The sequence below is a fragment of the Falco cherrug genome, chromosome 9 (assembly GCF_023634085.1).
Source record: "Falco cherrug isolate bFalChe1 chromosome 9, bFalChe1.pri, whole genome shotgun sequence".
Classification (NCBI taxonomy): Eukaryota; Metazoa; Chordata; class Aves; order Falconiformes; family Falconidae; genus Falco; species Falco cherrug.
This window is the reverse complement of record NC_073705.1, coordinates 46,164,381-46,236,469: the sequence shown is the minus strand read 5'-3', so window position 1 is coordinate 46,236,469 and position 72,089 is coordinate 46,164,381.

Here is a 72,089-nt window from a genome sequence, read left to right as displayed (position 1 = left end):
GCTCTGTTGATCTTAGTACAGCAGCCGCAAAACCATTTGATTGAAAGACAGCAGGTAAGATGATACGGAAATGACCCTCATAGATACTACATACAGCACAAACTGTCCATGCTACTGAAGAAGCACACAAGTAGCAGATCTGGACAACTAGCTCTAGCAGTAGAATTAATATGACTGGCTAGGAAGTTTCAGAAAAGGGTGTTCTTACAATAATTACTCTGAGAAAAAGGAAGAATATTTTTCAGGTTGCTGTTGTGCTTTAGTCGTTTTAACCTTTAACAGCAATTCAACAGCACTGTAGATGAAGTACATTTCCCTACCGCTTCCCCTGGTTCATAGTACTCAGCTGTTGAGGTCTACTTAAACATTAAATGATTCCACCCTGAACTCAAATTAAGGCTTAAATTCTTGAAACTTGGACACCAACATGTGACGGGTCATGAAATGGAGCTAACCTATGCTTCTTTATTTAGAGAACACTAAGTAAAAGAGGTGACAGATTTGGGGGACAAATATAGAGGCAGGAATACTGAAACCTTCTTGCTATTCTAATTTTGTCAGAAGAATATAGAACAAGAGAAATACAAAAAGATAGCTGATGCTGTTTCTTCATCTCTTACAGAGTAATTTTCTGGATGAATTCAACAGGCTATATCAAGCTATGAAATGCTGGTGTTGTGTTTTAAATAACTATCACTGAAAGTATTCAAGACACACTTACCCTTGGTCTCTCCAAGTTACACTATGTCAGTTTGTCTCAGAAAGAGGTAATGAGCAAATATGGTTGCTGTTACTATATGGTACTCGTTTTCCTTTGTTCTACAAGGAAATATGTTATCCAAGCTGTTTACTTCACTCATGAGTTCCTGTCTTTACTGGCACAGCTTTTCTGCCCAGTGCAACCAGTTCTCAGCTCTTTTGGTAGAAACCCCCAAAGTTCTGTTTTGGTCAGACACAATGAAAAAACTTTGTGTAAACATAAGTTTAAGTAGGAAAGCTGGTTTTTTCACAGTCTCGTGGCAGAGCATTTCCTTCATTCTTCCCTTCCTCCTCCTTCCCTGGCTTTATTAACATGTTGACTTTTACAAGACATGGCTGCTAACAGTATTTTATGGTGCTAAAAAGAAATTACTGGCGGATATTAAGTGCTCTTAACTTCTGCCCTTTTGATCGGTAATTACCTAAACTACACTGGATTAGTCTGTCCCTGATTGGAAGAATCCCTTGATCAGTTTATTAAGTCTGGATGGTGAATATTGACTCCATATGAGTCTTTCTATTTTCTATAAAAAGGTGAGTTTTATAATAAACATGGACGTAAGGGTGGATAGACAAAAATGAGCTTTCAAGACAAAGCTATGGAAAGAGGTTTAGCAGAGTCCTTGGCTGTTTACAGTGGAGATTGGTGAGAAGGGAAGGACTTTCATCTCCCTTTGCCACAGGTAAGGGCGATACTGAAATTCTGTGTGAAGTTCCAGTAATCATGTTCTTCAAAAGGATGTAGAAAATCTGACAGTGCAAAAAAGAAACAAAACCCCTGTGTATATGCATTGGAGATTTTTATACACAGACACAAAAGAGGTCAGCCCAATTAGCTGACCACTGGCGAAGACTGAAAGATGCCATTTGTTACAGTGTATGAGTATTAAAAAAAAGAAAAAGTACTTTGTAGGAAAAGGCTGTTTAGTGGAGAATGACTTGCTGAAATTGGATGTCTGGAAACTGAAGCCTGAATGAAAGTGAAGTAACTCTAAAATGCAAACTTCTAACTTTGAGATTATATTTTGCCATCCTTGTATCAGGACCCAACATATTTTGCTAACCAGTTACTAACCCAGAACAGAGGGAAATACAGTATAATCACCTTGGAAAAAGAAAGGGACATGGAAGAAGATATGTCAGAGTTTTCTGTATTCAGCTGTATAATTTATGCACCGCATAATTGTAGGTGCTTGTCATGGGGCATCTACAGTTCCCGTCAGTTAATTTCAATGTTAACTTTTTTTAATATAACTGAGAAAATTATATTTTTCGATCTGATCTTAATGAGCAGTGACTTTGCATAACTGTTCTCATTTCAGACTACAATGTAGTTCAATGAAGTTAAAATAGTGGTAGGTTGACATTTGAAGGGAATTATTGTTGACTTCCTGGCTTGTCCATGGAAACAGAAGCAAGATTTCTGTGTTTAAATCAGAAGTCAATGAAGGACACCCCTTATCAGTCTGAAGACAGTATCAGGTCATCAGGCCCCACTGTGCCACCAGATAGGAAAAAGTGAACAATAAATGCACACTTACTTAGCATTTTAATGCGATAAAATAATTCTGTTTATATGACTGTCTTCTCCAATGACTACCAACAGTGCATAATAAATAACCTAAATTATATCTAGAGAGCCTTACTGTTCTATAATTGCTGCAATAGGGTGTTTTGTATGCTGCGATTGCTTGCTACTATGCTTGTTTCACTTGGAAGACATTGAACCTCTTACCCAAACAAATTTTCATCTGGTACTGTGTTTCCTAGACTGCACAGCACATGATACTTTTAAAAGAGAGGAGGTCAGCAGAGGGAAGCGGAGTGAAAAAGTGAATACTGAGAAAAATCTAAATATGTTGTCTCGCCAAGAGCAAAGCAGTAACAGTCTGAACAATAACTAGGGCTTCTTATGATGATTTCTTTCCTCTTCCTTCTATGAATTCTAGACCAGCATGCAAGGTGAAAGCTTAACTACAGTGCTTTACTTCAGAGATGCTCATAGGCAGTGGAGCATGCCAGACTTTATTGGAATTTAGAACTGCAGTCAATGGCATTTTCTGCTATTCTGATGCTCAGCCTATTCAAACAGTAAATTTACTATCTAATCACAAGTTGCCTTGTCAGTCTAAACAGAGTAATGTTGGGCTTCAATGCATAAGATAATCCAACAAGAACGATAGCCAGTAAAATTACTCTTCTAGTTGCTTTTCCGTTATGGAGGGAGCCTTTGAGCTTTCAAAATTAGTGGCCTTATATTCTTTGGGGGTAGATGCGTGAGTCCAGGTTATACATGGCAATCAGAAAGGTGGTCAGCTACCACTTTCCAAGGCTAGTGGAATAAGACTGATGCAAAGCAAAATATAATATCATGATCACTCTGTAATTGCTACATCAGAGGTTATAGCCCTTCTTTGCTCCCTTTCACTTTGTGTAGTTGCTTGCAAAGACTCTGTACTTCACCTGGGTGAAGAGTTCATGGTCCATGACCCAGTGAGTACTCTCTAATTACTGATGCCCACTGTAACATTTGGTATTCTCTTGGTGCAAGTTTAAGCAGACATAGGAGGTCATCAGCCTGATTCTCCAGGGCTGTTAGTGTTGCTGGAAGTCATTATCGGCCTTTTAATTTTGTGCATTATGCACCCTCAGGACAATGATATTTTAAAATAACATCAATATTTTGACATGAAAACCTAACAAAGACACGAATGCAAGCTTAAATGAGAGGTGTTGCAAGCAATTCATGTACAGCCAGATGCAGAAAGGCTATATTCAGTCCTGGAGGCTGCATAACTTTCTGTTGTGCGTTATTCCTTTTGGATGGTTAGCCTTGAATGTAATGTTACTGAAGTAATTTATGAAGTGCACTTCTAATGTTTTACACAAATATTTAGAGGAAACAGTAAATACAATAAGTAAGAATTAATTCTGCCGAGAAATGTAACTTTGAACTTTTCTATTTCTCATACATATTATCTGTAATATTAGTTCCTCAAGATAAAATGTGCTTATCTAGAGGTTGAATAAGGTAGCCTAGCATACCGGACACCTGAATCTATAGTAATCTGGAAGTCTATTCAGTTAAGTGCGAATCAGGAACTCGACGTTGTTTTCCTGTTTCTGAACAGAGCCTTGCCAGGTAACTTAACTTGAATCACTTAATCTTGTATGGTATTTTTGTATTACAGATATAAGACTTTCAGCAGCATGAAATAAATACTGTGGAATAAAGACCAGAGATAATTTGTGGGTTTTTTACTTGTTTTGCACATTTGTCATGATGGTAGTTTTTTTATATGTACATTTATAGAGGGTCATTGGTCTCCTGTCTTGAGGACATGCATGAATGCAATGCAGAAGTAGCTGTTCGAGCCATTGTAAAATCTACCAAGTCATAACAGCTGACAGCTGCACAAGGGATTGGACTAAGAACTATTAGACTTGCAGAATCAAGATTCTCCATGGTTCCATTTCAAGCACAACACATTTAGGGAGCTTGTACTTCCACTGTACATGCCATACCTGTCCTGAGATGTATGAAGAATTCATATTCTAGAGCCATTCATCTGGCAGTTTTTATCCAGAAACAGATTCACCTGTTCTGAAGCCATTCCTTCCTACCCAGCAGGAATGAAGCAGCTGTCTGAGGTAGCACATTACTTCTGGAAACAAAACAGCAATGGTACCCCTGTCTGTTTTGCCTAGTTGTCCGTTTTGAGAAGTGGGCCTTGCCACTGTTTCTGTTAAGCTGCTGCTGTTACTGCCATGGGGCATGTGAGATTTTAGACTGACGACAACTGCTGGTTGCTGCTGCCAGTTGCAGGAGTATCAGTCACCAAGAAGCTTGGCTCTTTAAATCTTTGTCAGCTGCCATCCATAAATCATTGGAACCCTGACTTTTTTTCCCCCTTTCTTAGTCCCTCATCTCTGTGGTAGCTAAATTCAGTGTCACCTTCAAGTTTTCTTCCAACCATTCATTGTTGTTTAATCAAAGCTCTTTTGAGAAGTACTACAAAACGTATGAAATTAATATTTTAATTAACTGAGAATATAATTATATATATTTAAAGGCGATAATGCAATACAGGCTAGGATGATTTGTGCTCTCGTTGGCCTAAATTTTAGAAAATTGCATAGCAAACTAAAGAGATATTTTAAGAGTCCATTAACTTTTAATACAATGACAAGTTACTTTCTCTTTTATGAAAGAAATCAAGGTTGTAACAAAGGTTGACACATCCTACAAGACTAATTGTTTGCATGACTTGAATCAGGAACAATGACAAATCAGTTTTCCAGTGGTTATTTTTATGGGATGTGGTTTTAAATCTACCCAAATTGTATTAGCCCAGACCTTTTACTCAAAAGCTATTACCTGAGTCTGTTACCCTGAAACTAACCGGAAAGAAGGATAAATGTTTCAGTACCAGATGATAGCCATTTTTATGGATGTGCTTAAGTACACAACAGGATTTTGATCTATCTGACAAAAAAACCAAACTCTCCTCCCTCACCAGAGGGGTCTCGTGGTTAAGATCTAAGGTATGATTTTATATGATTCATAATCGGTCAGGTGACACCCTAAAGAAACAATCCATCCTATAGATAAATGGCTTGAAAGATCTAAGCTCAAACTAAAAAATAATAAATATAAAAATATAAAGCCAAGCAACGTACTTATGTCATTATGAGAAGAATAACATCTAACAGTATACGTCATTTTACACTTTTATTCTTGCCTCTGAATTTATTTTCATTTTTAAAATTAAATGTGAGTTGAAATCATTGCCTTTTGTGCCATTAATGCTCAAAAAAATAAACTGCAAAGAAGAGATGAGAGAGTCCATTTTGTAATAGAACTGGGGTAGTTGAATATATATAATAGCACCTTGTTTGGGTCCATTATCCAGTTTGCAAATAAGTAATTATGGACTTTTAACAACTTGTATTATTTATGAATGGCTTTCCTACTTAGCAACAGAATTACAGAGTTATTTAAGCCATATAGAATTATTGGTTTGCACCACTGTGTAATTAATAAGTTGTGCAGAATAAGTATTTTTTTTACTGCCAACATCAATCATGTTTTTTTTAGGGTCAACACATACTGCTGCATGAGGGTCTAACAATCTCTGGCAATTTTTTCTTTCTAGATTAGCAACCTCACAATCCATATGATATTTCATGTTTCTTCCCTGCACTAACTTATGAAGTAAAAGGTATGACTTTCCATAAGTGGTACACGTAATGAGTAATGGCAAGATATGGGTTCACATTCAGGCAAAACCCCCATAAAGTCAATTGAGCAATGTGTATTAAAAAACTATAATAATTGTTCTTCAGTCTTTTGCTACGTACCTACTGATCCTACACTGAATCTATACCTGCATTGGTCCATACGTGGAGAAAGCCATCTAACTGTGTAACTTGCTGGTTCATAAGAAAACTACTTATAGTGGAGAAATGAGAACTTTGTATGTGTGAGGAGTTCTGAGCCTAGGCTTGGTCTAAATGGTTCAGAGTTGGAGCACATGACTGTATGGGCCTTCAACACTTTTTGCATCCAGAAAAGGAGTAATACTTGGCCAATTTACTCTTATAATGCTTAGAACATCTTTTATCCAAGATTCTTGAAGAGCTTGTATTGTACCAGCTAGTCTGTGCATACTATGGGAGCAAGGTTCATAGAGATAAATTATGTTCATATGAATTTTAGCAATGACTAAAGCTACAAAATATAAGCTCTTAACACTTCTAAATTATTTTTTTTTCACTGAAAGGGTAAAGAATACTATGAAAAATCATATTTTCTACAAGGTTGTGTAATGCTTATTGCATACAGTATTGTTGTGTTGTAAGGATTGTGGATGGGAAAACAGAGACCTTCATAAAGTCTGCTATTCTAGATGAGGTATGTCTCTGGTAATCAACTGCAGCTTCTCCTTAGACTGAATGTAAGGATATTTTGCATCAGTTGTGGATTTATCTCAAATTTGTGATTTGTTGACTAATTTATTCATGTGATAAAAGTGTAGCTTTATTGTAACACAAATTGAGGTGCAGACTTTTAAGTGATTACACAAAGGTGTTCTAGTGTTAATAATCTGCTGTTACAGGTGTGAAATGCAGAGTATGTTTTCATAACAGATAATGCTGAGTGACAGCTGAAGGCATTTATAAGAGATACACAAGTATTAAGCTCCACCATTAGAATCACTGTGACAGGATCCAGTCAAATTGTCTACTTGACATATTAACTCTTTCCTTTTTTTTTTTTTTGTGTGGTTTTTATTCATCTAACAGTAACATCAATTACATGGGTAAAAAACCCCTACCTTGAGTATGTGTGGGAAGCCTGCTTCTCAAAAGTTCCTGTTTGATTTGTTGCATTGATCCACTTTTGTGTGTTATTCAATATAGGAGAAGTAAAGAAACCAGTTTTTCATAGTTTAGAATGAGTGACATTATTAAAGGCTGGCTTCTACTTGCTAGCCACTGTTTAGACTTTCTGTCACTGTCTGTTAAATTCATATAGAATGGCACAGCGTGATTCTTTTCCCATACTCCACTTGCTGAAGGGTCAAAATAACTCCTTTAATTACAGAACATTGGAATGTCTCACTATAATTCAATGCACCTAAATATCCTGTGCCATTTACAATTTATCTAAGTGTACAAAACTCAATGCACGACAATAGACCACTTGCCAGCTTCTCTTTGCTTTGTAGTGCAGTGCATAATGTCTAATGCTGTCAAACTTTAATGCCTTTTTCCAAACCTTTGCGCCCTTTTTATTGCAGCCAGAAGGGACATGTTTTGAAGGCTCATCCTTTCTCTGAGTGGACTCAGTAGGAATGGAAGTGGAGCAAGACAAGTCTCTAAATACAGTGATGACTTATGTTAATTATTTATAGATTTCGTGGAAAAGAAGGTGATATCACTGGTAAAAGGCGGTGTGTCACAACCTCCCATCCTACTCACACTAAATGGTGTAAAGATTTGGGACTTAACCATTATTTAACTTTCAGAAACGTTCAAGCCACTTCACTGAGTGAGGGTAGCCTAAAAGATCTTTCTTCATAATCGGTACTTTTTACTTTTAGTCATGGATATGGAAAAGTCCAGGAGTGAGAGCTGGGGTGTGTCTGTGTCTAAAACAAGCTCAAGATGAAGGAACATAAGAACATCATGACAGGTGGTAAAATTTCAAGGCTTAGTGATGCGTTTTCATCTCGCTAGATGCTGTCTGGTTTTCCTTCACTTTATTGGTGCAAATCAACTTGAGATACCAAACTACTAGAAGATCAGACCAGTGGTTTGTTATGGAACCGCTGTAGTCATTTCAATAATAGCAAACTCCTCAGCTATTCAAGTAAATACCATGTATAGTTCTATGGCAATTATATGATAACCTATCATAAATCACAAATATCCACCTATATAGCATTAAAAAGTCTCATCTAGGGGTTTCCTTAATCTTTGAGAAAGACAAACTTTGTATTTGCATGAGAGAACCTCTAGAAGATCAGGATCAGTTGTATTTAATTCACGTGGTATAATTAGAAGAAAATATTTATTCATACTGAATAGCTGTGAAATTATTTGATCATTTGCTGCTAATGCATGAACAATGTTTACTGCCCTGTAACATCAGTGAATGCAAACATTTCACAATACGAAAAGAAAAAACCTGAAAGAACCTCACTCAGATTTCTGTTTTTCAGTTTCAAAAAACCGAAGTGCTGTATTAACTTCCCTGGAGCCAGAGTGTGTAGCCTATGTAATATGCCTTTGTTAAGGGGTTGAGGAGAAATAAGTCACCTCCTTATTTTCCTGTGACAGCTAGCAATATTTATAGTATATCTGCAAAGCTGCTGCTATTCCTCTAGATAAATCATAGTAGGCCCAAACATTTGAAATATTTTTGAACAAATTATAAATATGGCTTTCTTCTTATTTCTTTTATATTTTTAAAGCCTTTAGTGTTTTAAAGATTTCTCCAACACCTTGAAACCTAACCTTATTTTTTTAAATTGACACTATCTCAGAATGACATGCTACAAAACCAAGTACTTACAAGGAAAACAAACCGAGCATTGCAGGATCTGGATAAGAGGTATGACACATAGTCATGCAGGGAGGCAAGGAGTGAATGGACAAACCCAGGCACTTCTCTCTGACATGCCAAGCAAAACAGGCACCATAGAAAGTCATGTTGCATTAGGTCTGTACAGTATCTCCCCTGAAGAACAATGAGGCAGGCCACTACTGTCACTCTGTGTTTCTCAGGTTCCTCTCAAAATGCCAAGGCCACATGTAGGATTTGTGGGAAATCAAACAGCAGTTCGTTCTGTTCTGTCATAGCTTCAGAAAGCTATGAAAATAATTTCACTTGAAAAGAAACAATTACATTGAGGAAGGAGAAAAAGAGGTGGCATGCTTGTATGTGAGAAAGTAAACAAAAAACCAGACTTTGGGAGAGCCTTTAAAACTTCTCATTACAGTGTGAAAAATTTCCAGTGCTCTGTGGCATGGTTGTGGATGTTTATCAGACAAGAAATGTCAGAAACTTATAGAACTGGCACAGATTTGATACTTGCCTTTTTAATGTCTGGGTGTTTATATGAGCACTTCTTTTGTTGGGAGGGAACAGTGGAAGCAGAACGTTTTCTTTAACTTGTCCCTACGGTTTTGAGAAAGGTGTTCTTATTGACTTTTTTTTTTTCTCCCCAGGACTGACATAAAACAGGCCCCTAGGGCCCAGATCCTGCTGGGTTTTATGTCTCTGTTTCTTTGGAGATGCACTAAGTTCACTGGACAGGGATATACTGATGGGGAAATCACCTTGGATTCAGATTTTTCACTTGATTGAGGGTTTTATTTTCTTTATATGGTAGATAGTGGTCTAATGTAGCAAAAAAAACCACTTAGTTTTTGCTGCTGAGGACTGACTTCTGGCAAACAGTGAGGGGTTAATTTCAGGTTACTTGCCAAGCTATCCTTACTTGGGAGTTGAATTAATGTATTGTACTACTGTGTATTGTCTTCTAAAAAGGGGCTGTGTGGGTAGTTTATTTCTATTGTTACTTTCCATTGAATATTAAGCATCTCACTCCTGTACAGGTACTATCTTAGGGGTTTACACACTGCTTTTTTTCACAGCACATTGTGGAGTTTATGCCTGTGTGATTTTATTGAAGTGATTGCTATGATATACCTGGTTTACTAGGGTAGTGGAGGGTGCCATTACTTGGTTTGGTGTGGAGGAGTGGTGTGAAGTAGATAAGAGTTGAGAAGTGGGTGTGAGTGGCTGTGATCCTGGAGTGTTGGAATGAGAGCATTGGGGTGTAGGGGTGGGGAGAATGAAATTAGTGCCTTTGAATTGCTTTGAAACTGCTTGACTAATAACCAGCTCAATTTCTAAGGCTGATAAGTGGCTTTCTACCTTCTGTTAGACTGTAACGAGTGAATAGAAACCATTTCAGTCTCACGAGAGAGATTTCTATTGTCCTCAATAAATTTGGAGAGCTTGTCTTGCTAATTTATATTTATAGTGTAAATATACACACATACATATATGCACACACATAATTACAAGTATATATCTTCACTGTTTGCCCATAATAAATTAAGTCCTTTCCTAAGAATTCTCTGAAATATGGTGACCAGGCTAAAGGGCTCCCAGCTTCTGACAGTGCAGCTATTGACAGTATTCTAAATTAAATTCTCCAACCTCCCAAAACATTCTAAATGAATTTTTTTTCATCTCCTTTTCAGTTGGCACATTTTTTTCCATCTTAAAAGGCAAGTACTGTAGCATTAGGACTAGGAGCTCATGCAGTACAAAATAAATGACAATGACATTAAAAATGAAAATGTTTACTATAAGATGCATAAATATCCCAAGTCTGATTTCAGCTTTAGCGTTGCTTACATACCCACTTAACAACCCCATGCCAAATCAGGACTAGTGCTGTGTGTACGACACTATAACTTTAATTTAGCAGTTATACAGTGGTTTTGTATCTGACATGTATTTAGGCACTTTGTCCAGTAATGATATAAGAATTAGTCACTTTAAAAAGAAATACTTAAATAGCTATAACGAAAAACAAGAAAGAATTCAAAACCCAAGATGTTAGTTAGTTCTTACAAATAGTTAAATTTGGAGAAGGCATAAACACCATAAACAAGTTAAGCTAGGAAGTAACAATGTAAACTCAAGGAAAACCAAATGGCTAATGAGACCAAACAAAATTATTTGAACTGTGTGAACTATCCTAATTAGCATACTAAAAGATCCACCCTGGAGCAAAAAACCTCCCCTACTAACAAAGCACCCTCCCCACAGAACATGCGCGGTGAAAAGAATGAGCACTGTACCTTTAAACGGAGACGAGACTCGTAAGAATTGTGACTAAACGTAATTGTCAACAATTGTTCAAAGTGTATAAAGTGTTTTCGCATGTGTTAAGGGATGTGCTAGCTTTGTGCATTTACTGCCTAGCACCCACCTCTGCAGGGACTTGCAAAAAAGTATCTCGACTCTGTGTGTGGATTGGCTCTTGCACACGGGGTGAGGAACCCAGATTAAGGATAACTGCAGCAATAGCAGCATAGAGAGGAGCATGATATAAGAATCTTATACTGTGACAAAACCTAAAGTTAAAAAGGCAATAAGCTTCAATGTGATTTAAAGTACTGAGCATTTCAGAAATGAATTGTCTCTGAAATGTTCAAAGGGTTGACTTAAGATCTGTAAAGCTGGAGAGAAAAAGGAATTCCTATTCTTCCCTCAGCTTCAGCACTTTTATCTCTCCTGCTTCAATCTTTCCTTTATACATTAGAATGAAAATTGAATTATCATTACTAAAATCTAATTTCATTTAATCAGATAACATCCTGAACTCACATGATTTAAAATACTTTTACTTGGAAAGGAGAAACCAATGGTTGCATCACATGCTGGGACTTCAGTGCGTAGTTTGCTCTTTTCTGTGCTACAGTTTACTTGAAAATACCTTTTCTATCTTGAAACCACTATTTTCACCATTGAAGAAATCACATAAAAGCTCTTATTGCATTGTGCTATCTCTCTTATCCCCAGCAGTGGGAAAATGCAGAGCAATACAAAAGCATTACCATATATTTTTTTATTAATTTTTCAAGTTAAACATGGACATGTGGAGGAGGGAGAAGTATTTCAAATCCTTAGCTAGAATGAAATCTTTCTTAATTTATGTGTGATCAAGAGGAGCAATATTTGATTTATAATGATGATATAATTACCCTACTTAAGATAAAAACTCACTGTGCATTTAGGGAAATGTTTGACTGTTTGCTGGCTGGATCTGTCTCCTGAGAGCTTGTTGACAGACGCAGATTAGCTAAGAATTTGTTGGTCTTCAATTCAATACTAGCATTACTACTGTGAATTTAGCAGATATATGAAGCTCTGATTCAACGCTCAGGTGTCAAACAGACTAAAAAGAATTTTAGAATTTTTCAGGAAACTTGATGAAGGAAACGGATAAATTAATTATGCCTGCTTCTACAACCATGGTCTATCCATATTATTAACACCGTACATGTCTGTTTCTTTAGCTCGGAGTAGAAGGAAAGGCCTCTTCACAGACAGCTAGGGGGAGGATATGAAAGAAGTCTGTGAAGTCTTGGATAGCTTCCTGCTCTCAGAGATTTTTGGCAGCAGGTGGACTGTAATAGGCGAAATGACCATGAATAGGATATGACTGTAGGAAAGGATCATCAGATTCCCAAATGATAGCACAGAATTACTAATTTTAATATTTCACAGTAATATTATTACAGTGTCACCATTTCTGGTTTTTTATCTCTTCTTATTGTAGGACAAATTATATTCATATGTGTCATTTCTCATCCACTTTCAGATACTTGTACTCAAACTAATGCCATTCAAAATTTGCCATGTGTTTGGCCCAGGTATCACAAAACTTGAAACTCTATTGTATTCTGTAATTTCGCTGCCTGTCCTTTTCATTTTCCTTCTGTATAAAATTCTAGTATAAGTAACTTGTGAAGAATTAGTAGAGTGGGCACCCAGTAAAATTGTTTCCAAAAAATCCTGGTTTTGACCTAATTCCTTGATGCAGAAATTGGATTTCAGAGAATTAAAAACAGATGCAGTAAGGACAGCTAATAACACAGTCTATAAAGATCCATGTAAAAATCTGTACTTTTTTTCTTCTGTTTTTTCCTGTTGTTCTGTTAGATTCCATATTTTATTCCCACTCCTTCATGTCAGGAACTTTTTATCCCTTCTCATGACTCAGATTTGAAGTTTTGAATACTGTGCACCATGGATTTCAAAGTATTGGAAGATCCAAAATGCATTCTGAAACAGACTTCAGAAATATTAACTTACGTTTCCATGACTGCATACTTTGGTCTTTTTTTGCATCAAACTGAATGTCTGTGTGTAGACAAACTCATTTCCCACTTTGACTGTCTGATCCTGTGCAGTAACTCATTTCACTCTTGAACAGATGCCACACAACTTTCATTTCATGTGATGTGAATCACTTTCCCTTGAATGTACAAAACTGAGTCAGGTGTTTTAATTCAAGGTCCAAGAGGGCAAAAGATTTCCTAATTAATCAGTGCCCCTTGCTGAAATGCTGACTAGAAAGTGTCTGCTTATCAGCCTGCTAAATGGTAAGAAATAATATTTATATGTGCAGTTAGTATGTAACCTTTTCCCTGCCTCCCTGTGCCTTACATTCCTGATGTCTTTTTCAGATGTCATTCTGAAAATGTCATAGATCAAATTATAAGAAAGTAATAGAGAACAAAACTGACTTGTTACAACTTTAAGACTGATTTTGTTGAGTTGCACTCTGTTTCCAGAATATGGCTTCCTAATCTGCATAAATTGTTTTGTTTTTGTGTTTGGTTTTTTTTTGTTGTTGTTGTTTTGGGGTTTTGTTTTGGTTCATGATGTTTGAACTTAGCATAAAAATGCTCCTAGCTAGTAGAAAGAACCTTCTTGCACCATAAACAACTTCCTTAAATAGGAAACGAGCAGCAAGTATGGACATGCATTATACTTTCAGGGAAATACCTTCCTATAGCCCCTTCTGTTGCATCTACACTAATAAAGCTTCATAGGAAGGAAAGAAGCTTGTAAGTGCAGTTTACGTTTATTCATATTTTACCAGTTGCTCTGGCAGGACATTAAAAATGTTTCCTCTTGGTGTCCTCTTTTTAAATCAGCCAAACTGAATTTCAAACAAGTCCTTTTACGAAACATGTCAATAACAGATTAAAGATAGCAGCTGTTAGCTAGTGTGGTTATTCCTATCAGTGATATAAACAGTGCCACTGTCACCTGTGTTATTTTGATACTGGAATACTGGAGTCTTGACTGTAGATCCTAAGAAAGCTTGGCTACACAGGGAAAGCTATGTTTGGATTGAGGAACTCCAGATCATAGAGCACTGATTAATCTGTAGGATAATGCTTATTTATATATTATTGGATTAATTTATTTTTTTAAGCAGTTATAGCACAATAATTATAAAGCACCTTCTAGATATTGTCATCAGTTGTCATAATTGCTGCTTCCCCAGAGAAAAGTACCATTGAAAACATGAAACATGCACATTGAAGCTAAATGCAAAAAAAAGTGTTTTGTCGTATGCTGTACAGTGTCTGTGAAAGCAAGAATTGTTTTTTTACATTATTCATGTATTTAGAAAGTGCAACTGGTCTACTTCTATGTGCAAGTCCTCTGACACTTGCCTTAATGTCAGACTCCACTTTAATAACCCATGTTGTAAAATTAATTCTCATCTGCTTACATATTCAGACACTTGGAAAGGTAGTGACAAAAATCCTTCTTTACCAAGCATAGATTACAAGGGAATAACTTTGAATCAGTCCTTTTGCAGAAGGAAGCAATTATAAGGTTTTGCTTCTGAAAACTTTCAAGTACACCATGATGGTTGTCTTCCTGCCTGAACACAGGCTGTGCACCATAATCTGCTTCCTGGTTCTGGTGTCAAGAAAGGACTCTGTTTTGCTGATGGCAGCTTCTGGCAAATAAAACATCTATTGTGAAATTGTGGTAATCCAGATGAATACTTTCCTTAGAAGACAGAAAAATCCATGCAAGGTGTGGTATAACTGCAAAAGCAAAAGGAACCCATGATCACTCTTTAGCTCCACTATCACATTACTGAAGCAAAGGGTAGTGTGGCACCATCCTGGGAGTGGTGTGATGACTGCACCAAGAGAAAAGGAATTTGGGGCACTAATGTTTCTTTTTGGCTGAAGCTGTGCATGTTTTGTCCTGCTACCTGACCACTGTGTGATACGAAGGGGTGTCCATTGTGACCTCTGTGCATTTGTGGATGAGGTGTAACAGAGGGTTACTTTGAAACTTCGCTTGGTTCATGGTCTAGAAACTGCCAAATTAGCCAAAATTGACCTGTCATATATCATCCAATATTCTAATTAAGTCATAAAGAAACCTGTTAGTTTAATTCTTTGTGTTTCAGTCTGCCTTTTAAAAACCCTTTCTCTGGGAGGGGTTATGATTTTTCTATTTAAGATACCTGAGGGAATGCAAAAGATTTCCCTCCCATGCAAGCAAATTCCAACCTACTAGTATTTGTGTGGTAATTAATTTGGTTTTAATCACAGTAAAGTTTGCCTATACAGCTATAAGCAATGTGGCAGTTAATTACAAAAACACTCAAGTAATTGTTACTGAGGGAGTGTAATATGGAGGAATAGTATTAACCTAGCACACCAAAATTAAATGAGCCAACATGAAAAAAAAAACCCTAAAATCCCTCCCTAAGAAACCTTTTTCAGTTCTTCAAGAATTTATTCTTTCTGTTCCCACTCTTCCCCAAGTACTGTCAAAAATTTGGCTAGAAAACATTTTTTTTCCTCAGAAATGTAATTGAAAAGGGCATCTCATTTGCAGACGAATTATGTCACTGAATACATTAGTGAAATATACAGCAGCCAAATCACCAAAGGAACATGTGTAATGAAGAGATCGTGAGCTAGTTCTAGGGTGTCATCTATTTGTAAATTCATGTGTCAAAAGCTTTAAACAATGAACAACCCTTCACCTCAGTCAAACCTATGGTACCTGTTTGACTTCAAATGTATTCTTGAGGCCCACTGAGGCCAAAAACATTTTCCACATTGCTAGTCATTTCTCAGCCAGGGTCAAAAAGACATAGAGTTCACAAGAGTGACAAAGGGTTGAATGTGTTGACATAATTTTTCAGTATGCCAAATTTATAAACAAAAGGACTTTGCAGTTGTTCAACAAATACAAATACTGACCTTTTTCCTTTTGCCCTGATAGTCTCATCAGATCAGTGAAACTTGCATTTTTTCTACTATTCTAAAATGTGTCCACTTCTACTTGGGTATCAATTTTAAAAGCAGGAATGAATATGTTTTAAGATGACAGATTCAGAGCGCTGTGTAACTATCAAATTTAATGCAATTTTTGCTTATACAAATCTAACAGTTTTGTGGTTTATTTTTTTTTTTTAGAAATTTTACAACTTTGCCATTTATACAGAGTAAAAACAACTCTTAAAGGTTTTCCTAGCCAAACCCATCTTTTATTTTTAGCAGTAAACAGTAAAAAGTACCCAATGAAAATAGAATTTTCTTTCTGCTGGCTTTCTCATCAAAGTGAATTTTTTTGACAGTGCTTAGAAAATGTACCACATAATTATTCCATGATTTGAACATGCAATTTAATTTCAATGCTAATTAACAAAGAATGCTTAATTAGAATAACAATACATATCCAACTTTATTCTCTTTCTTGCCTGATCCAGGATACAAGCTTTATTTTAAAGCCCTATTAAAAATACATCAAATATCCTGTACTGCTGCAGTGCCATAGCTTGCAGAGTTTTTAAGCCATGCTATGACACATACACATAAATTTTTTTATACCTTTGTGCACCCCTTTTGAAACTGTGTTCCACAGAGCTATGATCAGAAGGACTGTTAGATTCTGCTGCTATGTATAGCCTTTGGTGTATCTGTGTTTGGGAAAATGCTGAGTTTTGAGAGAACAAGCTGTGATGTTCTTAATTTTTGCAACACTGTGCTGATAGAAGACGTATGTTGTACAAGGAAGTAACAAAAGGATTTAATCACCCATTGGAGCATTAATTCCAGTGAGGTCTTAAGGAAGAGTTATGTCAGAGAAATGATTGCTGTCTTTGGCTGGAGACTCCCCAGAAATGTTTGCCTAGAATACATTTGGGTTTTTTTCCCCTGCCTGGGGTATATGTGCAACACTACACATTACTCAGACTTCCTCCAGAGCCGAAATGAAAGGTCTCAGCTACAGGTTCTGAGAGGAAATGGAATGCTAGATGAGAAGAAGACACTCAGTATCGGAAAATTGATTGCCAAAGGGCCAAATGGACATATAAAATGTCATATTCTCCAAGTTAGTTTGTAAGGTGGTTGGTTCTGCTGAGTAGCTGTTTCACTTTCAGGTGACTGCCTCAGGCCTCGAGGTTCTGGTGACAATTGGGCTATTCAGCACCAACAGCAAGAGGCAATTTCAAAGAGCAAAAAGCAATGTGCAACATAACGCTTTTCTCTTCTCAAAGGAAAATTTCCATCAGATCCTAAAATATGAGTGTCCAGTTCATGACATTTCTAAATTTCTTAGAATATTTGTCATCAAATGATTAAGGGATTGATTAAGCAAGCTAAGCACTTCATTAAGCACTGATACATTCTTTGTCCAAAAGAGTAACTTCAAAAGGAACACCCTCACAAGATGACTTCCAGTCAGTCCATTCATAAGGAACAGGATTAGCAAAAACTAGGGGAAAGGTAATTGCAGCAGAGGAGATCACAACCAGACTCATCGATCGCTGACCCAAGAAACCCCCCAGACCCCAAAAGAATTTGAGACTGAGCGTGTGAACTCATTCATATGAGAAAGGAAAGAATTACTTGACATATAGGAAACTGAGTACTAATGAAGGAATTGGGTAATTCTAACCAATGAAGGCTGATGTCTGCTTAGAGAATTGTATAAATACTGTAAAATTTTAACAGTCAGGGAGCTAGGCATTTGTGGGTGACCCCCTAGCTCCCTACTTTGCATGAACTAGAATAAAGGGATAGAAATACCTGGAGTCAGTGTGTGAATTGGTGCTGTGAACTGGTTAATGAGCCTGCTTATGGGATAACATATTAATAGAAATTATTAATCATATTCATAGATTTGAGAATCTGGATGCTTTATCTGTGTGCTTAAATTAAGTCTTTTAGTGATGAACTATGATTTAAAACCTGATCTTTGTTTCTCAGCTGCAATTATATTTCTTGGACAATTAGAAAGTCAGAGAAATCATGAATATGCTGAGTATTGTCAACTTAAGCTTTGAGACGTAAAGGTTCTCCTAAAAAAAAAAAAAAAAAAAAAAAAAAAGAAAAGAGAAAGCCACCTTTAGTGAATGCTGTATACAGTAGCACAAAGGCAACCCAACTGAGTGAGGACTGCCAAAAGATATTGCCCTGACACTGAAAAATACCGTAGCCAGAAGGAAGCGTGCTTTATTACCATGAGATTAAGAATAATAACCGTAGCACTGATTTTATTCTTTTTATAACTTTGGTGGAAAAAATCAAATAATAAAATGTAAATTGTAATCTAATTAGAGAGGAAAACACAGCACAGTTCACTGTTATTTCAGCTCCTGTAGACAGTGAGCAAAGAAAGTCAAGATCCAAGTCGATGATAAGTAATGTATTGCTCTCATATGATCCCACAAGATATTAGAAGCTTAATGAACGCTAACAGAAACTCCCCTTGTATCTTTTAACAAATTCATTTAAATTTGGAAATAATGCATATTACTTGGGTCGCAGTGGGAAAAGAATTCTAGCAACTTCAAAAATAATGCCACCGCCAGAAGGCTAAAGAAAGGCGAGGAAAGCTGAGCAGGACAAAACCACAATAGACCAGTAAAATCAGTCTTCAGAGCCACAAATGAACCACTAATCTCATTGGTTGCCCACATTTACACTAAGTTCAGTGTAATTTGAATCTCATAGAAAAATGTGCCAGGCGATGCAAATAGATGCATCTTCGGAGGCTAGTGGGCTAAAATGCTGTAATTTCAGAGGGGTTTGAAGTACAGGACAAAGGAAAAGACAACATTTGGCTTCTCAAAAAACTGCCAGTAGACACTAGAGTTCCACCGTTGTTCGTCCAGCCTTTATCTTGTCAAATTTCTCATTCGTCAGTGGTAGAATCCAGCTATGATTAAGTATAAATAAGGAAGCGTAGGTGGTATGCAACTTGGTCTCTGTTGTCTCCACATTCACTTACGATTACAGGCTGTTGCATTATGTTGGAGAGAACATATATAAAATAACTACCATCTTTTGTGGATATTTCTTTATTTCATGAAGCTAAGGTTTAGTTTATGTGAACAATGAATAAGTGGGCTTGGTAGTCACAAATTTCAAACGCTTCCAAGGAGTCCAGCTCTTGGTTTTGTACTGTCAAATAAGGATCTTTTGGTAAAACTTCAAGGATATATTACGTGAATATTCTGCAGAGTTGCAAATAATGCAAAATACGTTAGCATTTAAAGAGGTTGTTACTATAGCCATACAGAAAGGTGAGAAAATGAACAGATAATTGATTCAAAACAGGTTTTAGTTAGGGGTTATCCATATTAATTTTCCCTTTTAGTAATGATTGTTTCAAATATTATATTCACCTTTTCATTTCAAAATTTCCATCTTTGTCTTTTTCATATTGCTTCTTAACACATATCACTTTTCTGAGATACCACAAACCAAGAAAAATATTCGTAGGAAGTGTTGCAGTTAATTTATTGGTAATTAAATATTTCACAAATATAATAAGCATTTTGTTGACAGTTTTATCCATCATAAAATAATTGAAATATCTTTCAAAAAAGAAGCCCAAAGAACAAATCGAGGGACAATATGGTCATCTTGGTTCAGATCGGAAGCTAAGTGAACTCATGAAGAACCTTTCTACTTTTTTTCCATTGATGGCTGTGCTCAGTAGAAGCTGTTTGAGTCATGCCTGAGTATGTGACTCAGCTGAATAGTTTATTAAAATAACTGCATTATTTGCGCTGATTTATTGAAATAACTGTATGACATATTTTTAACTGTTCATTCGTAAATAAGTCCTTAGAAAAATCTGTGGTCTTTGTTCTTCCATGTACATTTTGCTTCAAATCTCCATCTACCTGTTTTATAATGAGTTATGTCTGGTTTGGCTTATATTGTGAGCAGATGGAAGTATTTCTTTTTAGAACATATTAAAATAAATTGTCGGATTCATATCTTATCAAAATGCATTGTTTCCTCTGGGCTTACATGTTACAATATGTGATGAACAGCATTTCTTTGTTCACATTTGAGTCAATGCTTGTTGGGGCTCTTGCTGTATTGAATGATTATACTGAACTCTGAAGCAAGTGGAAAAATACTGAAGAAATAAGACGAGGTTACGGCCAGAACAGTGGGATGAAGAAAAAGGAGCAAATTGCAGATGTTTGCACAAAACCAAGGCCAACGGGACGTGATAAGAGGAGCTGGGAAACCGCAGAAAGGAGCCTACATGCCAGATCAAGCAGAAACAGAAATCTTCCCAGTAAACAATTGTTAACCAATCATATTATTATACGCTTGTAAAATAGCCAACCACATTATTGCACGCTTATAGAATGCCTTATAAAAGTCTACCTGGTTTGTACAATAAACGGATCAGATCTTGAACTCTGTGAGTATTTGAATCTGACTCCCGCTCGCCCGAAATGCCCGCAGCATCTGGTGACCCCCGACGTGATCCGATGAGGGTCGACAGGATCGGTTAAAAGTCAGGAAGATTCATTAAGGATCGTGTTACAAGCTGCGGAGCCGGCGAGGATCCTGCTGCCAGCGGAGAGAGAGCTGGGCGCCCGAAGAAAGGCGGAACGTGCACGGCTGACCGGTGAGTCAGGAAATTTAAGCAGGATGGGAATCACTGCATCAGTGGTGGAAAAAGCAATCGTAGACAGTTTGATGAAACTGGCAGAAAAAACTGAAACGCCAGTCTCACGGCAGGCAGTAGTTGATCTGCTATGTTGGAGTCGCCGCCGTGGTTACCTTGCTTCTACGCAAGATGTATATAATAATGAAACATGGAAGAAAGTAGGAGAGGACTTATGGGAATCTGTGCAAGTTGGGACTAAGGGGGTAAAGACTTTGGCTCGCACGTATCGAGCTGTACGGGGTATGGTCGCGCAATTACCACCCTGGTGTCCTGAAAAGGAACAAGCGGCGAGCGGCGGCGTGCGGCCCGGCAGGCCCCGTCCCGGCCGCGGTTTCTCTCCAAGGCGGCACCCCCCCTCCACCCCTCCACCCCCCCCCCCTCCGATCGGCGCCATGGCGATGCAAGCGGCCAAGCGAGCTAACATCTGGCTGCCCCCAGAGGTCAATCGGATCCTTTATATTCGGAACCTGCCGTATAAAATCACAGCGGAGGAAATGTATGATTTATTTGGGAAATACGGACCTATTCGACAAATCAGAGTTGGAAACTCTCCTGAAACAAGAGGAACAGCTTAAGCTTCTCAAGGAAAAATACGGACTTGATTACAAACCCCTCCCCCCCCCCCCCAAAAAAAAAAAAAAAAAAAAAAAAAAAAAAAAAGGAAAAAAAAAAAAAAGAAAAAAGAAAAAAAAAAAAGAAAGAAAAAAAAGAGAAAAAAAAAAAAGAAAAAAAAAAGAAAGAAAAAAGAAAAAAAGAAAGAAAAAAAAAAGAAAAAAAAAGAAAAAAGAAAAAAAAAAGAAAGAAAAAAAAAAAAGAGAAAAAAAAGAAAGAAAAAAGAAAAAAAAGAAAGAAAAAAGAAAAAAAAAGAAAGAAAAAAAAGAAAAAAAAAAGAAAAAAAAAAAGGAAAAAAAAAAAAAGAAAAAAAAAAAAGGAAAAAAAGTGCTTCAGATGTCACCTACAAGAAATGCGTTTCTGCTTTGAACTAGCTTTTGAGCCTTTGGGAGTAAACTATACGGCTATAAATCAATCATATTGGGGTTGGTTAGATAAGAAGTATAATGACACGAATTTTGGCTTTAGTGATAACTGTACCTGGTGGAATACTACACTTGTTAAAAATATGTATTTTTTGCAACAGTTGATTTACCGTTTAAATGTATCAATTTATTTACCTCAACAAGAATTGAGGGTGGTTGAGGGATTTATTGAAACAAGGTCTGTCTATATTGTTGTTTGTTATTCTTTTGTTACTTTTAGTGCCTTGCCTTTTACAATGTTTTCAGAGCTGTGTGGAACGCAGTATTAATGCTGTATTTAAAAAGAAAGGGGGAGGTGTTGGGGCTCTTGCTGTATTGAATGATTATACTGAACTCTGAAGCAAGTGGAAAAATACTGAAGAAATAAGACGAGGTTACGGCCAGAACAGTGGGATGAAGAAAAAGGAGCAAATTGCAGATGTTTGCACAAAACCAAGGCCAACGGGACGTGATAAGAGGAGCTGGGAAACCGCAGAAAGGAGCCTACATGCCAGATCAAGCAGAAACAGAAATCTTCCCAGTAAACAATTGTTAACCAATCATATTATTATACGCTTGTAAAATAGCCAACCACATTATTGCACGCTTATAGAATGCCTTATAAAAGTCTACCTGGTTTGTACAATAAACGGATCAGATCTTGAACTCTGTGAGTATTTGAATCTGACTCCCGCTCGCCCGAAATGCCCGCAGCAAATGCTCTTCTCAGAAGTCTGGGAAGAGGGATAGGAGATTGTTTCTTACTTGACAACTTCTGAGCCTGCCCAAGGCAGAAGAGGCTCCAGACCTACATGGTAGAATATGGAATCACATCAGCGAGCTGAGAGCCTGCAGCTCCAGCAGACAGTGTCAGACTTGAAGGAGGAGCAGAGGCAAGACAACCAGGCTTAACTGGCAAGAGAAGCTGAAACTTTCTTGGAACGAGGAGATGGTGATTTCACTGTTTATTTGAGTAAGACTGGGATTTCATATCAAGTTTTGTTCCATTAGAGTATCCTAAAGTATGGATGCAGATGCATGAATATACTAAAGTTAACTGATCCTTCTAACAAACTGTTCCTTCAGAGGCTTTTTTATCTAAATGAAAAAGAAAAAATATATGCTCTGAACTGAAAGAAAAAACAGGCTATAGACATAAAGTGAGCGTGTAATTCTCTTCATTTTCTTTTAAGGAAACAGATTTCATTGCAGAGAAGGAAGAGAAGAAACATTGCTGGGGTAATTTAGAGTTAACTAAGAGAATGTAGGAAATGGTATAAAGGAAAACGATATTTTTCTTTGTGTTCAGTGTAACATGAAATAAAAGGACTTTCATTCTAATTTATCACACCATTTAAGAAGGGTTATTCTTCAGCTCAGTGTTTGTAATTTTTAGGTAACTAGCTAGGCAGAAGTCTATTCTAGACTGGCAACTTGTGCTTATTTGTGGGGAAGTAACTTCTGCTCATTTCTCAAAGGACAGGTGCTGACACTCAGACTCAATACCACAGCTACCCTGCTAACTTCCATCATTATTAATACAGGTAATTGTGTTCCTCTGTCTGGGAAAGGTTCTGGGCTTCATCTGAGCTGACTAGTATAAGTGCAGCCTATTTTCTTAGCCAAGGTGCTGCTTCCTAGGAGCTGGTAAGTAGAGAAAGGAGGTGCTTTTGCTTAATTTATGTACCTGCATCTCAAACACAAAAAAGATCCCTGCCCAGGGAAGTGGTTGAGTTGCCATTCCTGGAGGTATTTGAAAGCCGTGTAGATGTGACATTTGAGGACATGGTTTAGTGGTGGACTTGGCAGCGCTACGTTGTCATGGTTTAACCCTGGCTGGTGACTGAGTCACACACAGCTGCTTGTTCACTCCCCCCACAGCGGGATGAGGGAGAGAATCAGTAAAGGTGAGAAAACTTGTGGGTTGAGATGAAGGCAGTTTAATAGGTAAAGCAAAAGCTGTATGTGAGCAAACAAAGCAAAACAAGGAATTCGTTTGCTACTTCCCATTGACAGGTAGGTGTTCGGCCATCCCCGGGGAAACAGGGCTCCATCACATGTAATGGTTACTTTGGAATAAACACCATCACTCCAAACATCCCTCCCTTTCTTCTTCCCGCAGCTTATATACTCAGCATGATGTCATATGGTATGGAATATCCCTTTGGCTAAATTCGGTCAGCTGTCCTGGCTGTGTCCCCTCCTAATCTCCTGTGCCTCTCCAGCCCTATTGCTGACAGGGCCTGGGAAACTAAAAAGTCCTTGAATTAGTATAAACATTACCTAGCAACAACTAAAATACCTGTGCGTTATCAACATTGTTCTTACACTAAATCCCAAACACAGCACTGCACCAGCTACTTGGAAGAAAATTAACTCTATCACAGCCAAAACCAGGACATAGATTAACAGTTGGACTCAATGATCTTAAAGGTCTTTTCCAACTTACATGATTCTAGGATTCTTTGTTTTCAGCAGCAGCAGCCGAGTCCAAGCACAGATCTAGTTTTGGTTCCTTCAGGTCAATGTGCTACATTAGTAGCACTGTTACACGCTACTGGGTGCTGCCTCCTAGCACGCTTCTATCCATTTTGCAGATGAATAAAGAACTTTGATCATTGGAGCAGGGTACCTGAAATGGCAGCAGTCAGGCTACCTAGAGTGTATGAGACATCCTAATAGCTCACAGGAATGAGTGTCGTGAATGGATTATAACTAATATAATTAAAATTAATTTTTAATTTAATATCCTGAGTTGGAAGGGACCCACAAGGATCATAGAGTCCAACTCCTGACTCCACACAGGGCAACTCAAAAGTTAATCTATCTAAGAACATTGTGCAAATGCTTCTTGAACAATGACAGGCTTAGGGCCATGACTACTTCCCTGGGGAGATTGTTCCAGCACTTGACCACCATCTCAGTGAAGAACTTTTTAATAATATCCGATCTGAACTTCCAGTGATGCACCTATAAGACATTCCCTTGTGTCCCTATCACTGGACACCAGGAAGAAGAGATCATTACCTCTCTCTCTGCTATCCCTCATGACGAAGTTGTAGAAAGCAATGAGGTCATCCATCAGTCTCCTTTTTGCTAAGCTGAATAAACCTGGTACCCTCAGCTGCTCCTCATAAATCATGCCCTCTAGTCCTTTCATCATCTTTGTTGCTTTTAATAATTTTGTGTACAGCATTGGAGGGGGAACGAGGAATTACCTCTATCTCTTCATGTGATGTCTAATAAGGAAGTAATGACTTCCTTACATCAACTTAGGCCTTGCTTCCCACATCTATAATGTGATATACAATTTTCAGTGGTAAAGGTATTGGTAAGAAAAGTCTTTTGTTTTGGATTGACCATGAAAGATATGTGAAAAACCCCAGAAGTTTCATGCTTTGAAATCCCATTGTGATTAAAGCAATTAATTGTTTGCTGTCCCAGCCTAAACTAGATTATTTCTTAAATCAGTTGACATTTATAAAAGATGTGCCTCTTGTAAGAAGGAAATGTTTATGTGGAGGAAGAAAGCCATTAAAATAATTTCTGACTGAATATTTATAGCTGCAATGAGACTGATACATGGTGGAAATTCTCGGGGTACCATGGATTTTATTTATAAACTATAACAATCTTCAGGTCAGGAAGAAAGTGGGATTTAAAAAAAAATCTGTGGTGTTTGGTAATCCTTTGGAAAAAAAGTGTGAAAGTGGATACATGGTTTTTACAAACGGAATTTATGTTAGAAGAATCAATATATTACCTATGTGTGACAAAACCTTATTTCTCCCTTTGCTTTTACCTTGGTATGTATTGATAGAGCCCCAAGGCAATAGAAGCATATTTCAAATTTGGGTAGCTATGGCTGACAACGCAGTGAGCTAGTGCAAAGTGTCAGGATGATGAAGCAGCACTCCACAGTGCTTCATTTGCAGAGTAGGAAGAAAGGAGGAAAGTTGGAATGAGCTATAAGTAGGGGCAAAGGATCTCCATAGTCATAGATCATCTGCCAGATGTGATGTTATGGGATGCATACCACCTTGAGTCGTTAGCAGTATCTCTCATATGCTTATAGCTGTCCTTTGTGATCTGTGGAAACATTCCACTATATTCAGTAACCTTGTAAAAATCCTATTTAACTGGAATTTGCAGAAGGGAACACTAGGATGCTAGGTTAATATATGCCTAAAAATATATGTTGTATATGATATTGTATATGATGGTATGTATATGATATGGTATATGATGCTGCTATTAAATGGCAATCTATGTACTGTTTAGGGTGCTGCATGATTTCATAATGTCTTTTATTGCCATAATTATTGTATATATAACAGGAAGGGAGTTTTCATTTTTCTTTTCTTTCTCTGCCAATAAGGAAATAAATTACAAGTCTTAACAGATAAGGTCTAAAGCAGGGGTCCTCAAACTTTTTAACCAGGGGGCCGGCGCGCGGATGCAGTGGCAGGCAGCCATCTGCGGCTGCTTGGTTTCCCCCCCCAACCCCCGGCCGGGTCTGTAAATACCGGGGGCCGGACTGAGGACCCTGGGGGGCCGTATCCGGCCCGCGGGCCATGGTTTGAGGACCCCTGGTCTAAATCAATTATTATCCTTTTTATAGTGGAGACACTGAATGAGTCGATAGCTGGTAACAAGGAGTGACCAAAGTAGCATCTATTGTTTCTTCTCTGAAACATAGTTTGCCAAAGTGCTAGATGCTGATTTGCAAATAGTCTTACATCTTTCTGTGTTATTTACATGCTATTTCAAAATCTGCATTTATTGGATAGCTTTGATATAACATTTAGGAAACCAGTGTGATGAGACTAATTTCCTTCCTTCAAGTATTCCACCACAGATTACTCTGCTTTGCAAATCTAATCATAATCAGTGCAATGATAAAGTTCTTTTCATTCAAACTTATTTTTACATTACATTATGATATTTTAATATAGCACATTTTTTTCACCTGACTCTTGATTTTCTTCTGCAAAGATACTAGATTTTGGAAAAGGTTGAGTTTTCAGATGAATTGCATTTCACTTTTTGGTTTGAATGGTAAAGCAGCACCTGTAGCTGATACTTCTGAGTTATGACCTAAACTGCAATACATAGAATGGATTAGAATTAGGACAAGTGATGTTTCAGACTCACTGTGGCTGCTTTTATATATTTGGTATTTTAGATCTAAAATTCCGTTCCGCCTGAATACTAAGTAGTCAGACTCGTAGGATCTGCAAAAGAGTGCTATCAACCTCAACAGAGTTTCTGTCACTTCCTCTGTCAAAAAACCCCAAAACCCAAACCAAACCAACAAAATTTTAAAAATTTAGAACTCTCTGGTTTGTTTCCAGCAGGGAATATTGCAAAATTCAGTTCTTAACAACATTGTTCTCTCTCCACTGCAATATTGGTCAAACCCAGAAGTATCAGCTCACAGATTTAGAACACACTTTTTGACTGGAATTTGTTCTGTTGAAGATCACGCTAGGATGTGCTAGAGCCAGAGAAAAGGAAATTCTAGTCTTTGTTTTCAAAACTTGTGTGGGTGAGTTTGACTATAAATAATGCATATTATTTAAGCCTGTTGATATAGATTGTCAATATATTTCTCAAATTGAAGAAATCTCAATGTTTTCTTCTGAGAAGAACCACATTGCAGAGATATGAGAATAAATGCTTGTGGATGGTCATTTGCAGGTGCTATTAAATGGATCTGTTCTACACTTCACTATTTTTATCTGTGCTATGCACTTCTAAACTACCTTCCCTTCATAATACCTGTGCTATTATTATACTCATCTTGGAAACACTGCCTTCTGAAAGCTCTTCTGCTAGAATGGTGTCAAAATAAACCAGACCCTACTAAGAGCTGTGATACTGAGTAATTAGCACATCCTGTATTTAGGTTCCCAGGCCTCTCCCTCTGCTTTGTTTAAAGGCAGTAGACATGAACCATAACATGTGATCTCTTTTGTCCTTCACCTCTCCTAATTGTGTGAAAGTTTCAGCAGTGTGAGATACAATTCATTAATAACATAGTAGGTTTACAAAATCTGTTATAATTAAGCCTGTTCTGTCTTCTAGAGTTTGGTAATCAAATCTGATGTTTTGTATTGTAATTGTAGTGCTCAGAAGTAAGCTTCCGAATGTGTGGGAGAATTCTAATCGTAAATCCCATTTTAATTTCATGAGAACAGCGTGAAAAGATGTAGTATGAAAAACACTTGTAACTGACAACTTGACATATATTAAATAATTTTCACCTTTGAAAATACATTGTTTTATTAGCTTCTATTAAATGTAGTACATAACTGCAACTAAAATAATTATCTCCGGAAATGTTAGACCTTTGTTTTTATACATTAAATATCTGCATAAAATTTGGGGGGAGTGGTGAATACATAAGAAATAGCATCTCTTTCTAGTTTTCTTTGGATTATTTTTTCTTATATACATTATAGTCCTGAAATAACAGGTTAAGGAATGTTGTGGAGAACTGGTTTTGCAGAGAGAAATATCTTCGCTTGGTAGCACTTCACACTGGCAAAATCCAAATTATAGCTGAATTTTTAGATTTTGTACTTTTAATCATCTTTTAATTGTAATTTTTTTCCCCTTCATGTAATGTTTCATCTAAATACTACTTAATTTAAAAAGAATCAGCTCTAGAAATATTTGGAATTTTCAGGCATTTAAATTGTTATTGCAAGAGCAGGTCACACGGTAGAAGATGTCTGTAGCAGCTCCTACCCCACTGCTCACACCCCAAGCCCAGAATCAGAACGCATCGAGCTGTTCGGTTAGATCAACAATAAGAAAAAGCTGAAATATCACAGTTTCAGAGCACAGCGTATTAAGGTAAACCAAAACTGCTCTTTGGTTTTCTGTGATACATCAGGCTGTAATTTGTGGTTATTCAGTAACTGCCACACAAGTAACTACGCTTTCCCTATAGTCAGCTGGAGCAGGGTTGCATGATTGCCACCTCAATGCAAGCCACCCCGGTCATGAATCAGAGCCCTGAATATTTTCAGAAGCTAGGATTTAGCAAATTATTCCCATCACTCTTCTCTCCTTACTAGTTTTAACAAGTTCTGAGACCTAATTAATCAACCCAGTCACCAAATGCTGGAACCAGCAAATGGATTGGCAGGTTTGGATTAAGGAAGACAGGTAAGGAGTACTGACCTCTGTGCTGTAGGCAATCAAGTATTACTGTGTCTTTCTCAGTGGTGGGGAAACTGAAATCAAGAAAGTTAAATTAGTTCACAGAAGTCCCTAAAATTAAATGGGGATAGATTTTTCTCAGAAAGATTAAATAACTTGCCTCCAGAATTGGGCCCCACCTGCATGAACTTGGATTATTCTTCACTTAACTTTTCTGAATTGTCCACTGCAAATGAAGTTACTAATGATTTAACTTTCCCTGGAAGTGTTTTGAGCAAAATCTAAATAATTTTTATGGAGTTGTAAAAAGTAAAAAGTTAGTTACATGATCGTCTACAACTGATGGAATTTAGGAGTTGCTGGTTCTCAGGTTTTAAAGTATTCCTGTGAACTGTGGGTTATCATGCACACAAAAAATGCCACTACCACCAGCTGAAAATTGCCAAGATGAAATTTTATTTTTTTGACTGTTCAGAGTTCCTGTATATAACCTTTGTCCAGCTGAAATGTTAGGAAGAAAAAAAGTAAAGTGTTGAGATACCTGAAATTATGCTTTGCAGAGAACCTCTGTTCAGATCACATAGTTTAAACCAAATCAGGATCAAAACATTTCATTGAATGCTTAACAACAGGCAATTAACAGAAAATCAGTGAACTATACTTTCAGGATTAATATTAGATAATCCACAAAAATAAACTCTTACGAAATGTTAACAAATGCCCACAAATTTCTAAACACCCCTATATAACTTACCCCCAAAATTTTAATACTCCCAAACCCCAGTGATGGGCTCCCTACTTGGTGCACCCTGAGGTCTTGCTCTCCTGGCTGCAGTGTGGCTGCTCATCACGTCTGATGGTGAAGATGCTCTGTCCAGCCTTGATAGAGGATGTGCTTCTTGTGGGAAAACTTGTGGCAGTGTCAAACCAGGTTTTGATGATCTCTGTGTCAACCTCAAGGTTTCCTCTCTGTTGCAAATGTTTGTGCTTCTGTAATTCTTCTCAGGTTGAATTCTTTGTTTCAGAAGTCTCTGTAATTTCTGTTGTTTTTTATTCCAGTTGATGGTTGGTACTCTTTCGCTTTAACACGAACAATTTGGGGCAAATGTCCTCCCAGGTAGTTTTGTGGTTTGATTCACTCATGCAGCTTACACTTGCATTCCTATTTTTACTAGCATTGTTATCCAGGCCATTTGTCAAAGGTGGACCATGAAAGCACTCTCATACTATGCAGTTGAAAATATTTACAGTAAGTGTTTTGAAAGCTTTTAGTTAGTTTTCAGCTGTGGGCAGATGGAAACATTGGTGTTGAAAATGTCAATTCAGATCTTAAAAGATGAATGTGAATGCTTTGGAAATTTTCACCCTGTCATAGCTTTGTCATGTACTTGCCCATGCTTGTCTGTCTGTTGGCACTGTTCATCTTTCTGCCCTTAATAGAACAGAACCATATTGAAAAATCAAGGATATATGTGACTGGTGTTGTGTGTCCTTGAAAATAGATATGTATATATGGCTCCCATGCTATCCATTTATACTAATTCTTATATAACATACTTTCCAGCTTTGTCTTTATTTTCATTTATATCTTACAGTGCATTAGGGCACTTCAAGTCTTGCATTATGTTTACATAATAAGCTGTTGATAAGATGAATTATACTCCATTCTTTGGCTTATATGAATTAATTAACACTGGAAAGGACACTTGCTGTCTGTTCTATTATGTATTTACTGTGTCTGCTTTGTAGTGATATTTTATAAAAGCTACAAAACTGAATCCTACCTGTGTGTTCATACATTTATATTACGGTGATATCAAAAACTTTTTTCACCTCTTAGGATCCCTCTTAAATCACCCTTTGCTTAACAAAGGTAAATAAAAGGATATTTAAATTCTTGGTTAAGGTAACTTTGCACTTGCTTATATTTCACAGGTTTGTTTATTTGTAAAAGTTAAATGGTGAATAGGAAAAAGCAAATAGAACTGATGAGAGCATTGCTTTCTTCCTAGCTTACCTGCAGTGGACACATTAAAGGATATATAAAGGTGAACAGAGACTCCATTTCTGTGTTTTATTTATTTTATCTACAGGCCTTTAGTGCATTACCTAGAGGAGAATTTAGATATTATTTGCAGTGTCAGTAGTTTGTAGGAGTGAAGAAACTTCTCACGTTTAGCACAAGGCTGAGTACATTCAACAGTCATGACAATGTTACAGCTAGAAAATATCACAGCTCCTCTCATGGGCTTCATGAAAGTCATTTGCAGTGTTTCAGTCGAAGACTGAAAAATCGTCCCTGCAAAGACATAGGTTCCAAATTCATGTGGAGAGCAAAGCAAAGTCATGGTCTTTACAATCCAGAACAGTGATCTTTCCTTCTCTCTATAGGCAAAGCAGCAGAAAATAAGAAGAACACGTTTGTGTTGCAGAAGCAGGGACTAAAGAAAACTGCTCTCTCCAGTCCTGTCAGAAGAGGGAATAATGAACCTTGATACAACAAGGTAAGTACTTTTTCCTTTTCCTTCATGGTTGGCATTTTGCAACAGTGTGTATATCGTTGATAGAGACTTGATTATGGTACTAAAGAAGATTCATACATTCTAGCAGGTATGATAACTTTCTGGCTTCTTGAGGCTTCTGAGGTATTTTTCAGTCACTAATATTGCTGTGTATTTCTTGTTTGACTTTAGCTAAGGTAACCGATAGTTTTCTATCTCCTTAGTTTGTAAAATGGATTTTATAGTATTTCCTTTGCCTTCTTTTATTGTAAACACTTATGGTACAAGAGGGCTGTTGAGTTTGGCTTCTGATCTTTATTTTAGTATAAATAAAAAAAAAAATCCATGAGGAAAAGAATGATCTTTATTACTTTTCTCTAGACTGTTGTATACAGCAAATCTGACTGGATCAAAGGCCCTCATCAACTTCCAGAAAATTCAGTGCAAGGTGTCTCTATGCATTACTGCCCAACACAGGACTCATCATAGTCTTTCTCTGTACAAACCAGCTTATCTTTAACAAATAAATCTGCTAGATTCCAGAGTATATACACAGTTGAAACAAGAGTTACAGCAGATATTAAAAGGCAATGTAGATAACACATCTGAAAATGATAATGCAAAAGACATAGCTTTGAAACACTATTGCAGCTCTCACTGCAGTCACTGTTATGTAGGAGGAACTTAACCATAGCCACAGGAACAAACACTGGCAAAGATATCTTTGTCAAATTTTCTTCCTTTAAAAAAATGTGATCAATGACAGCTAACTATTAAAGATGCAAAAGTTTCCATGATCTAAAGTGAATCAAAAATATCTCCTCACAAATTACGAAGAAAGGTAAATACTATAAATAATGATTCAAACAGGAAATAGATAACAGAAAACCATTATTTAAGGACTGAGTGGGCCACAAGGATGCTACGTAGTTTTCAGTAGTGTATATGCACCAATATTGTGGTTTATATGTCTCAAGTTCTTGGGCAGAATTTCCATGATTGTAGAATCATGGAATAGTTTGGGTTGGAAGCAACCTTTAAAGCTCATGTCGTCGACTCCTACCCCTCACCTCCCAACTCCCACAATGAGCAGGATCATCTTCAACTAGATCAGGTTGCTCAGAGCCCAGTCCCACCTGACCTTGAAAGTTTCCAGGGATGGGGTATCTACTACCTCTCTGTTCATAGTAAAAGAAATTTCTTCCTTATATCTAGATTTAGTCTAAATCTACCCTCTTCTAGTTTAAAATCATTAACCCTTGTCCTATTGCAACAGGCTCTGCTAAAAAGTTTGTCCTCATCTTTCGTATAGGCCTTCTTTAGGTACTGGCAGGCTGCTCTGGGGTTTCCCCTTCTCTTCTCCAGGCTGGACAACCCCAGCTCTCTCTGCCTTTCTTCATGGCAGAGGCGCTCCATCCCTCTGATCTTTTTTGTGGCCCTCCTCTGGACCCGCTCCAATGGGTCCATGCCTTTCCTGTTCTGAAGGCTCCAGAGCTGGATGCAGTACTCCAAGTGGAGTCATGAGAGTGGAGTAGTGGGGCAGAATCACCTCCCTCAACCTGCTGGCCACACTTCTTTAGTGAGCACACATTGTCAACTTTTCATCCACCAGTACCCCCAAGTCCTTCTCAGCAGGGCTGCTCTCAATCCCTTCATCCCCCAGCCTGTATTGATACTGGGCGTTATCATGACAATGTTTGGTATCATACCAGTTCCACAACAAAATGAGGGTTACACTTTGAACCAGGTGTGGTGATTGATGAATAATGACAAGGTGTATTTAGGATGAATACTGAATATCCAACAACGTCAAAATGCTGTATTTTATTTTCATGTTTTGAAGTGTATTTTTGTGTTCTTTATTTTTGGTATTAGATATTAAAATTTATAACATAACCATGTACATACAGGCTTCTTTTATTCCTTTAAGAATTCTGAAAACTTTAGTCTTCACTTAGAGCTTGAATGAATATTTATTTTTAAATCTCACTTCTTCAGTGAAACAGCCATTTTGCCCTCTGCACATTTCTAATTGTGCTTCTCTCCAGTGCTATATTATGCACAGTGATTTTTGATTATACTGTTTGAAACAGTGCTTAATTTGTAAAGAGATTTGTAAATGTGTCGCTTTCAGCCCCAGTAACTACTGAAATGAAACAACTCTTGTTCTTGTTTGTGAATCTCCCTTTCTTTAATCAAGAAACCAGCATCATTATTTTTTCCATGACCACGTGTTAACTTTCTCTGATCCATTTTTTTTCTCTATGCTTTTTCTGTACTTCCTGATTTTACCATAACCATGGCTGTTTGCTAAACTGTAAACAGAACATGTACAGGTGATTTATATTTTGTAGCCACTGAAATTCAAGGCCAGTCCAAAGACAGTGTCAAATGAGTTCAATGTATTCAAGACAAAACCATGAATCATCACAACTGGAGGAATGGCCCATTTGCAGAGCTCACCACTCTTCCCTTCTTTGCTTTTATTGCTCTGGAGATATGGCACATGCTTTGGATGATGGTGTTTATTCAAAAGCACCTGCTCCCAGTTCAGGATGGAGTCTGAATTTCAATTCTGATGCGTTGACAGTAGAAACAAATGGCTGCGAGGTCACTGGTATAAAATAGCTGCTTAGAGAGGTTAGCTGGGTTTCTGTCTTGTTTTTTGAAAACAGGAGTGTCAAGAGCCAAGGAGATTTATCTCTGTTTCCTAAACTGAAAGCATCTAGTATCTTGTATTACTTATTTTGATACACAATATACATTTTAAAATCATTTAGAGAATTCTTTGTAGTTGGTATTTCTCTAAGTAGCAGTATGGAAGAGGTGAAAAACTGATGCCCTGTCTCATGGGAATCAATACATCGTCGCACTTTGCAGAATGGTTTGAAGCTAACTTTGACTTAAATCTAATTTGTATGAGAAAAAGGAATGTGATTCATTTTGATATAGATAGCGATAAGTATCGGGAATTTAGCAGTATAAATAATACAGCAACTAAACTGGAGGTCAAAAACTCAAGCTCCTTAACTTCAACTGTAAATCTTTGTAAACTGTTGCTGGGAATTTTTTTTAAACTCAAAATTTATTTATTTGTTAAAAAGAGCTAAAATGTATTTGAAACATGCAATGCAAAACTCCTGGGACTAAATGATACCGGGAATTTATGCCAGGGCAATAATTATTTTTCAGAAGTATCTGTAGGCCTCAACTACTATCAGGATCTCAGTACGTGGGAAAAAAGTGTAAGAACCCGCTTCCTCCAGAAGTATATGTCCTACAGAAACATAGTGAACACAGGCAACAGCCAGGTAGCAAAAACCAAGAGGGACGTCAAGCTGGAAGGCCCCCTTCCTTCCTGCAGGCACAACTGAGATCCCTGAACCCTGCTCGAACCCTGGAGTGCCTGCAGAGAAGTTGGCATGAGCTAGTTGAGGCTTGCTGCACCCACGGTGCTCCCTACTTGTCTGCTGTGTCTTCAGCTGGTACTATTCACCAGCTCTAAATTACTTAAAATAAGTGAAGAGAACAACAAATTAACAGTCTGAAGAGTCTTTGCAGAAACATATTGGATTTTCTGGTTACTACCTTCCCTCCTCACTCTCCCTCTTCTAAGCCTCCAAGGACACAATAAAATTACAGTGCCAAACTGGAAGTCTTTCTTGATAGATTTCTTGAAGTGTGTATGTTAGTAAAGCTCTTCTGAACCTTCATTCTTAAATAATCATACACCCTGGAAATGGTCTTCAAAGTGCTTTGAAATATTTTCCAGACCTATTAAAAAAATGGAAAGCTGTGCATATTTTTCTGAAATACAGTGAAATGAAAATAATTTACAACTTCATGCTGCGATACTATTTAAACAAGCATAAAGCAGGTTGTTGAGCAAAGTACTAGCAGGGAAAACATAGTGAAATTAGTATTCACTAAACTGACAAAACTCACTCCTGTTACTTCTGCATAGAAGTGAGTTAAGCTTTCAAGGGAAGTACCTAGATTAAGAAAAAAACTATTTTAGTGGACTGACACTGTCTCAAAAGCACCTTTTATTAAGTTTAATTTGAAAAATATCCCATAATAATAATAATAAAAGATCAACAACCACAGAGGAAAAAAGTGCTGCAAAAAATAATTCAAAGTCAATTTTTAAAGATTAACATTTTCACATTACATATTAGCATGTTTCAAGATTGGAACACTTCAAAACTGAAATTTTAAAAAAGTTAAAAATTACACCTCCCTAAAATTGAATAATCCATCTTTTGTTCATGTCACAAGATTATTTTTGCTCCCAAGTTTTCATTTTAGTGGGAAAAAACATAATTAAACTTCATATCAATTACTTTTCCTTACCAGCTTTTTTCAATCTCCTTTTGATTTAGTCACTGTATCAAAAAAAAAAAACAAAAAAAGAGTGATATATACAGTTCAACTTAGCAAAGAGTTTATGTAGTTCTTTTAAGATACCTATTTGTGGGAGTAACATTATCAAGCTTGTAATATCTAGTGGTTTTCATCTCCTGGAATCTTGGGTTCCTGTGAGAAGCACAGCTTCCTTTACTGAAATGGATGCTGAAATTGTCTTTGCAGACAAAAACATGGTAACATGTTCCTCAGAAGTTCAAACAACAGCTGAAAGGAACCCATGCATTCTATTTGCAAGATGCCAATTGTTATTCTTTGGAGGGCAATGTGAATTTGATTCATGGTTCTTGGATGTTTGAAGTTTCTTTAGCGTGTCAGTTTTCTGTGGCTCAGGCAATTCCATTGTTATTCAGTGTCTAACAGACAGTACTGGTGTAGACTGAGTAGAAATCCTAGAGGGCATTGGTTCCAGGTTTTTCTAACTCTCCCCTTCAGAGCTCTAGGAAGTGCAGAGTTTTCTTTTATACTAAAAAGTTGTATGGGACAGAAATTGTTGTGGCACCAAAGCTGTAGGCTGGGATTTTACAAATCTGGATTTAAGCAGATTAAAATATCAAACAGCATGTCCCATATCTCAGCCATAGCCTTCTGTGGCAGGAAAATAGTTAACATCACCTTTGCTGGCCTCACAACAATATTAACAAAGGAGTGTCTTATTTGTAAAAAGCAGGGGATATATATATATATTTTTTTTTACGAATCTTGGAAGTTTTTGTAAAAGGATGCGCTGTTTAGGTCTCCATCTGAAGGTTTCTGAGTTTTGGTGAAGGAGTTTTATAACCCGGAGGTATATAAATTCTGTAACTGTCCCATTTCAGCAGAGTTCTTACCAGCAGAGGCTGTCACTCCATTGCTGTGTTCTCTCTACAGCTGTAGTAATAAGCTGCTTCTGTTCTGACCTGATGTAAATTGGAACTGGCTATTTCATTGCCATTCCTATGAATAAAAAAGTGAGGCTTTGCCTGAGTGAGAATTCATTGAGTGCATTCAGATAGATTGTTCCTGTTTTGTTATTTGTCTCTGTAGAAATGGTTATGCAAACCGGATTTAAATGAACTTGCAAATATGTCTTGGTTGTGTTTCCAAGTACTTGCAAAGCTCTGTTGTTCATCGCCTGTTGACCATAAAGTTGCAGTGAGACCTTGCCACTAGAGCATGCTAGAGGGCACAGAACGCTTACACCCATCGCTAGTTATTTTCTTCTTGCTGTCATGGGCTTACTGAAAATATGTTACCATATATTAAATAAAACTCTCGAAAACATTGGAATGGAAATAAAAGGGGTTAAAACCCAAATGAAAAGTGTGTTAAGTACAAAAGAATTCAGCAGCCACTGTATTAATTCACAAGGAACATGCCGTTTTCCTACAAGTCATAATTACAGTCAAACAGTGGTAAATGCACAACCTTGTTTCATACATTCATGCCTTTAACAAGGTTATTCGCCTCCCCTATCTTTATTTAACAGAGCCCATTGTGTTCTTGTGTATGGTTTGATACAAATCCTCAGTATTCTTTAATAGCTTTTGAAGAAAATTTCTTCAACAGGTATTCACAGAAGTGCTTGTGGAATTGATATATTTACATTTCAATACACCCTTGTTTAACTGGTTTCTATGATCAAGATCAGGTTGACTGTTCCACAACTTGGCTCTGCAGAAAAGCTTTTTTTTTTTTTTTTTTTTTTTTTTCTGCCTTGAGGTAATTTTTCTACTTTGCAATGCTTGAACACAGTTACGGACTGAGCCATGGTTGCGTATACATTATATTACTATTTTTATGAGGCAGGTAGAGATATGTGAGAAACAGATGATGGTGAAAACATTAATGTAAAGGCTTTGAAGATATTTTCTTCTTTTTAAAGAGATTTTGACTCAGAAAATCTTAACCCCCCACATTTTCCTAAAGGTATTAGAATGTGTTGCTATTTCTTCACACACACACACATTATATGCAATAATAACAGTAGCAGCAGTTGTCTCACATAGCTAGTACCTGCTTCAGTGTTGGCAGAAGCAGCAGCAAACGTGGGGCTTCCAGGAGCAAGGAACAATGATACCAGACTGTCACGTCAGCCTTACCCTAAGAAACTGCTTATTTTGCCTAGAATTAGAGACAGCAAAAACTGGAGCATGTTGCAATGTTGCTTAATAGAGACTTACCACCTCTGGATCATTTTGTAGATGGTAACATAACTTCTTCGACATTTGGTCTATACAGGTATGCAGGGAGTCTTCCCACACATGTTGAGAGTTAGTCTGGTTTATTTTTGGGGTTATTTGGTTGTTTTTTGTTTAGTTTTGTTTTGTTTTGTTTTTAAATCTAGGTCATTCCTGAGTGTGTATATTTGTTGAGTTTAGAAGTTTAGAAAATACTTCCTCTCTCTTTCAGGAAATTTTTTATTTGGGAAAGCACTACAACTCTGGTATAAGAAATCATTGAAACATTGCTTTACTTTTAATCGCACATTGGAACAGCAAAGGAGATTTTTAAATGTCAGAGACAATGACATTTCTTGCAGTGGTACAAATTACTGAACATCAGCTTTGCACTACATTTAGATATTGTATTAATGGAACATTTGATTCAAAGTAACTACCTTTCAACTTTTGTTTTGTGAAAGCTTGTAGTCTATGCATGGCTTGAATGATGTAAACAAAAGGTAGATTCAGAAATAAGTCTTTGGTCATCTGCTTCCATCACAAAAATACTTAAAAAGGAATGCATGATGAAAAATCAAAACTAAAGGAAAAATTTACCGTCAAGTTGTTTGCTGCAAAGATAGGCATAAGTTAGAAACTGAATGGTGTAGAGATACATACATGTGTAAGCCTTAGACAATTGGTTATAGGAGATTAAACAAAAAGATCAAAAGATATTACGAGAAAAATCAGGCAACTTGAAAAAAATGCTGATTCATCTATTTATGGTAATGCTGGAGAGATCATTGTAATTACCCAGTCTAACTACTTGTATAACTCCTAGTTTGAACTTTGTAAATAGAAGGAATCATTACAGACCTGACTGTAGATTGTCCCTCCCTGGGACTAGCAGCGCTCTCATTCACTTGCAGTTCCACTGAACATGACGGTGTACAGGGACCTCTGTTTGAGTACATTAGCATCTCCCATCCGCTTAATCCCTGTTGTGATGGGCAGTTGAGTTCATGTTTGTGTGTTTCATGAACATCATTTAATTCAAACAACTTTTACCTGATTTAAAGAGCTATAGCTGTCCAGAGATACCAGCAGCATTTGTGAATGAATTTCTTTTTATTTATAATAGAATGTTGTCTTTGATTTATAAACATATGTAAATGTATGCATAAACATAGACAGAAACGTATGTAAATATATAGGGATGCTTAGGGAATGGAATATAAGGATCAATTTTTTGTTAGTATAGTGCAATTAGTTCCGTGAAACAGTATATAACAGTAAACTAAAAGAATTTCACCTCAGTATGGTGTGCATTTGTTAAAAATACTTAGTGTTTCCACGAGTAAAGCAATTGACATCCTTTAAGTATGTATTCCAAAGGGAGTTAGAGAAGATCCTAATCCTTTACCAGGAAAACTGATTTACAGCTTCCTAAAGATGCCTCGTGAATAAAAGGATCGACCATGCTGTTGAGCTAGGAAAAGGAACAAGTGTGGAACATGACAGATTTTGCAAGAAAATGAAAATAAAATTAAAATTGGTTGTATATGTAGATGTTTGACCACTGAGACAAATGATCTTTTCAGTTATGGTCTTATTTTCAGGGTTCTTCAAAATCTGTGCTTGGTAAAAAAAAATTCCTAAAGAACTCTTTCCCACCTCCCAGAAACTCATACTTTCTGCTTTAACTTTTTTGGGGGTTTTGTTTCTGTTTTTAATTGTTTTTAGTGTTTTAATGTGGTTTTGTTTAGATGATCAAAATAGTTGGTTTATTAAGAAAAACACAAGCAGAGAGAATGATTTCTATAAGTAGCTTTACTTGTAATCACAGCTAGTTTATGGATGCATGGTATAAGCCCTTTCCAGTTTTAAGGAGTTTTAAAGGAAAAGTTACCTTCTCCTTAGATATTAAAAAATAGTTTCCTCATTTAAAACTCTTTCCTTACTACTGAATTTACACAGGATGTAGGCATCTCAATGTATACCATTCCTCCTTTTTTCTTCTAGGGCCTCACACTTCTGATGTTCTAGTCTGTAAATTCTCTAGCAGTTTCTACCCTAGGAAATCACACATTACTGTATAGTCTCTTTGCTAAACACTTCTGTCATGCTAAGCATAGCTATTTCTTTGTTCTTATCACTGAAAGAGCAGGATGAAGCACAGCTTCTCCCAGAGCTCCTGGCAGCGAAGAGTTGGAATGTCAACATCACATTAGAGGAGTAACAGTGTCTGTTCACTGTGGCAAAGGGTTTACAGACCAGTATCATTGTGTTGCCCTTTTTTCCTTTTAGAAGCTTTCGAAAGAGCATCTAGCAGTTTTTGCCTGCAGGCCCTGCTCTTGTAATTGGCCCTGGTACAAATGAAGGAGAGAAGTGTCTTTGGTTGTCTCCTCCAAGCCTTGTTCTGCTTTACAGTTCACCCCAGTACTAGGTAGCCAGTTGACTGTTTCTGGCAGTAGGTACCTTAACCTTGCACTCTGCAAGTGAACGTGATCAGTGCCCCACAGGGAAGGCAAGGATTTTTCATTTCATGCCTTGTTTACATACTGTATCACTGAGCCTGTGAAGTTGAAGCTGATATTTAAAAAAGGAAACAAAGTTAATGAGCGTAAGAACCTGTATTTATTTATTTTGGATTCCCAGGACAAGGAAATGCACATGGAAGTGTTTACTATTGTATAGTTTTTGAGTCTTTTAATGGAAGAGAACCAAAACATAAAAGTTATAGGTTGTAGCTTGTGATGAATAACTGAATTTCTCAAATCAAAGTGTCATCAATGTGCACTTCAGAACTTGTGTAATGAAGTTTTACTTGTATGGTGAGTAAGATTTTTTTTTTTTTTTTCCATATTCTTAGCTGCTGCCATCAGCGGGAACTCTGATGATGGCTTGATTGAAAACAAGACTCTCCTTCCCCCCTGCATCCTGTGATGTGTGGCAGGCAGATCACATCCTGCATGCAGACAGCAGCACACTTTCTCTGGCTGTAGGGATCGCCTCTATTCAGCTCCCGGGCAGCAACAATTTGCAGATTAAAATGCCCAGATGTTGCACTTGTATCTTATTGGTGATAGGAAGATCAGCATACTCAACCTAAAGCCAGTATAATTTTTGAGCTGTTGTGTGAATTACCATGATGTGTGGCAAAACACAGACCAGTAGTTTTGAGCTCCATCACAGCTTGTAATTATGCCCCTGTTTTTAATCGTCATATTTCATAAAAGTTTAGTTGAAATCAGAGGCTATGACTTAAGATTTCCCGTCTAGAAAGTTTCCTAACCACTATCCTGACTTCATTAACCTTGTGGCCTCCTTAATATTGCATCCCTGGACCTCAGCTTCTGTGTTTTATGAAAATGGAGGCAGAAATTTACTTTCAGAAGAGGATTCAGGGCTGTGATTCTGTGTTGAATGAAGCACCTTCTTTCATCCCTCGGTTAGGCTTTACCAATGGGTTCTCTGGAGATTATGAGATGTAGATCATTACCTCTCTGAGTCACTGACCCATTCAATTGTTGCTTTTTAAAACAAGGGGCTGTGCTATGCTTTTGATGGAAGTTCAGTGTGGTTCAGTGGTAATGTAAGTGGAAACCCCTGCTGAAATATTATACTTGTCCTCGATAATAAAGTGCAAGTCTGCTGTTTAGTTTTAGATACGTAAACTAGCAGGAAAATTTACATTAATAGAGTAGGCAAGAGAAGGCAAGGCAAAATTATTTAACTATGAAAGTTTCCCCTTTAAATCAATGTCTAGTTTCTGAGAAAAGGGGGGGGGGGGGGGGGGAATGACTGCACCGTGGATTTTTTTTTTCAGAGTCTTCTACTTCCAGTTATTACAAGCCTGTATTTTCCTTCAGTATTGAGTGTATTAAGGGAAAACACAACTGAGTATCTTTCAGATACTCATTAGAAGCAGCAATCACTTTTTTAACCTTTGACAGTTAACGATGTGGAATTTAATCTCAGATGTAGGCTTTGGAACAATAAAGGTTAATAAAAACTTATTGTCAAGGCTGTATTGTTTTCTGTGATGAAATCATTGGAACCTGAAAACTGAATTCTACAACTGCAGGAAAGTAAAGGAGGGAGGAAAACATTACATCTAGATGAAATTTAATTCAAAGGCAAGAGGAATACTAAAGTCATAACCAAAGTCATAACCATTTGAGCTGTCCTACTGTAGTTATTGATTTATTAAGCAAATAAATAAACAGGAAATGCCTATGGAACATTTAATTTTTATGGATATTCTCAGATATGGAAAAGCATTCCTTGTGCTCAGCTTTCAAGAGCCGAATTTGTAACACAATGAAAACAAAGATTTTAAGTAAGAGGAATGTCTCAGTATCTGTTGTTGATATATTTATCAGAACAGCTCCGAGCTTTTTACTTTTGGGTGTGTATATGTAAATATATATGCAAATATACACACCAATACTAATACCTTGTAATTTTTATGTTGTATAATGTAAAACTTGTTTGGCCACAAAACTGCTAGTTTTTGGAGAAAGCCTAAAAACCTGTCTTTAAGTAATAGTAATGTAATAGCAGGGATGTACTCAGCCTATTGACATGGGGAAGATTGCTCCACCTTTAAATCTGAAGTGAGATTACACAGTTTTACAATTTCTGAACAGGGTTATCTTGTGACTATTTTAACGTCAGAGCTATGCTGTGATGCTGATTTCTGTAAGACTGCACAGAGGGTAAGCAAATAGGAAAGTCTCAACCATCAGATTAGACGCCCACATTAATGTTTCCATAGAGGAATGAAATATGTTTACACATAGACTAAAGCTCTTAGGTTGGTGAGTTGCTTAGAAAATAATATCATGCCTTGCTTATATTTATGGTATAATCCATGTAAACAAATGGTATGCATATATGTCTTTTTGATAATAGCTTAAGACTGGAATGCCAGGGTGTTGACTGATAAGATATCATTGCTGCTACTGACAGCAAAGGTTATATTTTTACATAAATGCAGGATGGTTTTTTGATAAATTTTTTTGCAAACAGAGCAAATGTATGTAGCTGTGCTCAAGACCTATACTCAGGGAGTACTGAACTTTCATCTTCCCCTGTATTCTTAGGCATTCTTTTCAAAGTTTTCAGTTTCCTTAATTTGGGTGGGTTTTTTTCCCAATCATTCAAGTGTTGTCTTCATTTTTTTTTTCCTTATTACATGCCTGCTAATCAGGAAGAATATATAAATAAGACACCATTAATATTCAGACACATTCAATGAATTAAATCAAACTATTTTGTTTTTAAGGTGAAATTGATTATCTTTTAGCAATAGTTAAAATTAAGGTTAGGTAATTAAGACTTTCCTGTAGGCTCAGGAAATTATTTTTGTAAAGTTACCATGAATATAGGGTAACTATTTCTCCTGAGCGAAGAAGGCTGGAGTTAGAATAGCAGACAACCTAAATATAACTGCATTACTAACACTGCAGTTTGTTTTTCAAGTTTTAACTAAAATATTCAATTTGATGGTTAAACTACAAATCACAGACAGTGATGCACCACAGCTGATATTTGTTTCCCCATTTTAAGTTTGTCTTAAAAGGTAGAGAGACTTTTTGCTCTGTTAAAGCAAAGGATTGACAGTTGTAGTAAATCTGGTCTTTTCAATATTGTACAGCAATTAAGAATAAAACAGGGTTCCTGCTGAGAGCTCATTATCAGAAATTGTTTTCTACCAGAAGAGAATAATTGATCTGCTTTTTGTTTGTAAAAAGCTTTTTTAAAAATTTCTTTTTTGTCCCCTTTTCTGCCTTTTTATCTTTGTTTTATTCTTTTCTTTAGATCTATACATTCTTTTTTTCTGAAAGGGATCCCCAGGTCCTTAAGATAAAAGTTGAAAGAGCTGGGAAAACTGTGAGGAACTTTCCATATTAGAGGAGATGGGATTCATACATACCTTATGTTTAAGTGTAAATAGGAGTAATCACCATCATAACATGAACTACCTTCAATATAAGGTCTATATTCTTCATGTAATGATTTTTCTATATTCCCACAAGGACACATTACGTTTCTGCTTTTGGAACATACCAGTATGAGAAGCAAATCCAACCCCCCGAGAATATCTTAAGGAATGATGAAAACATTACCTCCATACAGTTATATGGCAGCAAATTTAGTAGGAAGGTGATGTTCCAAGTCCATAGGAGCCTGCACAAAGCAACAGTAAGCTAAACATCTAGCAGTTTCTCTAGACTAGCCTGGAACCACAATGAAAGATCAGTTGCAAAAAGCTTTTTTATTTGATTGACACTTTCCCTTTGACTCACACACATGCACACACACCAATACACACAGAAAGAAAGAGCAAGTGAGCAATCCTAGATTTCACATATTTTCCTTTCCTTGGTTCATCTACTGAGAAGAATGACAAAATGTTAAGGTTCCCATTTTTGATTTTACTGCTTATTAACAATCTACCACAAACTCTGCAATCAGGTTTGATAAAGGCACAAAGGAAGTTATGATACCTACTATGTATGAGGCAATTGCAATCTGCACATGTCAGAGGAAGAAACCTCAATACCATACTTTAAATATATGACTGTGTTTTCAGCAAAGCAATTTCAAATGATAAAATGCATAATAATATCTATATATAATAACTACAGTAATAATAGTAGAATTTGTCCTTTACGGACAGTATTTTAAGATGACATTAATAATTTTAACAAAAATGTTGGTTCAGATTTCTGGAAGCAAGTGTCATTGAAAGCATGTGAGAAGGTCTAATCTGCAGAAACCTTTGGAAAATCATAATACAGCTAGTTGTGCACTCCAAAAATGGAAATGTCTTTCTAATAACAAAAGCCAATCTACAGTTTTCCCAGAGTAGTACACTCACTTTTGGTTGTAATAAAACATAAGGCAAAAGGCATTGTAGAACAAATCTTTACATATATAATAGGAATTAAGAAAATTGGTTTGTTTTATCCTGGCAGTAAATGAACAGTGTTTTTTCTTAAAATAACTAAGATATCTTCTTAAGATGGCAACAATGTGGACAGCTGCTATAGGGAATACAGGTAAAATTAATGTTAAAATCTACATGACCCAACAGCGTTCAAGCCTCATGGGATCATTTAATATCACTTCCTGTGAGTGGATTAGACCTCCAGTTAGAAAACTATCCAGCAGTTCACCGTTCATTAGCCTGAGAGTTGCAAATGAAGTGCTTAGAGTTTATGCACCATTTAATCTCAGGGCTATGAAAAGGTAGGAGAATGTGAAGGCCTTTGTGTATCTATATGTTTGGAACTTTGACTGAGAAACAATATTTTAGGAATATTCTTACAGTAATAACATAGGTTGCCAAATGGTTTTTTTTCTGAAGTGAATGAGGTTATCTGCTTTGTGGACATTTAATTGACATTTCTATTTGATAAAAATATTCCTGGAATATTGTGAACGCTCTCACTCCCAGGTTATTTTTGTGATAAATGAACTAGCTTTCTTCCTCTCAGGAGTGAATCCTTACAGTTTTAATCCTAACAGAGCAAAAGAGTAAGTTTTGAAAAATTAGTCCCTTGTCTAGGGAACAGTATTGTGAAGTGTCCACATGTCCCTTTTAAACTCAGTCACACAGGATTGTATGCTGTGATCTTGGGAAAAGACATTTCAGTAGTTTTCAGTGGAAAAGGCAGGAGTATTTTGGTTTCATTACTTACCCGAGTCAAGACATTATTGTTTTTCAGGCGAATTTCTCACTGACTTAATAAGGACTGCATCAGTTCCTGTCTCATGTGCAGGGTGGTAAGTTCAGTAATGGTTATTGGATTGTATTGGTGATTTTGTTGTTTAAGAAAAGCTAAAGTCAGTATGTAAAAGGGATGTGAAATACAAATACACTGTTCAAGGTCATTGACACAATGAAGGTCAGCATATTGCAGGTTGTCAGACATGCCAGGTGTAATATTTTGACAGAGCAGATTGACATTGACAACATTACTGAATAGGTTTTTTCCTGGGAGTTCATAAAAGATAATGGTGGGGAACAGATGTCAGAAGCATATAGATTTTTCTGAGAAAAGAAGAAGAAATGCTAAAAGAAATGAGGTTTACATGAGAACAGGTGATCACCAAATTAGAATGTCTGCAGGCTGACAGCCATAGGAACAGATGGAAACAGAATTCAGACTGAAGTAGAAAGGAAATAAAGAAAAAACACAGTCTTAGGGTATAGTGCACGTATGATCTTCTGTACTATACATATGTAGGTGTGAATACAAAAATAAAAGGCAAAACCAAGCCCTATACATGTGAATAAACCTGTGGCTTTAAATGTGATAGAACAGTACAATGCTTAAGTCAATTGGCCCAATTCTTACTTGTTTTTCACATTTCAAAGTGGAGCTAAAGCGTTACTATACTGATTTGGTCCAGAGTAAATTACTTCCAAAAGGGAGAACAATGGAGCAATGAAAAATTCAACACAGTGTCAACATGAGTGAGATTTGCATAATTAGAATTTTGTACAGCTTCTAGCCCTATGATCAGACTTCTCCCGAGCTGAGCAGTTACATTAGAGTGATGAAAAAGAGCAGATGGAAGAAAGGAGGTTAAACGACATGACTAAGAAGAATGAGGAAGGAGAGGGCTGCCATCTCCCTTGTAGTTATGGTTGTGTGGATACGAAACATTCACAGAGCTGCCGCTGATGTTCCTGCATTATTGGAACTCTGCTATGGAAAAAAGAGAGCTGAAGTACATAGGCCATCAAAAAGACTTTCACCACCATGACCTTCTGATTCTTCATAAGAAAGTGTCCCAGCCCAGCTAAAGCAGCAGACGTTTTGTGAGATCAGTAAGCCCTCCAGAGCTAGGTGTCTAACTGCCTCTGAATTTGTAGGCATAGCAGGATGAGAATAATAGGCTCTTCCTGGTATTACAGAGGTATTTGGAGGTTACATTCATTAAAGGCTGGAAGGTGGGGGCATAATCTGGTAATGGGGCCAATGTGAGCACTTTTTTTAGACAGATTGTTACCACCTGGGTATTAAGAGGAAACTCATAATCCTCTGATTTCTCATGGACTCTTTGAGTGAGTTTGCATGTCTCAGTTAAACAAGAGCACACCATTAAAAAAACTTGCAATAAATAATATACTTGCTGGAAGACTCAACAGAAAGGTAAGGGTTCTTGTTTCTCATTTTAAAAAAAAAATCTACTTTTTTTTCTCTGCTAGAAGTGTACTAAACTTGAATTCTATGAGCAAATTTAGTTTCATTAATCCAGTATGAAAATGTCACTGCATTAGCTGATTTTGAGTGTGTCCCAAGTCACACGCCCCCCCATAGTCTCCCATGAATCTCTATTAGCACAATATGACTAATCCTACGTAGGTTAACGGTATTTCAGCTGGTTGTTCTCAACATCAGCACACAGACAATTTATATCATTACAGAAAATGGGTTTTGTTATCCCCTTCAACACAGGCACAGGGAAATTGTGAGGATGCATCTTAGGATGTGTCTGCAATATTCAGGTTAATAACCTATTAATAAAAAACTGTTTAGGCTAGCATGTTGCCTTTATGAGACCGTGGAGTGTGATATTCAATAGCAGTTACTCTTACCAGCAGATATGATCAAATTTCAGGGTGTTCCTTTGTTAGTGACTGCCTCTTTCACATGGACCCTTTCCTGATCTACTTGTTTCTCATGACTACATCTGCTTACTAAAGGCAGCCATTTATAACTTCGCATTTCACTGCTAAAAGAGTCTTCACGAACATCCATGTATTCTCTGCATAGGGTGGGACTGAAGGCAAACACATCCTGAGTACCTTGTTTTCTTGTATTTAATATTACAGGGCAGCATGTGACAAGTATACCATTGTTGCATGAATGTTATGTGGACATAACAGAGCTAATTTCAAAATGGAGAATGAGAAAAGATTTAATGACAGTTATTGTAAGGTGAATGTCTTTTCTGATTTGTGATTGTGAAGCAGTATTTCATGATGACTTTGTTACAAGGATCACCTGAAAAACTTCTATGGTAACAGATATGTCATGCTTATTTTAGATTACAATTAAATTTATCCATTCCATCATACGATTTACTGTGCTTGTATAGACAGCTGTGTAAAAAAGTACCATAGTATCATTTGATCTACAGAAGTGTATTTTTTACTTAGGAATCTTTGCTTTGATTTGCTATTTCACATTCTTATTATTTTATTGTAAGATGAAACCAGAGAGTTTTATTACTATTATTAAGCATTTTCCTACCTAAAGAGTGGCAAGACAAGCTGTTTCTATCAATGAAATCAAGACACAGACACATATCAGTTAGAACAAATGTTTACAATGCAAGGTAGACTTCTCTTTTTTTTTTTTTTTTTTTTTTTTTTTTTTTTGCTTTAATAAGGCAAACTACATTGAATACCATATGGGAATTCATCAAATTGCTGCAGTTCTGTGCTTTGGTGTGAGTAGAAGTTGCAGAGCCAGGCTGTTCAGCATTGTAGTCAAATAGTACAATAAATACAGAGGAATATAATTTACATCTAATATCTTTCAGGATAAACTTGGCAAATGTAATTCTCACCCCTAGGGAATGGTGTATTCAGAAAGAGACTTTTAAAGCATCTAGCAGAACATGTATATTCTTGTTTCTATAAACTTGACAATGGCATTGTTTTGCTGTACGAGTTCTCTTATATCATGAGTTGCTCATTGTATTTTTCATTATCTCAGAATTTTGTGACTGTTCCTTGTCAGATGAGGAAAGAAAGAGGCATTATTTTAGAGCTGGTCTTTTGAGGAAAAGGATAGTGACAGAGCTAACATCCTGTACATGGAGTAGAATAGCCTTCCTCAACCTTTCTCAAGAATTTACAGTCCATTTTCTAAAGGTGCTTTAAAGTACCTAGAGAACAAAAAGAGGATTTCCAGGGCATTTTGAAGGGCATACATACTTCTATTCTGTGTTATATTGTTCAGCATCACTGCTCTGATTTCTGGTATCTGGCACTCTGAATTGACTGCTAACCAAACTTCTATTTTAACACAGAATGCCTATAGTCATACCCACCAATATAAAATGCTGCTCACTAATGGCCCAATCCAATAAAATATCCTCTCGATCTGGTTTGATCTATGGTATCTACTGTCTGTTATGATTTCATCCCACCCGTTTGCTCTTGTGGCATTCGTATCTCTGCTTTCTGGATAGAGACCCAAGTAGCAGATGGTGATTGGGATGGGGATGAAAGGCAAAAGGGGTGGGGGAGTGAGCGGGAGGGGAGAAAGAGGTCTGAAGGAGAGAATGAATCACACTGGTTCAGGAAAAGGTACAGTGAGGGAGGACAAAACAGCAGGGAGAGAAAGTGCACAGGGTGGTGCACAGGGTGGTGGTAACCTGTGGTGAATCAGTGATTCCACACCATGGAAACCACCAGAAATGTCATTACATTGCCATGCAAGTCAAAACCTTTTTTCAGAGGTTGCTTTGGGAAGGGGGAGGGGAAGTCCCCAGTGATCGAAGAATAATATGATTTCATACACCTAGTTGCATATCAATTTACCTTAGACTAAATATTTCTGAAAGTATTGGGGGAAGCTGCCTAAAGAAATTAAAATCAGATTTTTTTTTGTAAATACCAGAATAGGAATGCATTCTAAAACTAACTTAACCGTAGATGAGGAATAAAACCCTTGGTGGCCCAGCATGTTCTTACACAGGCAGTTTAATTACACCTATTTAATATTATTTGAGATTCCCAGGTGGATGATGAGTATTGCACCAAAATAAGGGTTCTTAACATCTTGTTCAGGAACCCAAAATTCAATTACAATTAGCATTCATTAGAAAAATAGAAAAATATGAAAACAAAGCAGAATGAAAAAGAAAAGGTATTCTATGAAAAAAATGCTTAAAAATTGAGAGACATCCATTAGAACTTTTTTGCAATATTCACTCACTTATTTAGACTATTCAGTTTCTTGAAAGTGTTTGCCAATATATTTTTATATCCAAGGGTATTCAGAAAAGAATGGAAAAGGGTGATAACCACATTAAAAATATGTCTGTACATTAATGAACAAATTTATGTGTAATATATACCATGTAATAAATTAGTGAGGTAGGGAGCAAGCTACTGAATTTTTACAAGAAAGACATGTACCTCTCTTGTGTATCAAGATGGTTAAAGAATGTGGTTTATTACTGAAGAATGGTAGTCTACAAGGCTACAATAGTCCTGTAGATGGAAGTGCACAGGCACTTCAATACGAAGTTTATTTTTTTAAAAAATACTAAAAAAAACCCCCGGTATTGGTAAAGCAGTCAAATAATATCTTAATTTGTCTGACAAAACATGCAAACAGGTTTTTAGGGACTGAAAAACACCACTTCTGATAGTGGCATGTGGTTTGGTCTGTTGCTTTTTTCTTTTTCCTCCTAATTATTAGTTGTAAAAGATCTACAGCTATTTTTAAGGCACGAGGCATGATGGTGGGCTGAATTACCCTAGGCAAAGATAATGCAAAATTTATATAATTTTTTAAGCTGTTTTATTTGGGGAAAGAGCTATGCTAGCTTACAGAAATGACACACAATATTTTCTAGATGTTGACACTCTGTTTTCCGTTATCTCTGCGTTCACTTAAAAAAACCCAAAAACACAACAGAAAAGCAAAAAAACACCAAAACCTTCACTCTGAATTCAGAGATAAAACCTTCAAGAAAACCTGTTCAGTTTTCTTGATGACAGCCTCACCCTGCAGTTTTTCTGAAAGAAGTCTTCATTTTTCTGTGATCTCAGCCCTTCTGTGATATTTACAGAATTTGTGTGGAATGCGGTCTGGAAGATGATTGGGTAAATGGCAGCAGCTGTGGTCTTCTGCTGATAATCAGTTCTCTGTCTTTTTTTCTCAAGCATGGGAAAAGGGCTTTTTGTTGTTGTTTTTTGGTAATGAATATTACAAAATATTCAGCAAATTACCTTTTTTTGGCCTTTTTGATAACTGGAAATAACAGAAGTCTTGCCCAAAACTTCCATAGGAATTTGAATACATTATAAGATTGCATTCTCATTCCCCATTTTTTTATGGATTTTCAAAGAAATGAAACTAATCTACACTGCCAACTACCTAAGAGATAAGCTAATTCCCCAAGGTTATGAGCATTTGGGTTTTTTCTTGAATCTACTGGAACTGCCATGCAAGTAACCTACAGTTTTAATCCATATTTGAATACGTATGCCATCTGTCATTCATGAAATGCATTCTATTGTGTCATAAGAGCCAAGTTAATACTGTTGCTATAGTTCATAACCACTTTCCAAGAATAAGATATCTTGAATAAGTATAAAGAAGGGTAACAGCCTCTTGGGGTGTTCCGAGTTACATTGTGAGTGAAATGCTATAATGCAATTCCTGTCTATTGTAGCTAGTAGGTTCACTATTCAGCCTCAGCTTGTGTGGTAATGTACACTTAATATAATTAAACACTGGGACTTAATATTTAAAAGTTTGTTTATGATGGTGAGACATCACATGTGTGAGACAGCTGTGCTGATCTAGTTTAGGATCTGTCTCTGTAGTAAAATTTAGGGACATATTTCTACAGGTACTTAATCTTGAAAGATGTAAATACATCTCTAGCAGCATTCTTCAAAGCTCATATGCCTCTAATTACCTTTGACTTCTCATTGAGCATGTTTTTATTCTGCTTACAAGCATGCATATATTTTTAATTATGTAGCTCAAATACTTTCTAGTGGCAGATATGCATTGAATTTAAAGAAAAAGAACAAAGGGAAAAATGAGTGCCTGTACCGGAAAATATATGCAATATGAATTTCAGGGGTGTGAAGCATACACAGATTTGTTTGATATCAGTGGCAGATGAGGTTCCTAGCATCTCTAAAAGTGAAGCAAAAGAACAGTTACCATGGAAATGTTATTTTTGTAAGTGCTGGCTTAGGTGGAAGACAGGTCAAGATAAAATGTTTTTAGAAAAATAAGCAAAGTACTTTTTCCTTTGTGGAATATTTTCTTTTTTAAGTCAATATCAGCTTTAGATTAATCCTTTTGTGCAGTTTGCATTGAAAAAAAGCCTTTGCATTAATCACAATTACTCCATACATATTGTCCAGTTAGCTTTCAGCCTGGTCTGGAAGCACACCTATTTAAGAGCAAATGGTACATGGTAGTTTCTTAATTAAGGAGAAGATATCATGAAATGAACTAGAAATGAAAAATGAAAGGAATTTTAATGGAAATATATTTACACTGTAAATGATGACCTTGAACTGTTTCCAGTTACTTGCATTTTTATATATATACAGACAAGAGAACTAATTATTTATGATATTAATAATTAATATAAATCATGTAAAGCTTCATATTTGCATGAACTGTTGTGAATACTTTTTACAGATGTGCAAATGGGGGAAAAACAGCCCAGTAATTAACATTGTCTAAGGTAACACAAAATACTTACATGACTGTTAAATTATGTAATTTTAGATATGTTTGTGTTCTGTATATGTTAAAGACACAAAAAATAAAAGTCAGATGAACCACATGAAAGAATTATTTGCTAGGTCCGTATCTCAGGTATTGCCTTTATCAGCTGATAAAGAGCAGGTAACAGAATATAGGATGAGGCATTCCTTTGCACAGGAGGCATCTAGAAAATCATGTCTAATTTGAAGTCAGTGAGAGTGCGACGTCACTGATTTCCATCTCTGCTGTGAGCTGTGGCTGCCAGAGGCGCTTTCTTTTGCTTTCCTTAAACTGGCCTGAGTGGCCAGTGTTACATTAGCATTTTAGATTAAATTTGTTATTATATTATATATATAATATATATCATCCCACCCAGAGCTGAATTACAGCCTAGTACAGAATTTTAGTTGCTTTGTCAGCAATGGCCTATAAATTAGAAAGCTGTCGTCACTAACAGTGGGAGGGAACATCACTAGGATGGCTGACTTAGTATACTGAGTTCCATTTCTGTTTGTGTATTTGGAAGTTCAAATTTTTACCTTTTTCATATATATATATTTTTTTTTTTAGCAAAATGGAAAGCTCTATTTTGAGTAAGCTTATGATAGTGTCTCAGAGGTTGTGCCTAGAGTTTCTTTGGTAGCTGGGCATGAGTTTAGAGAGGTATCTCAAGCTGGTTGGGCTGACACTACTGCTAGTGTGGTTTGCTTGTCACAAAGTTTGTGAATGAGCCAGCAAATTCACTGCCAATGAACTGGAGTGAGAGTCATGTGTAGACAGTAAGAATCATCAAGAGGTCTGGGGTTGAATAGAAAGCAATCCTCAACTGCACATGAAATGATGAAGGTACTAATAACACATGTGCAATGCGAGAAGGAAGCAAAGGCGCAAAAGGTGCAAGGTGCCCCCCCCCCCCCCCCCCCTTTTGTGATCTAATCTCGCTGAGCTCGCTTGCTAGTTTGTGACAGCTTGCAAGGGAACTAGCACATTTGTAGGTATACATGAAAATGGGGGGCAGGCAGGAATCTGGAATGTGATAGCAATGGCAAAATTGTCAACAGAGATTCATATACAAAATAACAGAGACCCCCCGGAAGAGTTGAACATTACAGAAGATTCACCATTTTTATCGAATCAGTTATTTGTTCTTTGAACAACCTGCTTCTGCTATCAGCCAGCTTTCTAGAACTTGTTGGCAGCTCAGCATGCAGCAAGCAGGCATGGGCTTCTGCCAGGACTTATACCAGGAGAATTTCCACATTTTGCAAGGAGAAGGAAGACAAGGAAGCATCTTGTTATATGCACATTGTGGTGTGTTCTTCACCCACAATGAAGAGCTAGAACTTTATCCTTTCTTTGTTTACATTATCATCCTAGCAATGAATCCACAGTTATGTTCAGAAGAAAAAAAAAAAATCATTGCAACAGGAAAGCCTATCTGGACAGATACTGAGGAAACCACTGGAAACTTTTACTCCTGTCAAGAGGTGGAGTCCTATTTCTCAAACATTCCTGCAAACTCACATGTTTTTAACAGGAAGCAACCAAATTCTTCCCTCCTCCTCTCTAGCTGACCCACAAATCTGCCTCCTCTCCCTCTCCTCTTCCTTTTTGTTGGTTCCAGGGTTGCTTTGTCACTTACAGGAAAAGCTATTTGAAGAACAAATTTGGCAAAGCATCTATTAATCAGCTCTCTTTTAGCTTGTGAAGAGAAGTAAACATGACCAAACAGGGATTCTGCTTGCATTTTAAAGAGCAAAGGCTTTGAGCAATACTGCTACTCAGATGTAGCCTACACAACGTGGTAGAGAGGTTGCAGTAAAAGTGTTCTCTCTCATTAAATAAATAAATAATAATAACAAAACAAAAAAAACCAACAAAAAAAACCCCACCTTGCTGGGGAGATTCTTTTTCTAAGCAAAAAGTTCATAGCCAATAAAAATGGAGAAAGAGCATTTTTCTTAAATCATTTAACCTGACAAATAAGATGAATCAGCTGTCATTACACAGTGACAAAACGGGTTTGTCTGTAGTAAAGACCATTTGTATGACACAAAACATTTGACCAGTGGTTCAGTGAAGTCGGTGAGGATATCATTCCTGACCTGAGTATTTTACTTTCTTTGAAAGACAGGACAAACATACCCAGGCACAACAGGGGAGTGAAACTGGTTAGAAGGCACATGGGAAGCACCAGTTAGCCAGGCATGGGAGTGTGCTTCTAGCTAATCCTGATACTTGGATCAGCATTTGACCAATCCTGACAGTGACACCTGACCCTGAGGACTAACAAACCCTCAGCAGGCAGTCCCATGTTTGCTCAGTGTTGCTGGTATTCTGGATCAGGTTTCCTGGGTTCTGTTATTCTTGCTTCTCCCTCCTTGCTAGATTCTATCATATAGATTTTAAATAAGGATTTAGTGGGAAGCATAATTAGAACAAGGTGTTGCCTATGATACAGAGGGCAGCATTGTATGAGCAGTCCATCTTAGGGAGCATGAGGAGATGATCTGATAAAGTTGTTCAAGAAAAGCAGGATTCATATTTTATGCTGTAAATGCCCAAAGTGGTAGATTTAGGAGGAAAGGGTTTGATTAAAGCAAGAAATAAAAAGATTTGGACAGCCTGAAGCAGAGGCAAAGGGTGAGTTTAAAAAAAAATCACATCTAATTATTTTTCCAACAGATTGAACTCATCAGGAAAATGTTTTTCTTTATAACTTTTATAATTCCTTATTTTGTTTTCATCTGTAACTGTAAGAAACATGCTATTTTGATGCTATAAAGTGCATGTCTACTCCTAAAACAGTAGCATCAAGCTACCTCTGGAGTGGAAGTACTACAGCTGTTTCCCAGAAACGAGGGTTCTTTCTCCACTGCTAGTCATTCTCTCACATCTAGAATTAATTCTGGCACAGTCCCAATTTGTATCCTCTTTTGCGGAGGGGGGGCGTGGTAAGATCAGTTCTGGGTGCTGTTGAATGTATAAGAATACATCAAATGATAAACAACACAAAACAATAATTCTAATTAGTATTTATTTTGCAGAGTATTCTGTGTAATTACAACTGGAGGGAAAAACTATTTTGCAGCCATAAATTGCAGGGGTCCCTGGGTTATTCTGGTACTCTATGATCTTAAAAAATTGTTCTTTTGGATATAAAAATGTTGTCAGAATATTTCTGTGGTACTTTGTATGGTTAATAAGAGTATTTCAAAACAAAACAAAAAAATCAATGCTTAATAATACAAAAAACTGCCTCAAGTGGGGCGTACAGTAAGAGTTTTGTGATTTATCTTTCTAGCTAATTGCAATGTGTACTACTGCAAATCGTCATATACGCACTTTCTGTTAAAATACTTCACTTGTCCATGAAACAGCAATTCATGCATAGTGTGTAAGTTTTTTTCTTGCATGTTATATCGCAGTAAAGGCAAAGTTTTTTAATTAATAGAAAATCCCTATTTAAATTATTTGCTTATCCTTATAATGAGCTTATCCTTCCATGTAAATAATTTTAGAGTTTTACTTAGATAACTCTTTAATCGGTTAAATTAATAATTCAGTAATCATCTAATAAAAAAAACCACAAACCAAACCTGAAACCACAAACCTAAACACAACCTCAGTCTATGTATAAACAATGTAAGTGATCTCGGCAATAGCCTGAGATCACTTTGTTTGGGTGTAATTTATAGAAATGCTCAACTGACTTCAAAAGCACGTTTCAATGGAAGACTTAAGTACATGCAAGAGTGATATCTTCAAAATGTATGATATATTGTTCAGTCTTACTGAAATATAATGGAAATAATGCTAAAGATGCAGGTCCTGTTGTATTTAGGGGAGTTTACATGATCTTTTGAAAACCTGACCTTCATTGTTTCTGTATGAATTCCATACAGCTCTGGAGTCAACAAGTTGTAAGAGGAAAATAAGACCCAGGGCACCATATTCTTCTTTCCCCTGCATCTCCCACAATCACACGTGAGGGCAAAGCATGTGTACAATGCAAGTAAATCAGGATGGGAATGAGATACAAGCTTTCTGCAAAGGTATAAACAATATTGCAGAGAAATGCACCAGCATCTAAGATTTAAAGTAATATTTAATATTGTCCCAAGCAATAGACTTAAGCTGGGAATTTACTCCAAGTTCAGACTACAGGATTCAAATTATCTGCAAAATCCAGTTTATCTGAAATTAGGAGATCTTCAGTAAATCCAGTAAATTATTTATTAGTTTTTAATACTTTATTAATTTTCAGCAGTTCTCAACAGCTGGCACTGGATTTTCATTTGGAGTATAAGTTATTATAGCACTTCTGAAGTACATTGAGATGGGCTAAACTTGTGATACTTAAGAAGGAAATTCTGTAGAGTTAGAAAAAATTTAACAACTGATTTTTCTCTGGTGTCTTGTGTTTTCCCAGTGTGCAGTATTTATTTGATCTAGAAAATAGTAAGAAGTACATAATTTAGGACATTCAATCTAGCGTATCAGTCACAGGCACATCCAAATCTTGAGTGAAGAGCATCAAAAGCAGTTTTCAAATCACTGCAAGATAAAATGCTGGTACAGTTGCAGTTATACCAGACACCCTGTTCCCCCAGGTGGCTATATCTTGTTTCATTTGGGTCCTATTGCAAGATCTGTAAAAATGGTACTGGCAAATCTGGAAACAAATAATTACTATAATCCAACCTGGATGCAACAAAAAACAATCTGGCTGCAACAAAATATTTCCTAAATCCTCTGAAGTGGAGCAAGGTTTAATCCTTGTTGTTTTTTTCAGATGATAACAAGCTGCTTTAAAATGCAGTTGCAATGACTTAGCAGGTGGCAATGTTGGAATGGGTGCATTTAGTTTTGAATCATTGCATAACAGAATGAGGCTCTGGTTTTAGGCAACGATAACTGCAGGCATGAAGAATCTGCAGATTTTTTTGGACTAGTGTTTCCTTCCATATCTTTTTCAGCAAAAAAGGCTCATTTGTGCCTTGATTTATTTGAGCTGCATTGTTTACCTGGAACCTCTCCGTCCTTGTACCAGTCTTATGAATAAAATAGAAACTGAAAATGGAAATTCATGGAGGAAACTCCCAAAACTAACAGCAATAAAGAGCTGTGTAACCGACTTGAGACCTGCATATCAAAATACTTTTTTGTTGTTGATTATTTTCACATTATAGTTTTTTTCTCAGTTTTATTTTGGTTTATTGTCTTTTATGGAATTCTGTATCTAAATACATTTTGTATTTCAAAGACATTTTACAAAGTCAGAATTGTCTGATATGAAAGCAAAATTACAATGTCTTGCTGCCATTGGCATCTGTGAAGCTGGAGAAATCTATATGCAAGTTATCATGAATGGACTCAAGGGGCAGCACGTACATATATGCAGAAGAGCATAAACAAAAAGAGATTAGAGCCTTGTGGCATTTTCTTGATTTGCAAAAATGCTTTTAGCAAAGTTCATCAAAATTGCAATGATTGAATTCATATCAAAATAGCAAGTTTAGGTCCTTCAGTTTTCAGTGACTAACCATTGCAAGGCAGGCTATTGTTAGTACCTGCAGTGCTGGGATAATTAAAACCCTTATCTAAACTGACCAGGAAGGCAGCCTCTGCAGCACAGGCTTGATACCTGGTCTTGGGTAAGGTACAAAGAGGAGACTGCACCTTGTCTATTACTGCATATATGGAAAACTCAAAACCTGAACATTTGGAGATTAATTCCATCTTCTTATGAATAATAGGTTTAGGTTTTGGTTTTGTGGTAGATTTTTGGTTTTGTGGTATGGTTTTTTGTTGTTGGTTTTATTTATTTACACACAACTATTTCATTTAGAGATGCAGCTTTGGAGATTTTTTACTAGTTCTAGTCTTTCCACACTTAGACTGCTTACTACGTTTTTTATATTCTGCCTCTGTCTCCCTCTGCCTCCCCATTTTCTTCTTCCTGTTAAGGCTGAGCAAATAATAGAGAGTTAAAATGCTGCTCCCAGTGTGCAGCGGTTGGAGTGGGGGTGGTCTTCCCAGGGAGCACATACTGTTTGGAACTGTTACTAAGTGTAGAAGTTCTGAAGTTGAGACCGAAATACAGACAGCACGTTATACAGTGTGTTATCTGCAGCTTTGTCATCACTACCTAATGTGTGTTACAGCAAACCACAAACCATTTATATCTTCATGGAAGGAGACTGCAACATGTTTGGTGTAAATGTGTATGGGTTAATGAAAGCTTAATTATAGCAAAAAAAGAGAACATTTGCAGTCTTCACTGGAGGAAATGAATTAGAAATGACCAGCCAGAGGAGGCTATAAAGAAAACAATCAATAGTATTAAAGTGGGGAAAATGGCTCATTCTTACTCTTAAAAGAGCAAAAAAGAAAAAAAAAGTTACATTAGTGTTAGAAATTACATTCTGGTAAGATGATAGATATATTTTCAAATTTTATAACTGACAGAAAGATCTGATTCTCCATTTAGTTTCTAATCTTTGACCTAAAGCTTTCAGTTTAGCAGGTGTACCAGTGACCCAGAGTGATCTAATTTAAGTGTTATTGGAATTACTACAGCACTGTAACGTGAGGGTATAAATAATACAAGAAAGAGAACAATTACAGCAATTAACCATGGCATGCACCAGAGAAAAATCACCCTGCAGCAACCTAGAATTCATTAAAGTAGCAGAGAAATTACTGAGCTTTCAAAACCTGGTGCTGTAGTGCTGCAAAGGAGAAGAAACCTTGACAGTATTATCTATATCATAAGAATGAGATCAAAAAGAATCTTTGTGTGACCAGAGAGAAAGTCATAAAAAAATGGAAGGAAGGTATTTGGCAAGAATAAAGTTAAGAGTGTGAGAAAAATGTAATAATATTTTCTTAGGCTTGAGTAAGTAATAACGTGTAGATTCTGAATTAGAGACCTCTTGATGCAAAGGTGAGACTATGTAAGCCAAACGTAATGGAAAGACTGTGAATGAGTCTGACATTTCTGGTTACTTATGATGCAGTAAAAGAAAACACTGTCTGAAAAGAATAGATCCCTATGAGAATAAGAATTACACATTAATAAAGAGATAGATTCCAGACAAAACAAGAAATCTCACAGACAACCTGTATGTTTGGGTTAGTTTTGTTTCTCTCAGTCTCTGCCACAAAACCACTTTCTAGTAAAACAGAGCTTAACTACAGCCAGACTGGTACTGTGATAGTGATAAGACATACAGAAGATGAAATTGCCCATATTGATGACATATTTCATAGGTCTGGAGACAGATCAGTACTAAGTCAAGGGGTGAAGCCTTCGTCTTTTCTATGGAATCAGGAAACCCCTTTGTGGTTGATGAGTATGATGAACACATGGGTATTTCAAAAGGTATCCTTTCCTTCAGGACCTCAGCTTCCTCAGGGAGCTCCTCAGTGCACAGTTCTTGTGCTTATTTTAACCAGATCTTAATAACAGAATGATTAAAAAATTACTTTTGTCCTAGTTGAGGCTGTGACCCACCTTCTCCCTGCCTTCTTGACGCTATGTTAGAATTGCACTGAGCAAGCATGGTGGAAGTAAGGCACAGGGAACAGATCAGAGTGTTTGAACAGATGATTGGAAACCATGGGCAAATGAAGTATGCTCCAAAGACATTAGCCATTGCAAATAAAACTATCGTTTTGGGACTAGGGTAAGGACAAAACAAAAAATAATTAATATGGTAATAAGCTGTTCCAGTGAATTCACTATGTGTACTGAATGCAGCTGGTTAATACTCTGTGGAAACACATTAAGTGCTGCATTAGCAAGAAAACCATGATGTAGAATGCATATGAAGAAAGATATGTATGGGCAGATATTTATTCCCTTATATTAGGAATAAGGGTAGGAAGTGCATAGAACCACTGTGTGTGTGGCAGGGGCAGCAAGGGCGTAATGTGGAATATTCAGCTGCAGAAGTTGATGTGTTTGCATGATGATTAGTGCTGGATTCGGAGGCTGCTGTTATTCCATTCATGTAATGCCATTGCCCAAGACTACCACATAGCTTTTATAGTCTGTGAGAATAAAGTGGGGTCTAAACCCACCAGAAAAAATATCTGTTTGGCCAGACTCTTCACTTAGAGTTTTGTAAGCAATAAAGAGAGCTAGACTTTAGTACATAATAATATCTAAAAATTAACGGAGCTGATAACCAGAAGTCAGAGAAACATCAGTTTAGTGGGGTTACTTGAGTGTGCTAGAAGGCCTGTATATATTTAAGTGCTTGTATGGGTTGAGGTGTAAAACCAATAAGCTTTATTGTCTCTTCAAGTAATACTATTAAGGTCAGACTGCCATAAATTATGTAAGATTCTTTCCCTGACGACGTTTTCTCTATTACATTCTTGGCATCTCATCTCCTTGTGGGTCTTTCCTTAATTTTTCTCTTAATAAGATAGTTGGGGTTGACAATTCCTTTATTATGCACCCCACAGTTATGGGTTGTTTTTCTTAACTCTTCAGGTCCCAGAGCAATGAGGTAACTTGAGAACCTTACTTTCCATTTAAAAAAAAAAAAAAAATTGAATTTTTAGCCCTGATGATTTCAGAGAGAATTTTGAAATTATAAGGTAAAGTCTCAATAGCTGTAAAAATAAATATGTCTCTTTCTAAAGTTGTTAATATTTTTAAACCAATAGCATGATATATTCCCTATTTATGTATTCCAAAATAAGCAATGTTATTTTCTTTACATGTTTTCCATGTGGATGGCTCTCATGAAACGTAACTGTAAGTTTCCTTTGTAGTAGGTATTTGAGCAAGTTTGGTCATCTCTATAGTTTAAATTAAGCATAGTCTGCCTGAGTCCTGTCTGTTTAACATTTTATGTATGCATCATGCACTGGAATCTGAGAAATTTTTTGGATGCAGATTTCCAGGGCAGAGTATTCAAAGAGAAACATCTTTCTGTCTAGGTACAGTCATTCATACTTGCTTCTGTGAAAAGCTCTATTCCCCATTTTTGATTTCTTTCTGGGTTGAAGCAGTAAAGAATATCTCTTGACACCTGCTCGTTGCCAGAGGAGCACTATTTTGTATTTGTTGGAGTAGTTTTCGTTAAGCCTTGTGTAGTATTACTATTCTTTCAACACTGGCCTTTGGATCTTGTAAGGAAACATTCCTTATTTCCATGTTCCTCAGAAAAAAAACCCTGTAATATGCTTATTGTGGGAGTGTATGCCTACACCAGCCTTTACTGGATTTACTGCCACTGCAGAGATAGAAATCCCAGTTTGTTAGTGTTACCCAAATTCACCTTGCTTATTAATAAGGCATGGTAACTCAGAAGTAAAACTTAGTAGGGCTAAGGCTCATCTTTTGTGTAATCCTGGCGTAAACTTTGCATACAGATGCCTAGCTGCCTAGTTTCTCTTGCTCAAAAACTGTGTGTCAGTAAAACTGAAGTTTCAAAGTATGTAGCAACATATTTTCCACCGTGTTCTGAATAGCTGGTGTACCAAACTACAAGTGCTTGGATTTTTTAGGTTACCTTTTGTAGTACAAATGCAGTTGTTTCCGATGACCCATCCCATAAGTTATTGGGCAGTTAAATTTAATTTCCTTGCCCCGTTTTGTGCTTAGGGAAGAGCAAGTGAATGCTACTAATAGCTGTGCTTGCTGAGCTTGGTCCTGAAAACTTACCCTTTGACTTTAGTCAAGTTCCCAATCAGTATCACACATATTGTCTTATACACAGGTGCTATTTTTATGAATTGTTATTCAGCATAACAACAAATCTCTCTGAAACCCACTGTGTACAGTTTTATCCAGCTTCTAAAAGAGATTAGGTGTTTCCGGAAGGACCTTGGCCCAAATGCTTGCTTGTCTCAAGTTGATATATCAGTATTTCAACTGTTTGATACTTACGCAGCACATTGGTGGTCTTACATCACATACTAATTTTGCAGACAAGGAGACTGTCATTTAACACATCTCCCATATGTCACTGGGCCACCTGAGAATACCACCCGTGCATGATGATAATAGGAACAATTTTCAGCATGAAGATTTGTGTAAGGTGGTATATATACCTCTATAGATTTACATAAAAGCAGTGTCAGTTCAAAAGCAAACCTTTTTTAATTCCTGCAAAATTAGATACTGGCTAGCTCAAGGACTTGACCATACGTATACTGTATGCAGTGAATACAGTTGAAAAATGCACAGTTATAAAGAAGGGGTTTGGATTTGCACCAAATTCTAAAAATCTTTACATCCACCTCGTTTCAGTGGACGTTGAATGTTCTCAGTGCTATTTCACATTATGATACTGCTGAGGAGCCACTGTCTGTAGCCACCTATTTGATTGTAAAATATCCTTTAAAAATTCTTTTAAAATTTTAAATTGTTAGATTTACTGCCTTTTGCAGTTTGTTGCAGCAATTACTATTTTATATCACTCAGGAGATTTCCTTTAGAGAGCAAATAGTTTTTCTCTGACTTCTGTTGGCATGTATAAGAAATACAACAGAAGGAACTGCCTAGGTCATAAACCACCAAATGTTCAAGACTGGCTCAGGGAAGCACCACAATAAATGCTAATTGATAGGGGAAAAAATATATGCAACTTCCAACCAGAGGAGTTTGCAATCTGCTATATTGTCCTGGAATACAATTAAAGGTAGCCAGTATAGCTCAGATTTTGAGTATCAGATACTTACCCTAATCCATTAGGAAATGACAGACGAGGAATTTCTAATATCTGTATTATTACAGGAATTATTCTGCAACTAACAAGTACATTCAGAAATAGCAGAGAATTCTGAACATATAGGAACACATGATTAAATAGTGGAGTGGAAGTAAATTGGTCTTTATGGCAACCAGCATCTTGATTTACCTTGAAGTCATGTGGCCACCTTAGCTTGGTGCCGAGCTCATTAACATAGCTTCTTCTAACCTTGATTCTATGACTTTCAGTTGGTGCCAAGCAGACCAACCTGCTTTGTATCTGTGCATAGAATTTCACATCAGCTTTACCTTATTTTGCCCTTCTCTTAAGGAGAGAACAAATTGTCAATAGCATTATAAAAGGCAAAGAGTGTGTGTATGTATAATAATCTACATATACATAAATAAAAAGAAATATATGCATAAATATTTTATATACATATATATGAACAGAAAATGCAGAATTGAATTCTGGAATAGGAAAACAAATTTTCGTAATTTATGGACTAATGAGAACCTTGACGGGTTGAAATTATATTATGATATAACGATAAACTATTGGTTTTAAGTTTGCACTATGTAGATGAAAATCATAAGATATTTTATCTCATGTTTTAGCACAAAGGGAATCACTAATATTAAATTTACATTATTTAAAGGAGATTGTATGTGTGCTGCTAAGCGCTGCAACAGGCTAAAGAACTAAATAGCCTTGTTTTTGGCAGAAGTTAGCAATCTGCAGAATAAGGTGTTATTTACTGGATTTTCAAGAATTATAAAGGTATGCAGATGTGGAGGAGCACTCATGAGATGCAGATTCTAACTGTATTATGAGTACTCTGTATCCAGAATATCTCGCAGCACTGGAGATCTGAATTCATTTTGTGATACACTGTGGATTTCCAATGCCATGCCCATAGTTCATCTTATTTTAGATACATTTCTTCATTATTTCATTTTTTTAGTCATAGTTTTGTTGCTTGTGGAAGTGATGACTGGTTACAGAAAGAATGGAGCCTGCCATATTTTATGCTGTGACAGACTGGTTATTAGGGATGGGAGACAGGACGAGAGAAGGCAAAAGTAGGGATTAAATTCAAAGCAATTAACTGAAGAAGACAGACAGAGAGCACCAAAGAGAGTGTGGATGGGCTGGGGAAGCTGTGAAAGGAGCCAGGCCACAGAGACAGTACAGAAACTGTCTGCAGGAAATACTGGATGATACCATCTGTCTTCTACATTCTTTGCTTCTTATTCCCTTAGTTCCCTTTAACAAAACCTCTGTGAACGAGTGGTGAGGCAGTGTGAAGGGCATGCTGTAGTAGATGTGTGTTTGGGAACAGGCCTCCTGATGCACATAGTTAGCAGGCAGCCTCAGTATCTGTCTTCCAATCTTGTACTCTACACTGCTCTGAAACAACTACTTGTGTAGGGCAAAGCACATTGTTGTACAGGGGAACCTGAGAGCTATAATGGCTACTGGATGCAACTTGGAATTATGAAAAGGCTCGTGTACCTCGATAGAAATGTTTGTACTGTAATTTCCAATGTTTTACCCACAAACCATACTGATAGCCCTTCTTTTTCATGTGAAAAAGATTGTTAAGTTATTAGAGTAAACAAGCACAGAAAATGTTATCATCAGCTTACCACTAATGAGTTGGATTTGCTGCATCAGTATGACCTGCATATGTGAAAAACGACTACATAGAAAAGTTATCCTTGGTTCTTAATATTTAGACTTCATTACACTTCATTAAATAGAAGATTTTTATTTAGTGCTATTTGGATAACATAAAAGCATAGCAACAAACCCTATTTCAGAATGGTGGACTATGGTGGTTTTTTGGTTTTGGGTTTTCTGGGTTTTTTTTCTCACCAGGAATGCCCTGTGCAATGTCAGTTACATGCCTTTTTTAATCTGTAGAATGAGCAATGCTAGTTTTAATTTAGTTCTAAGATATAACTCTATTTGAAGTCTATTTATTAAAATTTCTAAAACTTTATAATCATCTTTACGTTCTCAAGAAGCACTTGATAAGACAACTTAAAGTCACTCAATTGCCAAATCACGCGAACAGTATGCTATTCCAGTCGAAAGGGGAGTAAAACACTGATTCAGTTCTCTATAGGTAAAATAGAAATAGTGCTATAGTAATTTTCATAGCAAATAAAGAGCACTTTAGCTGTTAAATTCTCATGGAATAATTAGTAGATTTGGATGAATAATGGATTCCTCAGCTTGAATGGCTGAACTGGAAAATGAAGGAAAATCTTGAGTGAACTAGAACAGCATGTTTGTGTGTTTTTGTGTGTGGGGTTTTTTTTTGTGTCATGTGTCTCCTTGTGTCCACCCATGTGTGTGTCCCCCCCCCCAAGGTGAAGAAAACCTGTCTATTAAGGTTACCTGGAAACACTTTTTGCCATGCAAAGAAAAGTTTTGGGGTGATTTATTCCTTTTTTGGATAATGCAGGTCAGTTTGCAAATTCAGTTTGCTGTTTCAAAAAGAAAGTCTAAAGGTTTCATTTAAAAACTATAAAATCAACATGTTAGTGTGATTAAAGTCCATGAAAATTATTGGTCATCCCCCACCCTCCCAAATTCTTTTTCATGTGAATTTAGATTTTATTACGAATTATAACAATAATTATCTCCTGGCTGCTCATTGACTTCCAGCTTCAGTTTTCACTAGAGTCACAAGATGCTGTGAAATGCCACAGTTGTGTGCACTTAAATTTTGGAGGCTATAAGAACTTCAGGGCATAAGCCAGTGTTTTGTGTTTTGCTTCTCTTCTTCCCCCTTCTTCCCCCCTCCCCCCCCCCCCCCCCGTTTGTTTTTTTTTTTCCTCCTATGCGTGTCTGTGACATTGCATAAATAATTAAGAATGCAAATAATTATCTTCACACTTTTCCTTTCTTTCTCAACGCCCCCTGGAGTCCCATTTGTAGAAATATAATTAACAGCTAGCTAATTTTGGCAGAAATTTTTCATTTTGAATTGTAAATGACGGTAACCCAGGATTCAGGGAGCTGTTTTGCTTGCAAAACCCCTTAGCACAGAATAGGTGGTAGAGTGGAATTTTACTGGTTGTTTTTAAGAATAAGGCCAACTGAATATAAAGTGTGTTGAAAGTAGGACTGCTTGAGAATTTTGAGTGCTAAAGATTTATGAATTTTTAACCAAGAGACTGCATGCAATACAAGACATTCAGCAAATAGAAAGAAAAATGGTTTCCTTTCTCTTGTTCAAAGTTTTCTGTTGCAAATGTGCAACATAATATTCTCTGAGGGCAGGCTCTGAAGACATAACAAAGCTAGTGTCCCTTTAGGCTTAATTATACTGATATCCTTGTTTAAGTACAGCTTCTCAGTTTTCTTCCAAGGTTCTGGTTGCTTCACCTAACAGCAATTTCACTAGCATACAGTAGGCATGACTACATACCCACTACAGAAAGCAAAGGCGATATGGCTGTCATCTTTTACTCACTCCCCTTCTGCTTCTGTTGTGGCATCTTTATGACTGTCTTGCTAAGACTGTAGGCAGTACAGCTATTACATTGAACGGTCACTAATCTGCAAAATACTGCTGCTTTTAACAGATCTTGCCACATTAGCACAGGGCTTATTCTGTAATCATAGCTCTATTTTACCAGCCTAACACCTCATCTTTATACCACTGCAGTTATGTCTTGTATGTATTTCAGGTTTTTGTAGACTGAATGATTTTTTTAGGATTGTTCTTCAGTTTATGCTCAGGCTCAAATCAGCAAAATTATAGAATGATCAGAACATTAATAATTCGCACCTACTCTAGGTGTAGGTACTTATAATAACAGCTAAACAGTTTTTAGATATTCTTTAGGAAGTATCAAAGTGCAAACAGCATGTTTTCTCCCTTTAACTCATTTGTATTCATTTAATATCATTATAGGATATAGTTTTGGTATAATATTATCAGGGTACAGCCCTGTCAACATCCTCTTCCTTTGCCACTATGACAGCTATTATGTTAGAATAATGTTTGAGCTCACCAGTAGGAAAAGGATTGCTGATACTCCTTTCTAAAAGGGATGGTGAGCTGGAAAAGAACCGTTGAGAGAGATAATTGCCATTTGTCCATAAACTAAATCAGTGATCTGAATCATCTAGCAAAATCTGTGTATCATGTCTGCTAAAACTGACATTACAGGAACTGCTTATCATGGCAGCAAGTAATAACATTCTTGTATGGATGGTAATGGTGTAAAAGACCTGCTCTCCTATTGTGCATCTTATGTTCCATTACCACCATAGTTTGGGAAAGCACTATCAACTGATTACGCAGCAACGTTAACACAGGCTTAATTTCTTTCATAAATTACCGTGGAAAAGAGACATCTTTTATGCATAACTGAAAAATATCTCTCTCCTAGTGTGAAATGATATGTTTCAAGCAAAACACGGCACTCCAAAGCTCACGACATTCAGACGACATAAAAAAGCAGGATTTGGTGATTTAGAAGTAATCCTAGCCAAAGTATGTGAATATTAACTTGGAAATTATTTGATTAACCATTGTTAGGAACACTTCTGTGTGTCTGGCCCTTTGTGATATTCCTAGATCTTTGGTTTAGGTTGCTATGGCTGCCATAAATTTTGTGACATGAAAATGTACAGAAAACACTAGTTATTTCACAGATAGATTGGGAACTGTTTAACTGTGTGTAGCACAAGTAGGTGTTTACCTACTTAAACTATTGTCCAGGAAAAATAGATTCAAAGAACACTTTATTCACTTAATTCAATGGGGTGCTACAGAAAGGAAGAAGAAAATTTAATTATAAGGACTATTATCAAAATTTAAACATTTACTCTTACTAGCTGCTATAGTGTTTGCCTGTGGTTCCCTTGTGTAGGAGACACCTGTGCTGTACAAAAAAAAAAAAAAAAAAAAGTCAAAAGTGGTTGCATGCAGGGTAAAATTAAGATTATGGACAATTCTACTAGTAAAATGGAAGTGAACGGCTCTTGCCGTCACTTCTGGAAAGACAGGCTATCCGTTTTCAATTAACTATTTCCCCTTGCTTTTAATTTTCATCAGGTATAGATTTTGGGGATGTGATCTAGAATCTTGCTTTATAGCACCACAGAGAACTTCCATGCTTTACTGATACTCCCTATCTCTTCCATGCCCTGTCCAGGCAAGGTCTATCCAGAAGGCATGAAGCCTTGGGGCAACAAAGAAGCTGTGGGTCTGGGAAGTACCCCATACTCTACACATAGGGGCCTGGCTGCAGCCCCACTCTGACTTCAGATGTGGTGTGACCTGGTACCCAGCATGGGACATGAGTGCCTCGTGGAAGATCTGCTGGGGCCACTTTAATCAGAGTTCAACTGAATGTTTTCCTTTACTTTTTATTCCTTCTTGGAGCCATAAATTATTACATTGAAGCTTTCACCTTTTCTAGGGTGTCCCTCAGTGTTGTCCCTTTCTCTTGTTTTGTAGGCGAATGGTCGTACTGCCTGACTCTGGAAGTTTTCTAGTGTAGACATGACTCATGGATTTTTCCTCCCTTTTGTACCCCAACTTGTCGTCCCGTCTGAACCCCCCCCCCCCCCCATTTCCAAGGAAAATACAACGTACTCTGAGAAACTGTTGATTCAAGTGTCATGTGCCCCAAAGGCTGGATTTTTTTATTATACTAAGAGCCTTGAAAACAGAAAGGAAAAATCAGTGGTGTTCCATACATGTGAAAACTAATTCTGATTCGGTTTTCTTACTAACTCATAAAACCTCAATATAATCATTACAGATAAAACCAGCAGATCTAAACAACCTACAAGTAGCTACCTAGCTCTGACTGAGCAGTTTTATGAGTAAAGGAAAAAAAAAATCAACACAAAACTGACATGTACTCCTGATCCTTCCTTTGAATCAACACCTGCCTCATTTTACCCTTCTGTTAACCTTGGACAGTGTTAACAATCGTATTGACTCTGAACGTGGCTGAGAACTGCTGGGTTAAATGCAGTGTCACTGTCAGGGCAAACGGACCTGTTACGTTTAGCACAATGATACCTTAACATGCCGAAATCTGTCTCCAGTGTAATGCTGAAGACAACAAATGAATCTTTATATATATATATATATATATGTATATATGCATACATACAGTTTGCTCTTAATCTTTACGCTAGTTTTCATGGTTGCTTACAATAAACAGCATGCCAACATACTAACATTTTGCAATAGAGAACAGGTACTCTGTGAATTAAATACTTTTAGCTTTGGGAGATGTTGTAAAACTTAATCATTTGGCAATTATGAAGTGCTTTATGTTCTTCAGATGAAATGTGCTATGTAAGTGTGAATTAGTATTATTGATGATCTTAAGCTCCAAGTTTGAATGCAAATGAGAACTTTTCAAGATAATAAATACCCATTATTCATCATGAAGGGTGATGAACAAATTAAATACCTTTCACAGGAGGTAGCCAACATATGAAATTCAGCTGTGAGCTGAATCAAGCACAGTGGTTGAGTCAATTGTTACCATGCCACAGATGTGGACCAAAAAAGTAAGAAAAACCCATGTGCAATGGGAGAGAGAGCAGTACAGAAATTCATGTCAAGGTGCATCCATGTCTGTGTTGCATTCTTTTGTACTGGTGGTCTTGGAGATAAGCAGGTATATTTAAGAGAGAGATTATAAAGTGGCAGCCTGCAGCAGTGGAAGCATGCGCCTTAAGTGAAAGTGGGACAAAGGGAAAACATATAAATAGCTTTGAACCTTTTTTAAAGGTTCATAAATCTCTTTTACTGAATGGCTGGTGTCATTGGACTGCCAAATACAAAATGCTCATGCTTGCAGTTGAGCAACGCATTTTGGACTTTTGTAAGTGACTAATTTTCAGTATTTCGCACAGTCAGTATATCAGCTCTGTCTCATCTTTGCTGGATTGTTAGGAGTGCAGATGGTCTTTCCTGAGTCCGAAAGCCATTTGAAGTGATTTTTGCCTGCTTTTGAAAACAATAGAAAGCTTTACCTAGCAAATTTTTGGTCTTGTGAAGCAAATGTGTATTAGCTACACTTTCATATGTTGGTTTCATTTGTTTTACATCTTTTTATATCTCTTTAATAAAGCTAGTATGAAAAAGGGTAGTTTTTAGAGACTACTGATCCTTAATTGAAAAGACAAGTTGTGTTTATTCTTTTTTTTCTGAAAACTATCCATTCAAGTTCATGTCTATTTACTTCTGTCAGTTGATTCCCCCCCCCATGTAATTACTCTTTTTTTCATTTAGTAGCTTCTTAAGAATTATTTGGATAGACGGTTTAATTGAACACTCTGTACTATTTCTTTTATTTTAGAACTCTATGCAGTACAAAAATTGTTGCTTTCCTTAAAAGTCTGTGATCTAGACATATGCAAGAACTGATGAGACATTAAAAAACATTACTAGGTGGAAGGGACGGTCAGCATAAAAAGAGCATGACTTCCCACAGGAGAGAGCAGATTTCTTTTTTGCCTTAGCTGTTGCAGTTAGTTTGCAAGGCACTACAAGAGGGGTGAATGAATTTACTTTACAAATGTCAGTAAAGTAAATGTTGAGAAGGCAAACCCATGACTGTTATAAATTGCTCATATATCATTGGGGTGGCGTTCATCTGAATGAAGGTGTGTATCACAGGAGAGATGTATGTACATCTAAGTTAGTTACCCTAGGCAGCCCATGTAATCAGTGGTGCAGTTCATATCATCAGAAGTTAATGTCTATTTTAAGACGGCTTAGGGGTAAACCGTTGGCACCCTTTTATTGTCTAGATCACACTCAGTATAAGGGAGCTTGTGCTGATCAGCTTAGATACAGATACCAACACAGTAGGCTCCAAAAGTTAAACAAACATATCCATGCACATGTTTCTCTAATAAGTTGCTATCTTTGGTTGCTGTCAGGAAACTGGTAAGTACCTAGGATACATAATGGAAAATTGCTACTGCATTCTTCCACTGTGTCGGCATCTTCTGCTCAAAACCAAGGTAACTGAATATGCAGCAAATCATGGAGTGAAATTCCAATTTTTCTGCAGGAGGCTTATGCCTTGGTGCTGTGAAGTGCTCTGGGTTCTGGTGTAATCCACTGGAGAAATTAAACATATGCACAACTTCAAATGTGTTAACAGTAAAGCTAAAGCGAGTCTAATGCTGGCTAACTTTGTGCATGTAGTTTTAAACTAGAGTTCAGCATCTTTCTGGATTTGGGGATAGATGCAGTCCAGGCATCTACTCTATAACTGGTCCAAGGTTAGTTGAAGTATAATGACTCACTTGTTCAGTTCTCTTAACACAGTAATCTATGTTTCTTGCCATAAACCAGAAGTACTAAACCCCATATTTAAATGGAATAAAACTTCTGCTAGAAACATTGCAATTCACAAAGCCTTGACAAAGTGAAGTCTGACAGAACCATTTATTCTCATTTATTTAAAAAGGAAAAGAAGAAAGGTCCAATTCAAATTCTTTAGCTTGTTTTTACCAGGAAATTCTTTTGTAGCTTCTGTGTTTTGGGCTCCTTGTGTCATATAGTTACATTGTATGTCTTTATAGGAATTCATATTTTGGTATGAGGCCCATATTTTGACAGCATCAGGAGTATTAAAAGCAGAACTAAAATGAATTAGGGCTCCAAGAACACCAGTTTAAACAGAAAGAAGTCCCTTTAGTCTTATAAAATTCAATACAAGTATGAAACATTTAAAATGTGGCTACTGCAATGATGTGATGCTGCTGAGTTAAACTCCATAT